This window comes from Arachis hypogaea, chromosome 19 (genome assembly GCF_003086295.3).
Source record: "Arachis hypogaea cultivar Tifrunner chromosome 19, arahy.Tifrunner.gnm2.J5K5, whole genome shotgun sequence".
NCBI lineage: Eukaryota > Viridiplantae > Streptophyta > Magnoliopsida > Fabales > Fabaceae > Arachis > Arachis hypogaea.
Window position 1 is genome coordinate 107,733,648 of NC_092054.1, and position 72,089 is coordinate 107,805,736.

The 72,089-nt window shown below is 37.0% G+C and overlaps 2 non-coding genes across 2 annotated transcripts; both read right to left on the reverse strand.

Annotated features, from left to right (window-relative positions):
• Nucleotides 1–5,452: 5,452 nt before the first annotated feature.
• LOC112780968 (small nucleolar RNA R71) lies at nucleotides 5,453–5,560 on the reverse strand. Its single transcript, XR_003191771.1, has one exon. It is a non-coding gene; the product is annotated as a small nucleolar RNA R71 (small nucleolar RNA).
• Nucleotides 5,561–23,859: 18,299 nt separating this feature from the next.
• LOC112781987 (small nucleolar RNA R71) lies at nucleotides 23,860–23,967 on the reverse strand. Its single transcript, XR_003192732.1, has one exon. It is a non-coding gene; the product is annotated as a small nucleolar RNA R71 (small nucleolar RNA).
• Between the last annotated feature and the right edge of the window lie 48,122 nt (nucleotides 23,968–72,089).

Here is a 72,089-nt window from a genome sequence, read left to right on the forward strand (position 1 = left end):
TAGAATCATGTATCTTTTTATCGGATACTAATTTCAGTTGTTTTATACTCAAAATTTAAGTTTAACTTAACTTATTAAAAAAATAATATATTTCATTCTAATTGAACAAAGAGCTCATCTGGATGAGTTTTTATTAAAAAAATTTCGGGTTCTTTTTTTAAATTTTTTAGAAAAATAAAAATAATTTTATATTTATATATCTCAAAAAAAATTATATTATGTGTATAATAAAATCAGTTACCAAAGTCAGCTATCAGTATAAAATATATGTCGGAATACAAATTCACGTTAAAAATAAATTAAATCACATATGTATTTATACAAAATATATTAGTAGCTGATTTTAATGGCTAATTTTAGTATACGAATAACATTTTTGCATAAAAATATCTTTTTATTATCAATTATATTTGTATATAATAATATAAAAATATTATTTATTTATTTATTATTAAAAAATATTTTTTTAAAAAGATATTTTTAACAAAAATATAAATTATAACTTCTTAATTTTTTTTTATTTTTAAGTACTTTTATTTTTATTATTACAAATTTGCCAAACACACTAAAAAATAAAAAATATCTTTTTTAATGAAAAAAAATATTTTGTCCCTTATCACTCCAAAGTTACCATCTTATCCTCAAACTTTTATAAAATTACTATTTTATAATTTTATCCAAAATTTTATTTTATTTATATTTTTATCCTAATCTTTTATAAAACTATGTTTTTATCCCTAAATTTTCTATATTTATTTTTTAGTCCAAAACTTTTCTTAATTAAATTACTCTTTTTTACACCAAATTACATATGTCGTCTATTTGGTTTCTATACTCTCCTCACTTCTATTTTCTAATTCTCTTTTTGGGTGTATCTTTTATGATCATTTATCTTTCATAATTACTATTTTACTCTTATGTCACCATTTTTAGTCATTTAAATGATTTCTTGTTAATTTTTCACTTTTAAGCATATTCATACAAGTTTTCTTCTCTTGTTTTAAACTTTCATATAATTTTATGAGAAAAGGACAAATAGATCCCTAACCTTTTGCTCCGTGGACATTTTCGTCCCTGACCATTGAAAAATACTTTTAAGTCCCTGACATTCACAAAACTTGGACAGATCAGTCCTTGACGGAGGCATTTGGACGGATCAGTCCCTGACGGAGGCATTTGGACGAAGGGACTGATCTGTCCAAGTTTTGTGAAGGTCAGGGACTTAAAAGTATTTTTCAATGGTCAGGGACGAAAATTTCCATAGAACAAAAGATCAGGGACCTATTTGTCATTTTCTCTAATTTTATTTTGATCCAAAAGGGTCTTGATGAGCGGATAATTTATACGTTTTTTGACATTGTTTTTAGTATGTTTTTAGTAGGATCTAGTTACTTTTAGGGATGTTTTCATTAGTTTTTATGTTAAATTCACATTTCTGGACTTTACTATGAGTTTGTGTGTTTTTCTGTGATTTTAGGTATTTTCTGGCTGAAATTGAGGGACTTGAGCAAAAATCAGATTCAGAGGTTGAAGAAGGACTGCTGATGCTGTTGGATTCTGACCTCCCTGCACTCAAAGTGGATTTTCTGGAGCTACAAAACTCAAAATGACGCGCTTCCAATTGCGTTGGAAAGCAGACATCCAGGGCTTTCCAGCAATATATAAAAGTCCATACTTTGGCCGAGTTTAGATGATGCAAAAGGGCGTTGAACGCCAGTTCTACGCTGCAGTCTGGAGTTAAACGCCAGAAATACGTCACGAACCAGAGTTGAACGCCAAAAACACGTTCCAACTTGGCGTTCAACTCCAAAAGAAGCCTCTGCACGTGGAAAGCTAAAGCTCAGCCCAAGCACACACCAAGTGGGCCCCGGAAGTGGATTTATGCATCAATTACTTACTTTTGTAAACCCTAGTAGCTAGTTTAGTATAAGTAGGACTTTTTACTATTATATTAGACATCCTGGATTGTATTTTTGATCCTGTGATCACGTTTTGGGGGCTAGCCTCTCGGCCATGCCTGAACCTTTCACTTATGTATTTTCAACGGTAGAGTTTCTACACTCCATAGATTAAGGTGTGGAGCTCTGCTATTCCTCATGAATTAATGCAAAGTACTACTGTTTTCTATTCAATTCAACTTATTCTGCTTCTAAGATATTCATTCGCACTTCACTATGAATGTGATGATTGTGACAGTCATCATCATTCCCCCATGAACGCGTGCCTGACAACCACTTCCGTTCTACCTTAGATTGAATGGGTATCTCTTGGATATCTAATACAGGGGACCGAGTCCGAGTTATTAGTGTCTTCGTGGTATAAGTTAGAACCCATGGATGGCCATTTCTGAGATCCGGAAAGTCTAAACCTTGTCTGTGGTATTCCGAGTAGGATCTGGGAAGGGATGGCTGTGACGAACTTCAAACTCGTGAGTGCTGGGCGTAGTGACAGACGCAAAAGGAGGGTGAATCCTATTCCAGTATGATCGAGAACCTCAGATTATTAGCCGTGCCGTGACAGAGCATTTGGACCTTTTTCACAAGAGGATGGGATGTAGCCATTGACAACGGTGATGCCCTTACAGAAAGCTTGCCATGGAAAGGGGTAAGACTGATTTGATAATGACAGCGGGAAAGCAGAGAGTCAGAGGAACGAAAGAATCTCTATATGCTTATCTGAAATTCTCACCAATGATATACATAAGTATTTCTATCTTTATTTTCTATTTATTTATTATTATTACTCGAAAACTCCATAACCATTTGATATCCGCCTGACTGAGGTATACAAGATGACCATAGCTTGCTTCATACCGACAATCTCTGTGGGATCGACCCTTACTCACGTAAGGTTTTATTACTTGGACGACCCAGTGCACTTGCTGGTTAGTTGTGCGAAGTTATGAAGTTATGTTTGGACCATGGTATTGTGCACCAGTTATTGGCGCCATGCCAGGGAGAGAACGAACAACAAATTTTACAACCTCAGAGTAACAATTTCGCATACCAAGTTTTTGGCGCCGTTGCCGGGGATTGTTCGAGTTTGGACAACTGATGGTTCATCATGTTGCTCAGATAGGGTAATTTTCTTCTTATTTTATTTTCAAAAAGTTTTCAAAAAAATTTTTCAAAAATCTTTCAAAAATTTCTCCTTTATTTTCGAAAAAAAAATTAAAAAAATAAAAAATAAAAATTCTTTTCAAAAATTTTTATTATGTTCTTCAGAATTTTTAATAATGAATTCTAGTGTTTCATGAAGCATGTTGAAGCTTGATTGGCTGTAAAGTCATGTCTAAATTCATTTGGACTGGGGCTTCCAACCCAACATTATCAAGAGCAAGCTAGTTGTTGCTAATCCACCTGCTGCTATTCCTGATCCACCTGATTTACATGCTAAAGCTTGACTGGCTATTAAGCCATGTCTAACCCTCAGATTGGAGCTTTAGACTAAGAGTGCAAGATTCCTAGAATTCATATTAAAAATTTTGGAATCCTTATTTTTCTTTTTTCACAAATAATTTTCGAAAAATACAAAAAAAATTATAAAATCATAAAAATAAAAAATATTTTGTGTTTCTTGTTTGAGTCTTGGGTCAATTTTTAAGTTTGGTGTCAATTGCATGTTCATCTTGCATTTTTCGAAAAAAATCATACATTCATAGTGTTCTTCATGATCTTCAAGTTATTCTTGGCCAGTCTTCTTGTTTGATCTTCATATTTTCTTGTTTTGTGTCTTTTCTTGTTTTTCATATGCATTCTTGCATTCATAGTGTCTATACATGAAAATTTTCTAAGTTTGGTGTCTTGCATGTTTTCTTTGCATTGAAAATTTTTCAAAAATATGTTCTTGATGTTCATCATGATCTTTAAAAGTGTTCTTGGTGTTCATCTTGACATTTATAGCATTCTTGCATGCATTCATTGTTTTGATCCAAAATTTTCATGCATTGCATCATTTTTCATGTTTTTCTCTTTCATCATTAAAAATTCAAAATTCAAAAAAAAAAATATCTTTCCCTTTTTCACTCATAAATTTCGAAAATTTGGATTGACTTTTTCAAAAATTTTTAAAATCTAGTTGTCTTTATGAGTCAAATCAAATTTTCAATTTAAAAATCTTATCTTTTTCAAAAATCAAATCTTTCTTATTTATTTTCGAAAATTTTAAAAAAATATTTTTCAAAAATATTTTTCTTAATTTTATCTCATAATTTTCGAAAATATTATCAACAATTAATGTTTTGATTAAAAAATTTCAAGTTTGTTACTTGCCTGTTAAGAAAGATTCAAAATTTAACTTCTAGAATCATATCTTGTGATTTCTTGTGAATCAAGTCATTAATTGTGATTTTAAAAATCAAATCTTTTTCAAAACTAATTCTAATCATATCTTTCTATCATATCTTTTTTTTTTTAAAAAATCTTATCTTTTTCAAAAATTTGATTTTCAAATATCTTTTCTAACTTCTTATCCTCTTATCTTTTCAAAATTCATTTTCAAATTTGTTTCAACTAACTAACTAACTTTTTGTTTGTTTCTCATCTCTTTCAAAACTACCTAACTAACTATCCCTCTCTAATTTTTGAAAATTCCTCCCTCTTTTTCAAAAATTCTTTTTAATTAACTAATTGTTTCAAATTTTAATTTATTTCTTCTTTTAATTTTCGAAAATCACTAACCATTTTTCAAAAATATTTTTGAAAATCCTCTTTCTCTCTCATCTCCTTCTATTTATTTATTCATCTACTAACACTTCATCTCACCCAAATTCGAACCCCCTCTTCCATCTGTGTTCGAATTTTCTCTTCTTCCCTTCTTTACATTACATTCTTTTCTTCTTCTACTCACACAGGGGAACCTCTATACCTGGGTAAAAAGGATCCCTATTATTATTATTTTTCTGTTCCCTCTTTTTCATATGAGCAGGAGCAAGGACAAGAATATTCTTGTTGAAGCAAATCCAGAACCTGAAAGGACTCTGAAGAGGAAACTAAGAGAAGCTAAAATACAACAATCCAGAGATAACCTTACAAAAATTTTTGAAAAGGAAGAAGAGATGGCAGCCGAAAATAATAATAATGCAAGGAGGATGCTTGGTGACTTTACTGCACCTAATTCCAATTTACATGGAAGAAGCATCTCAATTCCCACCATTGGAGCAAACAACTTTGAGCTTAAACCTCAATTAGTTTCTCTAATGCAACAAAATTGCAAGTTTCATGGACTTCCATCTGAAGATCCTTTTCAGTTCTTAACTGAATTCTTGCAGATCTGTGATACTGTTAAGACTAATGGAGTAGATCCTGAAGTCTACAGGCTCATGCTTTTCCCTTTTGCTGTAAGAGACAGAGCTAGAGTGTGGTTGGACTCTCAACCCAAAGATAGCCTGAACTCTTGGGATAAGCTGGTCACGGCTTTCTTAGCCAAGTTCTTTCCTCCTCAAAAGCTCAGTAAGCTTAGAGTGGATGTTCAAACCTTCAGACAGAAAGAAGGTGAATCCCTCTATGAAGCTTGGGAGAGATATAAGCAACTGACCAAAAAGTGTCCTTCTGACATGCTTTCAGAATGGACCATCCTGGATATTTTCTATGATGGTCTGTCTGAATTAGCTAAGATATCGTTGGATACTTCTGCAGGTGGATCCATTCACCTAAAGAAAACGCCTGCCTAAGCTCAAGAACTCATTGACATGGTTGCTAATAACCAGTTCATGTACACTTCTGAGAGGAATCCTGTGAGTAATGGGATGCCTCAAAGGAAGGGAGTTCTTGAAATTGATACTCTGAATGCCATATTGGCTCAGAACAAAATATTGACTCAGCAAGTCAATATGATTTCTCAGAGTCTGAATGGAATGCAAGCTGCATCCAACAGTACTCAAGAAGCATCTTCTGAAGAAGAAGCTTATGATCCTGAGAACCCTGCAATAGCAGAGGTAAATTATATAGGTGAACCATATGGAAACACCTATAATCCCTCATGGAGAAATCACCCAAATCTCTCATGGAAGGATCAACAAAAGCCTCAACAAGGTTTTAATAATGGTGGAAGAAATAGGTTTAACAATAGTAAACCTTTTCCATCATCCACTCAGCAACAGACAGAGAACTCTGAACAAAATACCTCTAATTTAGCAAACTTAGTCTCTGATCTATCTAAGGCCGCTGTGAGTTTCATGAATGAAACAAGGTCCTCCATTAGAAATTTGGAAGTACAAGTGGGCCAGCTGAGTAAAAGGATCACTGAAATCCCTCCTAGTACTCTCCCAAGCAATACAGAAGAAAATCCAAAAGGAGAGTGCAAGGCCATTAATATAACCATCATGGCCGAATCCAAGGAGGAAGGGGAGGACGTGAATCCCAAAGAGGAAGACCTCTTGGGACGTCCAGTGATCAAAAAGGAATTTCCCTCTGAGTAACCAAAGGAATCTGAGACTCATCTAGAGACCATAGAGATTCTATTGAACCTCCTTACGCCCTTCATGAGCTCTGATGAGTATTCTTCTTCTGAAGAGAATGAGGATGTTACTGAAGAGCAAGTTGCCAAGTTCCTTGGTGCAATCATGAAGCTGAATGCCAATTTATTTGGTAGTGAGACTTGGGGAGATGAACCTCTCCTATTCACCAATGAACTGAATGCATTAGATCAACTGAGATTGCCTCAGAAGAAACAGGATCCTGAAAAGTTCCTGATACCTTGTACCATAGGCACCATGACCTTTGAGAAGGCTCTATGTGATCTGGGGTCGGGAATAAACCTCATGCCACTCTCTGTAATGGAGAAACTGGGAATCTTTGAGGTACAAGCTGCTAAAATCTCATTAGAGATGGCAGACAATTCCAAAAAATAGGCTTATGGACAAGTAGAGGACATATTAGTAAAGGTTGAAGGCCTTTACATCCCTGCTGATTTCATAATCCTAGATACTGAGAAGGATGAGGATGAATCCATCATCCTTGGAAGACCCTTCCTAGCCACAGCAAGAGCTGTGATTGATGTTAACAGAGGTGAACTAGTCCTTCAATTGAATGAGGACTCCCTTGAGTTTAAAACTCAAGGACATCCTTCTGTAAACATGGAAAAGAGGCACAGTAAGCTTCTCTCAAAACAGAGTCAACCAGAGCCCCCACAGTCAAACTCTAAGTTTGGTGTTGGGAGGCCACAACCAAACTCTAAGTTTGGTGTTGAACTCCCATATCCAAACTCTAAGTTTGGTGTTGGGGAGTCTCAACAATGCTCTGAACATCTGTGAGGCTCCATGAGAGCCCATTGTCAAGCTATTGACATTAAAGAAGCGCTTGTTGGGAGGCAACCCAATTTTTATTTAATTATATTTTTATTAGTTATATGTCTTCATAGGTTCATGATCTTGTGGAGCCACAAAAACAACTGAAAAAAATTGAAAAAAATCAAAAACAGCATTAAAAACAGCACACCCTGGAGGAGGAGTTCACTGGCGTTCAAACGCCAGTAAGGAGCATCTGGCTGGCGTTCAACGCCAGAACAGAGCATGGAGCTGCCGCTGAACGCCAGAAACAAGCATGAAGCTGGCGTTCAACGCCAGAAATATGCTGCATCTGGGCGTTGAACGCCCAGAACAAGCATCAGTTCGGCGTTCAAATGCCAGAATTGCATGCAAAGGCATTTTACATGCCTAATTGGTGCAGGGATGTAAATCCTTGACACCTCAAGATCTGTGAACCTCACAGGATCTCCACCTTCCCTCCTCATAATCCTAGTTTCTTCCACATCTTCTTCTTCATCTATTCTTTCTTCTCCTGCTCGAGGGCGAGCAACATTCTAAGTTTGGTGTGGTAAAAGCATTGCTTATTTTGCTTTTCCATAACTATTGATGGCACCTAAGGCCAGAGAAACCTCAAAAAAAAAAAAAGGAGAGAAGAGAAAAGGGAAGACAAAAGCTTCCACCTCAAAGTAATGGGAGATGGAGAGATTCATGTAAAGGATCTATAGCTCAGTGGTAGAATATTTGACTGCAAATCAAGAGATCCCTGAGATACCTCAGGGGATACATTTTCCCCCACACAATTAATTGGGAGCAACTAAGGATAGGAGCACCAAAATCACTAGGGATCAAGCAACAGAGACAAGGAAGAGACATAGAAGAGCTCAAGGACATCATTGGTTCCTCAAGGAGAAAATGCCACCATCACTAAGGTGGACTCATTCCTTGTTCTTAAATTTTCTGTTTTTCATTTTCTTATGTTAAATGTTTATCTATGTTTGTGTCTTTATTACATGATCATTAGTGTCTAAGTGTCTATGCCTTAAAGTAGTGAATATGAATCCATCACCTCTCTTAAATGAAAAATGTTTTTAATTCAAAAGAACAAGAAGTACATGAGTTTCAAATTTATCCTTGAACTTAGTTTAATTATTTTGATGTGGAGACAATACTTTTTGTTTTCTGAATGAATGCTTGAACAGTGCATATGTCTTTTGAAGTTGGTGTTTTAGAATGTTAAATATGTTGGCTCTTAAAAGAATGATGAACAGGAGACATGTTATTTGATAATCTGAAAAATCATAAAAATGATTCTTGAAGCAAGAAAAAGCAGTGAATACAAAAGCTTGCAGAAAAAAAAATGGCGAAAAAAAATAAAGAAAAAGAAAAAGCAAGCAGAAAAAGGCAAAAGCTCTTAAAACCAAAAGGCAAGAGCAAAAAGCCAATAGCCCTTAAAACCAAAAGGCAAGGATAATAAAAAGGATCCCAAGGCTTTGAGCATCAGTAGATAGGAGGGCCTAAAGGAATAAAATCTTGGCCTAAGCGGCTAAAACAAGCTGTCCCTAACCATGTGCTTGTGGCGTGAAGGTGTCAAGTGAAAACTTGAGACTGAGCGGTTAAAGTCAAGGTCCAAAGCAAAAAAAGAGTGTGCTTAAGAACCCTAGACACGTCTAATTGGGGACTTTAGCAAAGCTGAGTCACAATCTGAAAAGGTTCACCCAGTTATGTGTCTGTGGCATTTGTGTATCCGATAGTAATACTGGAAAACAAAGTGCTTAGGGTCACGACCAAGACTCATAAAGTAGCTGTGTTCAAGAATCAACATACTGAACTAGGAGAATCAATAACACTATCTGAACTCTGAGTTCCTATAGATGCCAATCATTCTGGACTTCAATGGATAAAGTGAGATGCCAAAACTATTCAAGAGGCAAAAAGCTACAAGTCCCGCTCATCTGATTGGAGCTATGTTTCATTGATAGTTTGGAATTTATAGTATATTCTCTTCTTTTTATCCTATTTGATTTTTAGTTGCTTGGGGACAAGCAACAATTTAAGTTTGGTGTTGTGATGAGCGGATAATTTATACGCTTTTTGGCATTATTTTTAGTATATTTTTAATAGGATGTAGTTACTTTTAGGGATGTTTTCATTAGTTTTTATGTTAAATTCACATTTCTGGACTTTACTACGAGTTTGTATATTTTTCTGTGATTTCAGATATTTTCTGGCTGAAATTGAGGGACTTGAGCAAAAATCAGATTCAGAGGTTGAAGAAGGACTGCTGATGCTGTTGGATTCTGACCTCCCTGCACTCAAAGTAGATTTTATGGAGCTAAAGAACTCAAAATGGCGCGTTTCCAATTGCGTTGGAAAGTAGACATCCAGGGCTTTCCAGCAATATATAATAATCCATACTTTGGCCGAGTTTAGATGATGCAAAAGGGCGTTGAACGCCAGTTCTACGCTGCAGTCTGGAGTTAAACGCCAGAAACACGTCACGAACTAGAGTTGAACGCCAAAAACACATTACAACTTGGCGTTCAACTCCAAAAGAAGCCTCTGCATGTGGAAAGCTAAAGCTCAGCCCAAGCACACACCAAGTAGGCCCCGGAAGTGGATTTATGCATCAATTACTTACTTCTGTAAACCCTAGTAGCTAGTTTAGTATAAATAGGACTTTTTACTATTGTATTAGACATCCTGGATTGTATTTTTGATCCTGTGATCACGTTTTGGGGCTGGCCTCTCGGCCATGCCTGAACCTTTCACTTATGTATTTTCAACGGTAGAGTTTCTACACTCCATAGATTAAGGTGTGGAGCTCTGCTGTTCCTCATGAATTAATGCAAAGTACTACTGTTTTCTATTCAATGCAACTTATTCCGCTTCTAAGATATTCATTCGCACTTCACTATGAATGTGATGATCGTGACAGTCATCATCATTCCCCCATGAACGCGTGCCTGACAACCACTTCCGTTCTACCTTAGATTGAATGGGTATCTCTTGGATATCTAATACAGGGGACCGAGTCCGAGTTATTAGTGTCTTCGTGGTATAAGTTAGAACCCATGGATGGCCATTCCTGAGATTCGGAAAGTCTAAACCTTGTCTGTGGTATTCCGAGTAGGATCTGGGAAGGGATGGCTGTGACGAACTTCAAACTCGCGAGTGCTGGGCGTAGTGACAAACGCAAAAAGAGGGTGAATCCTACTCTAGTATGATCGAGAACCTCAGATGATTAGCCGTGCCGTGACAGAGCATTTGGACCTTTTTCCCAAGAGGATGGGATGTAGCCATTGACAACGGTGATGCCCTTATAGAAAGCTTGCCATGGAAAGGGGTAAGACTGATTGGATGAAGACAGCGGGAAAGCAGAGAGTCAGAGGAACGAAAGCATCTCTATACGCTTATCTGAAATTCTCACCAATGATATACATAAGTATTTCTATCTTTATTTTCTATTTATTTATTATTATTACTCGAAAACTCCATAACCATTTGATATCCGCCTGACTGAGGTATACAAGATGACCATAGCTTGCTTTATACCGACAATCTCCATGGTATCGACCCTTACTCATGTAAGGTTTTATTACTTGGACGACCCAGTGCACTTGCTGGTTAGTTGTGCGAAGTTGTGAAGTTATGTTTGGACCATGGTATTGTGCACCAGTTATTGGCGCCATGCCAGGGAGAGAACGAACAACAAATTTTACAACCTCAGAGTAACAATTTCGCATACCAGGTCTCTAAGCAATTTAGCCATCACCATCATTCTAATTCAATAATAAATCACTCCAAACACTCATAATTCATTCCAAATACTCATTCATCATTAAAACATCATCAGAAACACATTCAAGCAATCAATTTACTAAATCATTATCAATGACACCAATAGGGCTTATGACATATATGAGGCCAATTTTATTAAGCTAACCCTTACTTTTGTTAGTTCACTTCCTAGAAGGAATTTAACACCATTCCTTTTCTTGAATATTGATATTTGTCATATGGTTTTCTTGAGGTTCCTTTTGAGTTTAACGGAGGTGTTTTCTTACTTTTTGATTCTTTTAAACATGATTTCTTTAGTGAAATTGACATGAGGATGAAGAACTCTTAATCTAAATATCTAATAGATATTGGAAGCAAATTTTTATAAACTCTCTTGTGCTCTTTCTCACTTACTAAGTTTCTAAGTGTTGTGACTTATGATGATGGAAATCCATAAAAAATAAAAGATGATGATGATGGCCAAACTTATTCTTCAGAAAGTTTTGGCCATATAGAAGGAGGAATGGACAAGATTTAATGATGGAGAGATATAAGGATGATCATGTAGTTAGAGATGAATATTTAAGGATAATTAATTACTATAGTTAGTAATTATTTGATCACATATTTTTATTTTATCAGATCAAATAGTCATTTTATTTATGTAATGACATTGGTATTATAAATTATCTCAGCTCCAAATTTTTTTTTTGAAAGTAAAAGCTCAACACAACAAGTGGAGTACAAGACAATAACAGACTAAGTACGGTCAACAGACTAAAGCAAACTCATGTAGCACCAATAGATACCTCGTGTCACCTTCGGCAATGCCATCAACAACAAAAGGGATCCACACCTAGCCACTCCTTGTAGTTCATGAAAGACTGTTGTATAATCTCTTCAACCCCTCTTCCTTTATTCTGAAAGATTCTTCTATTCCTTTCTAGCCAAATATTCCATATAATCGCACAGAAACATACCATCCACCTCTTGCGCTCCTGTTTACTAGTTGGAAGCTCAGTCTAGCTTTGAAAATGTTCCTTTAGCGTCTCTGGACACGACCATTGTCTTCCAACAAAGGACAGCTAAGCACACCAAACCTGCCAAGAGAACTGACACCCAAGGAACAAGTGGTGACCATATTCAACACCTTGATTACATAACACAAATGTCACATCTTCCTGAGTAATCACTCCCAAACGACACAGCTTCTCCTTCGTATTGACCCTTCCAATCAAAACAAACCAAACAAACAATTCAACTCTTGGCGGAACTAGACCTTCCCAAACTGTCTTAGTAAAGTTGTAACTTGCTATATCTTCTGGAAGCATTTCCACCTGCAGTTCCTGCACAAAGGAGTTAGTAGAAAATACACCTAGTTTATCAAATTTCTATACAACTCTATCCTCTCTGTCATGTGCAAGTCTAACCAGTCTTAAAATTTCATGCAACTGGTTCAGTAGTTCCAATTCCCATTGGAAAAGCTCTCGCCTCCAATGGAAATTCCATCTCCACTCTAACCCGTCCCAAAACCCACAATCCCCTATAACAGATCCTGTTTGGTTTGAAACTGAGAAAAGCCTCGGAAATAAGTCTTTCAGGGACCCTCCACGCAACCATACATCCTCCCAGAACCGAGTTCCTCTCCCATCACCAATCTCCATAGCCAACCCATTAATCATCTTCTGTCTTACTTGTTGATCCTTGAATTGTATTTGGCAGATATCCCTCCATGCCCCCTCCCCCCGAGTAGGTAACCCCTGGGATGACAGCATTACATTGGGATTTAGATTGTTGCAAGAACACACCACCTTCTTCCATAAAGGGCAATCTTCCTTCGAAAACCGCCACCACCACTTAAAGAGAAGGGCTGTATTACACACCATAGCATCCCCAACCCCTAAACTGCCAAGTTTTTTGGGAGCCTGCACCACCTCCCACCTGACCATTGCCATACCATTCCTTCCATCCTCCTTACTCCACAAAAACCTCCTTTGTAGGGTGATCAGTTTCTCTGCAACAGCCTTTGGCATTTTATAAAAGTTCAAATAATAGACAAGGAGGCTGTTCAAAACAGATTTAATAAGCACCAGTTTACCAGCTCTATTGAGGATTTTGGCTTTCCAGATGCTCAGCTTCTCCTCCACTTTTTCTATAATGGGCTTCCAAGTCTTGACCAACCTCGGGTTCGCTCCTAACAGGATCCCCAAGTATTTCACCGGCAGAGAAGCAATCTTACACCCCAGCACTCTAGACATATGCTGCACCCACTGATCATCACAGTTAATAGGAATCAAGCTAGACTTATCAAAACTAATACTCAATCCTAACATGATCTTAAAACAACGAAGGATCCTCCTGTAATTCTTAATGGTCTCTTCCTCAGGGGGACAGAACAGGATAGTATCGTCTGCAAACTGAAGATGTGACAGCTCGACCTGATCTCTACCCACCAGTAGTGGCGAGATACGCCCATTTCTCACTGCATCCCCAAGCATCCTATGTAGCACGTCAATGACAAGCACAAACAGAAATGGAGATAGTGGATCACCCTGTCGCAAACCCCTTTCCATCTTAAAAGGCTTATATGGTGAACCGTTTATCAGCACTGACATTGAACTTGTACTTACACACTCCATAACCCAACTCTTCCATCTCCGTCCAAAGCCCATCTTTTGCAACACAAGGTCGACAAAACTCCACTTTACTCTATCATATGCTTTCTGGAAATCCAGCTTCATTATCACCGCTTCCTTCTTCCTCATTTTAATCCATTGAACAGTTTCGCATGCGATAAGAGCCCATCATGAATCTTTCGTCCCTTGACAAAGGCACTTTGAGTCTCACCTACTAGTCGTGGCATGATTGCTCGCATCTTCCTAACCAGTATTTTCAAAATGACTTTATAGACACAACCTACCATACTGATCGGTCTCAGATCTTTGATTTCCTTTGTCCCAGTAAACTTAGGGGCCAACGCCACCCAAGTGAGATTTGCATCCACCGGTAGCTTAGAAAACAGGAAGAAATCCAACACCGCTGCTGTAAATTCAGTGCCAATTACAGCCCAGCACCTCTTTATAAAGTTCATGTTGTACCCATCACTTCCAGGAGCTTTGGAAGATTAGCAATCCCACACTGCTTCTTTAACCTCCTCTGGAGTCGGTTGCACCTCCAATGCCAAAGCATCCTCCTCACCAATCATTTCCACCAAACCGTCCCTAAACCCACCACATGAGACTCTTCTTGATGATACAACTTCTTGTAAAGTCTCTAATCTCAATGTTAATCCTTGCTTGGTTCCTTATCAACCTACCATTAATGAGTAGTACATCAATCCTGTTGTTTCTCCTTCTCGCAGAGGTTAAGTTGTGGAAGTATCTCGTGTTCTTATCAATGTCCTTCACATGTCTAGAACGCGACATCTGCTTCCAATGTAGCTCCTTCCTTACATACCATTTCTCACAGCAAGTCACAAGTGCCTTTCTTCTTGCCTCCACTGTTCCATTATAAACACCATCATCCACCACGTCATCAATCTTCTTGATCTCTTCCTCAAATTTTATGATTTTTCTGTCCATGTCGTCAAATTTATCTTTATGCTATCTTCCCAGAGGACCTGTCATAGCCTTCAATTTATCGGTAAATTGTGCCTCACCTAGGCCTCTCCATTCCTCCTTAACCATTCTCAAAAAATCCTCATGTGTAAACCACGAATCAAGGCTTCTGAATGGCCTTGGCCCATCTCTCTGCCTCTTATCTTCCGCTATAATTGGACAATGGTCAGACAAGTCCCTAGGACCACTATGTAACCGAGTCTCTGGGAACTTTTCTAGCCATTCCAGGCTAACCAGGACCCTATCAATACGACTGTAAGATCGTCCTCTGAACCATATAAAATTGCGATCAGTAATTGGCAAGTCCACCACCCCCATATCCTGTATCCAATTCTTAAAGTCTTCAGCTGACAAGGGTAAGCTATCAGTGCCCCGTCTTTCTTCCATATGTACAATCTCATTAAAGTCCCCCATGAAAAAATACTGATAAAAAATTTTTACCGATTGAACTTAGACTCGATCATTATATGATCTAAAGAAAAGAAACTTTTATCTTATATGAATTAAATAATAATATTGTTATATCAAAAAAATATTTTCGATAAAGATATTATTGAATTTTTTCATAAGTCAATATTCGATAAGTTTAGACTTCGATCATTGTCAAGTGTCAAAATAATATTTCGATCAACCTTCAAATACATGTTACAATTAACTTTGAATTGGAGCCAATTACGTACTCTATTATGTACTCTTTATTAATCGATTGATACATACCGAAGTCGAAGTGGCAGACTCGACTGTGGTCAACTGTATCGAAGAAGAGGTCTGCAATTTGTTAGTCGAAAAAATAACAAAGTTGTGAACTTCGAGGTGGAGTCATCCAGGATGGTCAATCGATGAAGGAGAGAATGTTGATCGACTAGGACTCATCCAAAGAGAGTGAAGCAATCGAAGGAAGTTAATAGGTGAAGATAGTTGGTGGTAGTTATAGACAGCATTCAAAGAGTGGGAACGGTTACCCATGGATTAATGTACGTGGAAATTACATTTCAATTGGATTGGTTGAAGAGTCTTATAAATAGGAGAAGAGTCTTATAAATAGGAGAAGACTCAAAGGAACAAGGGTTGGAATCTTTTCAGAAAAAACACTCACACTCACTCACATCCAGCGACTTTCTGAGTCAGTCAAAAGTCTTTTTCTTTGAAGGGTTCCTTCCATGTCTTTACTTTTCATTTAAATTCTCTGCAACTTTCTTTTCATGTAATTTATTTTCTTTGCAATGTCATTTCAATCCTTTTAAATTCAGTAACTTTTATCCTTTCCAGTCTTTACCTTTTAATTTGTCCTTTATTTTTCCAAATATTTTTTCTTTATTTAATTTGATTTCCCTTATATTCAAGACATTTAAATTTTATTGTTCACTTTGAATTTCTACAAATCTTGGTTCCTTCTTTTCCGTCATTGTCAAAGGCATGAATTTTGATGCAAATTAAAAATGGTACTCACAAAGAGAAGTAGGTTTCGTTCTCAAACCATTAAATATTGAACCACCTTTGATTTGCAAGAAAATCGACAAAACAAATATAATTTGATCATTTTTAATTTTAGATTAAAGTCCCGTACTTCAAGGCGAAGCAAAATGTGATACACGAATTTTACAATTTTCATTCACAGAAATTCTAAAAATCATTTTATGAAAAATTGGGTTATTACATTTTGTTTAGTTTGCAAACAAAGTTGGAATCAGACTGGTTGTATCCTTCTGGTTGTTCTATGAAAACTTCTTCTCAAGTATATAATTTAGAAAGGTACTGTTGAAGCCAAACTGCCACATGACCAACCATGCATTAGAACAATAGTGAGAACAATTCGAACTTTATAGGGATTAGTCATGGGACTGTAAATCTAGTCGTAGTCCACTCCTTTTGGTTCATGGAACCCTTTGCCAACCAATCTTGCTCTCATGCTCTGCATCTCATAATTTCTCTTTTACTAATCTTTTTTATTGCAAGAATCCATATGTAACCTATTGTTGTTGCATTTGCGGTGGAGTGACCAAGGACCACATGTTGCACTATTGCAGGACTTTAAATTTAAAATCCATAACCTCTTTCCAGTGTGGACATTGCAATACTTGTTTGGCATTCTTAGGTATTTGCTTAGTCAAATCAATAGGTATATTTATAGCAAAGACCGTAGGTGTAGTTATACTTATTTGACAATTTTAGATATTTGTCTTTTTTCTAAAAAATAAGGGGTGAGAACCAAACCACATAATTTTCTGTAAAAGAAAGAAATTCCTCAAATTTAATATAAGTAAATACACCTAGTCAATGCTCATCATCTCAAGTGTACATTTTTTAAATTTTTGAAATATTTTAAATTTGTAAAACAAATAATCTCTATCTCAATTAATGAAACTCGAAAACTAAACAAGATGAACCCCTTTTTATTTTTAATTCATAGCCACGATAGCAATCTCATGGTTTCCAAGCAACAACACAGCGACAGTACTAATAGTTCCGATGATTCCCCGTAGTAGGGACAACAACAATTACTGTATACAATTATAGTAACTCAACCCTATGACATCAACACCTCAAAACTTTTAATAAACTAATAGCAGAATACTATCGGCGAAGATTTTGGAACAAGGATACTTACTATAATTAGAGAAAAACAAAGAAATAGAACACCTCTCTTTAATAGTTCTGATGACTCCCCGTAGTAGGGACAACAACTCTCTCTCTCTCTCTCTCTCTCTCTCTCTCTCTCTCTCTCTCTTTAAAATTAGGATTAGGGTTAATGTAAAAATTAGAGATTTTAGGATTTGGTAAAAGAGACAAGGGCAGAATAATAATTTTAAAATCAAATTTAACCTAATAAAATTATTTTAAAAATATTATTTGTTTATCAACTTACTAATTAATTTTTAAATAAATATTCTAATTTAAAATCAGAACTAATATAATTGATTTTCTGTTATTCATATAATTAAATTCAAAATCTCAATATTTAAATTAAATATAAAATCATTATTTTTCAACTACTAAAACTTTGAATTTTAAATAAGAAAATGTTCAATTATTAATTTCAATTAAGTAAAATATCTAATTAAATAGAATAAGATTCTTAATAAATGTAAACTCATTATCATAAAAGTTAATTTAAATACCTTCGATAAAAATAATTTCTATAATAAAAAGCACAATTTTATAAAATAAAACATAACTTATTCATGATTAAATTTTTCAAAAATAAGGAGTATTACATGTAACACCCTAACTATCAAAATGTCACGTTTCCGGCTGCGCCACTCTGATAGCTCGGGTATTACGACCACTCTTATAACATTTAATACTAAAATATGAGCCTGTTTAAAACTTAAGTCGTATTACCACCCAAAAGACTTTTTATAAGATAATATACATCCATACAAATATCAATATGTACAAAGGATACATTTATATATATACATCATACCAATATACAAACTTCACATATCAAAATTTCTATCCCTCTTGCAAAAATTGCTAGAAATAAAGGCGAGGGAAAAATAAAAACTAAGATAATACAAAATAATATCGAATAGACAGAAAACGAATATAACTCTTCTGAAGCTCCGTCGCCCATATTCTAAAAAGGGAAAAACCTGGAGGGAAGTGAGAACATCGTCCTCGAAAGGGTTCTCACTATAGGGTTACAGAATTGCTATAATAAAATACGAGAATAAAATCGTTTTTAAAGTACAGTGATTAATAACTGCCTTATGCTTCTTTTCAAAACCAAAGATTTAATATTCAAATCCGAAATCCTTTCTCTAAGGGAAAGCTGTTAATTTCTCAGAAATCCAAAAGTCCTTTTTAAAAAATTTTTCCTAGACAGTATGAATGACCAAACTGTTCCAAGCATATGTTCATTAAGTCTATGCTGAACCAGTTTAGTTTTTCATACTTTTCTAAACCAAAAGCACAAACCAAACACAGCCTTCAGCCCATCTCATAACCAACCACGGCCTTAGGCCCAAGCAACTCAATCAACAACCAATTCATCACAATCCAACCAATTTTCAGTCACAAACATAAGTAAGAAGATTCAAACACAATCAAGTAGTTATATCAAGTAGAGCAATTAGCAATTAAACATAACTATTCACATAGGCAAACCAATTACAATATGCATACCCAAACAATGTCATATAAATGCATATGATGTATGTCTGTCCTACTGGCCATGAGCTCATGCGTTGGTTATGTTGCCAGACCCGACTCGGATAAGCAGGATTAAGCCACCATCCTTATCCGTAGGTTCCACAAGCAAGCGGGACTAAACCACCATCCTTGCCCGGAACATGCAAGCGAGATTTAAACCACCATCATTGCCAAATAATTTATCAATATGTGAGCGGGACAAAACCACCATCCACACTGCAGACGGGACAAAACCACCATCCCTGCATAACGGTTTATGCACTGAGCAAGCGGGACTATACCACCATCCTTGCTAGCCTCATCATATTCTATGTAACACCCACAGGCAATCAGACTCAAAATCTTATTTCAAAAATCATTCTTGGCCCACTTTCAAATCAGAAATGTATTCAGTTCACATCTTGCCGAGAATCACTTTCCTTAAGTAAATTTTCTTTTTAAAACTTTCAAACAACTTCATAACCAAGCCAAATTCAAATTTCTTCTTGAAAGACTCAAAATCACTCATTTTCAAATCATTTGCTCAATTGCTTCAAAATCAAAAGTTATTAATTGAAATATACAGCAAGGTCTCAAGACTTTAGGGGAGAACAACCGGCCTCATTTTCTTATATTCCGTAAAGACTCTTAAAAAAATCATTGTTTTCTTAGTTTAATTGATACAAAGGAAGTTTCTAAACCCATTTAAAACCAAATCATAGAAATCAGAAGTTCCGAACCAAATTCAAATCCAAACCCAATTGGTACACGAAATTGTGATTCACACTTTTTACAACTCCGCACAACTAATCAGTAAGTGCACTGGGTCGTCCAAGTAATACCTTACGTGAGTAAGGGTCGATCCCACGGAGATTGTCGGCTTGAAGCAAGCTATGGTCACCTTGTAAATCTCAGTCAGGCGGATTCAAATGGTTATGAGTTTTGATAATTAAAAGAAAAATAAAACATAAAATAAAATAAAGGTACTGATGAGCGAATAATTTATACGCTTTTTGGCATTGTTTTTAGTATGTTTTTAGTAGAATCTAGTTACTTTTAGGGATGTTTTCATTAGTTTTTATGTTAAATTCACATTTCTGGACTTCACTATGAGTTTGTGTATTTTTTTGTGATTTCAAGTATTTTCTGGCTAAAATTGAGGGACTTGAGCAAAAATCAGATTCAGAGGTTGAAGAAGGACTACTGATGCTGTTGGATTCTGACCTCCCTGCACTCAAAGTGGATTTTCTGGAGCTACAAAACTCAAAATGGCGGGCTTCCAATTGCGTTGGAAAGTAGACATCCAGGGCTTTCCAGCAATATATAATAGTCTATACTTTGGCCGAGTTTAGACAACGTAAAAGGGCGTTGAACGCCAGTTCTACGCTGCTGTCTGGAGTTAAACGCCAGAAACACGTCACAAGCCAGAGTTGAACGCCATAAATACGTTACAAACTGGCCTTCAACTCCAAGATTGACCTCTACACGTGTAACACTCAAGCTCAGCCCAAGCACACACCAAGTGGGCCCCGGAAGTGGATTTATGCATCAATTACTTACTTCTGTAAACCCTAGTAACTAGTTTAGTATAAATAGGACCTTTTACTATTGTATTAGACATCTTTTGATCATCTTTGGACACCTAGTCCTTAGATCATGGGGGCTGGCCATTCGGCCATGCCTGGACTTTTCACTTATGTATTTTCAACGGTAGAGTTTCTACATTCCATAGATTAAGGTGTGGAGCTCTACTGTTCCTCAAAGATTAATGCAAAGTACTACTATTTTTCTATTCAACTCAAATTATTCCTCTTCTAAGATATTCATTCGTACTTCAACATGAATGTGATGAACGTGACAATCATCATCATTCCCCCACGAACGCGTGCCTGACAACCACTTCCGTTCTACCTTCGATTGAATGATTATCTCTTGGATCTCTTAATCAGAATCTTCGTGGTATAAGCTAGATTGATGGCGGCATTCATGAGAGTCCGGAAAGTCTAAACCTTGTCTGTGGTATTCCAAGTAGGACTCTGGGATTGAATGACTGTGACGAACTTCAAACTCGCGAGTGCTGGGCGTAGTGATAGACGCAAAAGGAGGGTGAATCCTATTCCAGTATGATCGAGAACCTCAGATGATTAGCCGTGCTGTGACAGAGCATTTGGACCATTTTCACAAGAGGATAGGATGCAGCCATTGGCAAGGGTGATGCCTCCAGACGATTAGCCATGCAGTGACAGCGCATCGGACCATTTTCCAGAGAGGATTAAAAGTAGCCATTGACAACAGTGATGTCCTTACATAAAGCCAGCCATGGAAAGGAGTAAGATTGATTGGATGAAGACAGCAGGAAAGCAGAGGTTCAGAGGAACGAATGCATCTCTATACGCTTATCTAAAATTCTAACCAATGAATTACATAAGTATTTCTATCCTTATTTTCTATCTATTTATTAATTATATTCGAAAACTCCATAACTATTTTATATCTGCCTGACTGAGATTTACAAGGTGACCATAGCTTGCTTCAAGCCGACAATCTCCGTGGGATCGACCCTTACTCACGTAAGGTTTATTACTTGGACGACCCAGTGCACTTGCTGGTTAGTTGTATCGAAGTTGTGAATGAAAAACGATTTATTAAGACGTGCATATAGAGTTTCTGGCGCCGTTTCCTGAGATCACAATTTCGTGCACCAAGTTTTTGGCGCCGTTGCCGGGAATTGTTCGAGTTTGGACAACTGACGGTTCATCATGTTGCTTAGATTGGGTAATTTTCTTCTTATTTTATTTTCAAAAAGTTTTCAAAAATTTTTCAAAAATTTTTCAAAAATCTTTCAAAAATATAGTTTTCTTCAGAATTTTTAAGAATGAATTCTAGTGTTTCATGAAGCATGTTGAAGCCTGGCTGGCTGTAAAGCCATGTCTAATTCTTCTGGATAGGGAATGTCAGGCGTGTCATGTCTGAGTTACATACTAAAGCTTGGCTGGCTATTAAGCTATGCCTGACCCTTTGATTGGAGCTTTAGACTAAAGAGCATAAGATTCCTGGAATTCATATTAAAAATTTTGGAATCCTTATTTTTCTTTTTCAAAATGATTTTCGAAAAAATTAAAAGAAAATACAAAAAAATTAGAAAATCATAAAAATAAAAATTTATTTTGTGTTTCTTGTTTGAGTCTTGAGTCAAATTTCAAGTTTGGTGTCAATTGCATTTTTTTTAAAAATTCTTTGCATTTTTCGAAAAATTCATGCATTCATGGTGTTCTTCATGATCTTCAAGTTGTTCTTGGTAAGTCTTCTTGTTTGATCTTGATATTTTCTTGTTTTGCATCTTTTCTTGTTTTACATGTGCATTCTTGCATCCATAGAGTCTAAACATGAAAGATTTCTAAGTTTGGTGTCTTGCATGTTTTCTTTGCATTAAAAATTTTTCAAAAATATGTTGTTGATGTTCATCATGATCTTCAAAGTATTCTTGGTGTTCATCTTGACATTCATAGTGTTCTTGCATGCATTCCTTGTTTTGATCCAAAAAGAGAAGAGAAAAACATGAAAATGATGTTTTAATTTTTCTCTCTCATCATTAAAAATTCAAAAATAAAAAAAAATATCCTTCCCTCTTTTCTCTCATAAAATTCGAAAATTTGAGTTGATTTTTTCAAAAATTTTTAAAATCTAGTTGTTTCTTATGAGTCAAATCAAATTTTCAATTTAAAAATCTTATCTTTTTCAAAATCTTTTTCAAAAATCAAATCTTTTTCATTTTTTCTTAGTTATTTTCGAAAATTTTAAAAATATTTTTCAAAAATATTTTTCTTATCTTTATCTCCTAATTTTCGAAAATAACACCATCAATTAATGTTTTGATTCAAAAATTTCAAGTTTGTTACTTGCTTGTTAAGAAAGATTCAAACTTTGAGTTCTAGAATCATATCTTGTGATTTCTTGTGAATCAAGTCATTAATTGTGATTTTAAAAATCAAATCTTTTTCAAAACTAATTTCAATCATATCTTTTCAAAAATATCTTCTTATCTTATCTTTTTCAAAATTTGATTTTAAAATATTTTTTCTAACTTCTTATCTTCTTATCTTTTCAAAAATTGATTTTCAAAATTTGTTTCAACTAACTAACTAACTTTTTGTTTGTTTCTTATCTTTTTCAAAACTACCTAACTAACTCTCTCTCTCTCTCTAATTTTCGAAAATATCTTCCCTCTTTTTCAAAATTTCTTTTTAATTAACTAATTAATTTAATTGTTGATTTTAATTTTCGAAAAATTACTAACCTTTTTCAAAAACTATTTTCGAAAATCACTAACTCTTTTTCAAAAATTATTTTCGAAAATTCTCTCTCTCTCTTATCTCCTTCTATTTATTTATTCATCTACTAACACTTCATCTCACCCAAATTCGAACCCCCTCTTCCATCTGTGTTCGAATTTCTTCTTCTTCTTTTCTTCTTCTACTCACACAGGGGAACCTCTATACCTGTGGTAAAAAGGATCCCTATTATTATTATTTTTCTGTCCCTCTTTTTCATATGAGCAGGAGCAAGGACAAGAACATTCTTATTGAAACAGATCCAGAACCTGAAAGGACTCTGAAAAGAAAACTAAGAGAAGCTAAATTACAACAATCCAGAGATAACCTTACAGAAATTTTCGAACAGGAAGAGGAGATGGCAGCCGAAAATAATAATAATGCAAGGAGGATGCTTGGTGACTTTACTGCACCTAATTCCAATTTACATGGAAGAAGCATCTCCATCCCTACCATTGGAGCAAACAATTTTGAGCTGAAACCTCAATTAGTTTCTCTGATGCAGCAGAACTGCAAGTTTCATGGACTTCCATCTGAAGATCCTTTTCAGTTCTTAACTGAATTCTTGCAGATCTGTGATACTGTTAAGACTAATGGAGTAGATCCTGAAGTCTACAGGCTCATGCTTTTCCCTTTTGCTGTGAGAGACAAAGCTAGAATATGGTTGGACTCTCAACCTAAGGATAGCCTGAACTCTTGGGATAAGCTGGTCAAGGCTTTCTTAGCCAAGTTCTTTCCTCCTCAAAAGCTGAGTAAGCTTAGAGTGGATATTCAGACCTTCAGACAGAAAGAAGGTGAATCCCTCTATGAAGCTTGGGAGAGATACAAAGGACTGACCAAAAAGTGTCCCTCTGACATGCTTTCAAAATGGACCATCCTGGACATATTCTATGATGGTCTGTCTGAATTAGCTAAAATGTCATTGGATACCTCTGCAGGTGGATCCATTCACCTAAAGAAAACACCTGCAGAAGCTCAAGAACTCATTGACATGGTTGCTAATAACCAGTTTATGTACACTTCTGAGAGGAATCCTGTGAGTAATGGGACGCCTATGAGGAAGGGAGTTCTTGAAATTGATACTCTGAATGCCATATTGGCTCAGAATAAAATATTGACTCAGCAAGTCAATATGATTTCTCAGAGTCTGAATGGAATGCAAGCTGCATCCAACAGTACTCAAGAGGCATCTTCTGAAGAAGAAGCTTATGATCCAGAGAACCCTGCAATAGCAGAGGTAAATTACTTAGGTGAACCTTATGGAAACACCTATAACTCATCATGTAGAAATCATCCAAATTTCTCATGGAAGGATCAAAAGCCTCAACAAGGCTTTAATAATGGTGGAAGAAATAGGTTTAACAATAGTAAACCTTTTCCATCATCCACTCAGCAACAGACAGAGAACTCTGAACAAAATACTTCTAATTTAGCAAATTTAGTCTCTGATCTATCAAAGGCCACTGTGAGTTTCATGAATGAAACAAGGTTCTCCATTAGAAATTTGGAAGCACAAGTGGGCCAGCTGAGTAAAAGGATCACTGAAATCCCTCCTAGCACTCTCCCAAGCAATAAAGAAGAAAATTCAAAAGGAGAGTGCAAGGCTATTGATATAACCAAAATGGCCGAACCCAAAGAGGGAGAGGAGGACGTGAATCCCAAGGAGGAAGACCTCTTGGGACGTCCAGTGATCAATAAGGAGCTTCCCTCTGAGGAACCAAAGGAATCTGAGGCTCATCTAGAGACCATAGAGATTCCATTAAACCTCCTTATGCCATTCATGAGCTCTGATGAGTATTCCTCTTCTGAAGAGAATGAGGATGTTACTGAAGAGCAAGTTACCAAGTACCTTGGTGCAATCATGAAGCTGAATGCCAAACTATTTGGTATTGAGACTTGGGAAGATGAACCTCCCTTGTTCACTAATGAACTGAGTGATCTGGATCAACTGACATTGCCTCAGAAGAGACAGGATCCTGAAAAGTTCTTAATACCTTGTACCATAGGCACCATGACCTTTGAGAAGGCTCTATGTGACCTTGGGTCAGGGATAAACCTCATGCCCCTCTCTGTAATAGAGAAACTAGGAATCTATGGGGTGCAAGCTGCTAAAATCTCATTAGAGATGGCAGAAAATTCAAGAAAACAGGCATATGGACAAGTAGAGGATGTGTTAGTAAAGGTTGAAGGCCTTTACATCCCTGCTGATTTCATAGTTCTAGATACTGGGAAGGATGAGGATGAATTCATCATCCTTGGAAGACCCTTCCTAGCCACAGCAAGAGCTGTGATTGATGTTGACAGAAGTGAATTAGTTCTTCAATTGAATGGGGACTCCCTTGTGTTTACAACTCAAGGTTATCCTTCTGTAAACATGGAGAGGAAGCATAAAAAGCTTCTCTCAAAACAGAGTCAACCAGAGCCCCCACAGTCAAACTCTAAGTTTGGTGTTGGGAGGCCACAACCAAACTCAAAGTTTGGTGTTGGAAAGTCTCAACAATGCTCTGAACATCTGTGAGGCTCCATGAGAGCCCACTGTCAAGCTATTGACATTAAAGAAGCGCTTGTTGGGAGGCAACCCAATTTTTATTTAATTATATTTTTATTAGTTATATGTCTTTATAGGTACATGATCATGTGGAGTCACAAAATAAATCAAAAAATTGAGAACGGAATCAAAAACAGCAGAAGAAAAATCACACCTTGGAGGAAGACCTTACTGGCGTTTAAACGCCAGTAAGAAGAATTTGGCTGGCGTTCAACGCCAGAACAGAGCATGGTTCTGGCGCTGAACGCCCAAAATGGGCAGCATCTGGGCGTTTGAATGCCAGAATTGCACCCTGGAGAAGAGCTGGCGCTGAACGCCCAGAACAAGCATGGTTCTGGCGTTCAACGCCAGAAATGGGTAACAAATGGGCGTTTAATGCCCAGAACAAGCACCAATCTGGCGCTGAACGCCCAGAGTTGTGTGCAAGGACATTTTGCATGCCTAATTTGGTGCAAGATTGTAAATCCTTGAACACCTCAGGATCTGTGGACCCCACAGGATCCCCACCTACCTCCACTCACTTCTTCTCACCCCTCTTTCACACAATCCCATAAATACTCTTCCCCACAACTCTTCACCAATCACCTCAATCTCTCTTCCCTATCACCACTTCACCACTCACATCCATCCACTCTTCCCCATAAACCTACCTCATAAACTCCACCTACCTTCAAAATTCAAAATCAATATCCCACCCAAAACCCACCCTTATAGCCGAACCTTACCCCCCCTCCCTTCCCTATATATAGCCCTCCATTTTTCCTCATTTTCACACAACACAACCCTTCTTCCCCTTCTTGGACGAAACACATCTCCCTCCTCTCCTCCATATTTTCTTCTTCTTCTTCATCTATTCTTTCTTTTCTTGCTCGAGGGCGAGCAATATTCTAAGTTTGGTGTGGTAAAAGCACAAGCTTTTTGTTTTTCCATTACCATAGATGGCACCTAAGACCGGAGAATCCTCTAGAAAATGGAAAGGGAAGACAAAAGCTTCCACCTCCGAGTCATGGGAGATGGAAAGATTCATCTCCAAAGCTCATCAAGACCACTTCTATGATGTTGTGGTCAAGAAGAAGGTGATCCCCGAGGTCCCTTTCAAGCTCAAGAAGAATGAGTATCCGGAGATCCGACATGAAATCCAAAGAAGAGGTTGGGAAGTTCTAACAAAACCCATCCAACAAGTCGGCATCCTAATGGTTCAAGAGTTCTATGCCAATGCATGGATCACTAGGAACCATGATCAAAGTAAGAACCCGAACCCAAAGAATTATCTCACCATGGTTCGGGGGAAATACTTAGATTTTAGTCCGGAAAATGTGAGGTTGGCGTTTAACTTGCCTATGATGCAAGGAGATGCACGCCTCTACACTAGAAGGGTCAACTTTAATCAAAGGTTGGACCAAGTCCTCATGGACATATGTGTGGAAGGAGCTCAATGGAAGATTGACTCCAAAGGCAAGCCGGTTCAATTAAGAAGACTGGACCTCAAGCCTGTGGCTAGAGGATGGTTGGAGTTCATCCAACGCTCCATCATCCACACTAGCAACCGATCTGAAGTTATTGTGGATCGGGTCATCATGATCCATAGCATCATGACTGGAGAAGAAGTAGAAGTTCATGAAGTCATCTCCCTTGAATTCTACAAAATCGCCGAAAAGCCCTCTCCTGGGGCAAGGCTAGCTTTTCCTCATCTTATTTGCCATCTATGTTACTCAGCTGGAGCTTTCATAGAAGGAGACATTCCCATTGAGGAAGAGAAGCCCATCACTAAGAAAAGGATGGAGCAAGCAAGAGAGCCCATTCATGGATCTCAAGAGACGCATGAAGCTCATCACCATGAGATCCCGGAGATGCCTCAAATGCATCTTCCTCCACAAAACTATTGGGAGCAAATCAACACCTCCCTAGGAGAATTAAGTTCCAACATGGGACAATTAAGGGTGGAACATCAAGAACACTCCATCATCCTTCATGAAATTAGAGAAGATCAAAAAGCAATGAGGGAGGAGCAACAAAGACAAGGAAGAGACATAGAAGAGCTCAAGGACATCATTGGTTCCTCAAGAAGGAAATGCCACCATCACTAAGGTGGATTCATTCCTTGTTCTTACATTCTCTGTTTTTCGTTTTCTCTATGTTAAGTGCTTATCCATGTTTGTGTCTTATTACATGATCATTAGTAGTTAGTAACTATGTCTTAAAGTTATGAATGTCCTATGAATCCATCACCTCTCTTAAATGAAAAATGTTTTAATTCAAAAGAACAAGAAGTACATAAGTTTCAAATTTATCCTTGAACTTAGTTTAATTATATTGATGTGGTGACAATGCTTCTTGTTTTCTGAATGAATGCGTGAACAGTGCAAATATCTTTTGAAGTTGTTGTTTTAGAATGTTAAATATGTTGGCTCTTGAAAGAATGATGACAAGGAGACATGTTATTTGATAATCTGAAAAATCATAAAATTGATTCTTGAAGCAAGAAAAAGCAGCAAAGAACAAAGCTTGCAGAAAAAAAAATAGGCAAAAAAAAATATAAAAAGCAAGCAGAAAAAGCCAAAAGCTCTTAAAACCAAGAGGCAAGAGCAAAAAGCCAATAACCCTTAAAACCAAAAGGAAAGGGTAAATAAAAAGGATCCCAAGGCTTTGAGCATCAGTGGATAGGAGGGCCTAAAGGAATAAAATCCTGGCCTAAGCGGCTAAACCAAGCTGTCCCTAACCATGTGCTTGTGGCGTGAAGGTGTCAAGTGAAAACTTGAGGCTGAGCGGTTAAAGTCAAGGTCCAAAGCAAAAGAAGAGTGTGCTTAAGAACCCTGGACACCTCTAATTGGGGACTTTAGCAAAGCTGAGTCACAATCTGAAAAGGTTCACCCAATTATGTGTCTGTGGCATTTATGTATCCGGTGGTAATACTGGAAAACAAAGTGCTTAGGGCCACGGCCAAGACTCATAAAATAGCTGTGTTCAAGAATCATCATACTGAACTAGAAGAATCAATAACACTATCTGAACTCTGAGTTCCTATAGATGCCAATTATTTTGAACTTCAATGGATAAAGTGAGATGCCAAAACTATTCAAGAGGCAAAAAGCTACAAGTCCCGCTCATTTAATTGGAGCTATGTTTCATTGATAGTTTGGAATTTATAGTATATTCTCTTCTTTTTATCCTATTTGATTTTCAGTTGCTTGGGGACAAGCAACAATTTAAGTTTGGTGTTGTGATGAGCGGATAATTTATACGCTTTTTGGCATTGTTTTTAGTATGTTTTTAGTAGAATCTAGTTACTTTTAGGGATGTTTTCATTAGTTTTATGTTAAACTCACATTTCTAGACTTCACTATGAGTTTGTGTGTTTTTCTATGATTTCAGGTATTTTCTGGTTGAAATTGAGGGACTTGAGCAAAAATCAGATTCAGAGGTTGAAGAAGGACTGCTGATGCTGTTGGATTCTGACCTCCCTGCACTCAAAGTGGATTTTATGGAGCTACAGAACTCAAAATGGCACGCTTCTAATTGAGTTGGAAAGTAGACATCCAGGGCTTTCCAGCAATATATAATAGTCCATACTTTGGCCGAGTTTAAATGACGTAAAAGTGCGTTGAACGCCAGTTCTACGCTGCTGTCTGGAGTTAAACGCCAGAAACACATCACAAGCCAGAGTTGAACGCCAGAAATACGTTACAAACTGGCGTTCAACTCCAAGATTGACCTCTACACGTGTAACACTCAAGCTCAGCCCAAGCACACACCAAGTGGGCCCCGGAAGTGGATTTATGCATCAATTACTTACTTCTGTAAACCCTAGTAACTAGTTTAGTATAAATAGGACGTTTTACTATTGTATTAGACATCTTTTGATCATCTTTGGACGCCTAGTCCTTAGATCATGGGGGCTGGCCATTCGGTCATGCCTGGACCTTTCACTTATGTATTTTCAACGGTAGAGTTTCTACATTCCATAGATTAAGGTGTGGAGCTCTACTGTTCCTCAAAGATTAATGCTAAGTACTACTGTTTTTCTATTCAACTCAAATTATTCCTCTTCTAAGATATTCATTCGCACTTCAACATGAATGTGATGAATGTGACAATCATTATCATTCCCCCACGAACGCGTACCTGACAACCACTTCTGTTCTACCTTTGATTGAATGATTATCTCTTGGATCTCTTAATCAGAATCTTCGTGGTATAAGCTAGATTGATGGCAGCATTCATGAGAGTCCAGAAAGTCTAAACCTTGTCTGTGGTATTCCGAGTAGGACTCTGGGATTGAATGACTGTGACAAACTTCAAACTCGCGAGTGCTGGGCGTAGTGACAGACACAAAAGGAGGGTGAATCCTATTCCAGTATGATCGAGAACCTCAGATGATTAGCCGTGCTGTGATAGAGCATTTGGACCATTTTCACAAGAGGATAGGATGCAGCCATTGGCAAGGGTGATGCCTCCAGACGATTAGCCATGCAGTGACAGCGCATCGGACCATTTTCCAGAGAGGATTAAAAGTAGCCATTGACAACGGTGATGTCCTTACATAAAGCCAGCCATGGAAAGGAGTAAGATTGATTGGATGAAGACAGCAGAAAAGCAGAGGTTCAGAGGAACGAATGCATCTCTATACGCTTATCTGAAATTCTAACCAATGAATTACATAAGTATTTCTATCCTTATTTTCTATCTATTTATTAATTATGTTCGAAAACTCCATAACTATTTTATATCCGCATGACTGAGATTTACAAGGTGACCATAGCTTGCTTCAAGCTGACAATCTCCGTGGGATCGACCCTTACTCACGTAAGGTTTATTACTTGGATGACCCAGTGCACTTGCTGGTTAGTTGTATCGAAGTTGTGAATGAAAAATGATTTATTAAGACGTGCGTACAGAGTTTCTGGCGTCGTTGCCTGAGATCACAATTTCGTGCACCAGGTACTTATGTAATTCATTGGTGGGAATTTCAGATAAGCGTTTGGAGATGCTTTGTTGCTTCTGAACCTCTGCGTTCCTATTGTCTTATTCCAATCATGCGTGCTCCCTTCCATGGCAAGCTGTATGATCTTCTCGGATGAAAAATACCAGGTATGATCTCTGCATGGCTAATCAACTGTCGGATTTCTCGTCTCGGATGAAAAATACCAGGTATAGCTACCGCACGGTGATGACAAGTCATCTTAGCCTAGTTTCACTAGCCTTTTTCTTTAGTTTTCAATTGAATTATGCACTTTCTTGAGCCATAAGCAAGCTAATTGGGTAGATTTTCATGTTTCCTTTGATTTAATCAACCATGTATGAATTCATGCTATTTCATGAGGTTTTATACTATAATTGTCACATATTATGAAAGAATGAATATCTCATGATTTTAAGCATAGCTTTTATGTGTTTGGTTGATTAATGATAGGTGAAGAAAGCTTGGAGAAAGGTTGAAGCAAGAAGGAATAGCTAGGAGTAAAGAGAGGACAATGGAATAAGTGAACTTGAACCAGGAAGCAAAAAGCTGGACCTAAAGTTAGCCTCAAACTTTTGCACAAATTTTTGGGTGAAAAGTTAGCCCCAACGTTAGCCCCTAACTTTTGGGCTAACGTTGGAACTTGAAAATCACTCCCTGGGCACCAAAAGTTTGCGCCAACGTTAGCCCCTAACTTTTGGGCTAACGTTGGCACATGAAAATCACCCCTGGGCACCAAAAGTTTGCGCCAACGTTAGCCCCTAACGTGGTGGCTAACGTTGGCATAAGAAAAACCTCCCTGGCCACCAAAAGTTTGCGTCAACGTTAGCCCCTAACTTTTGGGCTAACGTTGGCACATGAAAAATACAAGGGAAGGAGCAAAAGTTTGCGCCAACGTTAGCCCCTACCTTTTGGGCTAACGTTGGCTTCATAAGTGCACCAAGGAAGGCCAACGTTGGAGCAAAAGTTAGACCCCTAACTTTTGCACCAACGTGGGTATCAGCAAAATATGGGGGCTGATATGAAAAGTTAGACCAAAAGTTAGACCCTAACTTTTGCTCCAACTTTTACTCCAACTTTTGCAAAACTCCAACCCGGTTCATTTGGTTCACTTTGGTTCTTCTCCAAACTCCAAGAGCAATCAACCAAGGCCTCTTTCAACCCAATTCCACCAAGAGCAAAGGCCCAACTCAAGGCTTGAAGATCATTTGAAGAAAGTGTATAAATAGGATAGAATTCAAGTTCTTCGGAGAGCTTTCCCTTTGAATTTTCATAATAGTTTTCGGAGAGCTTTGGATATTGGGTGATCTTTAATTTCTTAGTCTTGGGGAAGGAGAATTCACTTCTCTTCCTCTTAGTTTTATTGCTTTCAATTTCAATTACAATTGTCTTGGATCTTGGGTTGGAGAATTGAAGAAATTCTGTTTCAATCTCATCCTTGGATCTCTCTGCTTTATTTACTGCTTGATTGAATTTAATTTCTATTAATTGCTCTTCATCTACTTTCCTTGCAATTTACAATTCCCTTGCAATTGTTCTTGTTGGATCTAGGAAGGCATTGAGATCTAGACTCGGTTTTCTAGTCTCTGGGTCCTGAGATCTGAACTTTCAATTTCTAATTCTCTGTTTACTGTTTTCATGTTCATTTACTTTTCTGCTTCAAGATCCGATTTAACCCAAACCCTCTTCTACTTCTCTGCTTGATGCAAATTTACTTTTCCTTGTTTAATTTCTGCAAATCCAAGTCCCAATCCCCTTTACAATTCAAGTCATTTACATGTCTTGCACTTTAAGATTCCGCAATTTACATTTCTTGCATTCTAAGTTTCTGCCATTTAATTTCTTGTTCTTTAAGATTCAGAAATTTATTTCCTGTTCTCTTTAATTCCATGCAATTTAATTTCTGAAAATCACAAAACACTCAACCAAATCTTGATTCGCTTGACTAAATTAACCACTAAGCTAAAATTTCTCAATCCTTCAATCCCTGTGGGATCGACCTCACTCCCGTGAGTTTTTATTACTTGATGCGACCCGGTATACTTGCTGGTTAGATTTGTGTGTTTTGGGAGAAATTCATTTTTCCACCAAAATACTCATCAAGTTTTTGGCGCCGTTGCCGGGGATTGATTAGATTGACAATGATTAAGTGAGGTGGTAATCTAGATCAAGCACTTTTTCTTTAATTTTGATTAACCCACTAACTGTTTGATTTTTTGCTTAAACTAACTAACACTTCAATCTAGCAGTAGATTGAAGTGTCACTGGTTTTGTGCATTTCTCATGCTCTGCTTGTATGTCAGGCACAAGAAGAACCACACCCAATTTTCATGAACAAGACGAAAGAACTCTCAGGAGGTTAAGAAGAGCTGAAAGAGGGAAAAATATTGTTGGAGAAGAGGAATCAGACGAGGAATTTCAAGAGATGGAAGAACATTCAACCAATCCACTAGGTGGAGTAGACAACAATAATGACAACCCACCCCAGAGGAGAGTTTTGGCCTCCTACACCTTTGCAAATCCTAGACATTGTGGAAGCAGCATCTTAGCTCCAAATGTCAATGCTAACAATTTTGAACTCAAGCCACAACTCATCACTTTGGTTCAGAACAATTGCTCTTTTGGTGGAGGACCACTTGAAGACCCGCACCAACACTTATCCACTTTCTTGAGGATATGCAACACTGTCAAAACTAATGGTGTGCCTCCTGACAGTTACAAGCTGATGCTATTCCCATTTTCTCTCAGGGACAAGGCCACTCAATGGTTGGAATCTTTTCCAAGGGACAGCATCAACAACTGGGATGTTTTGGTAACCAAGTTTCTTGCCAAGTTTTACCCACCTCAGAGGATTATAAGGTTGAAGGCTGAGGTACAAACATTTACACAAATGGAGGCTGAACCCATCTATGAGGCATGGGAGAGGTACAAGGCTCTAATCAGGAAATGTCCCTCTGCCATGTTTAATGAGTGGGAGAAGCTGCAGAACTTCTATGAAGGCTTAACACTGAAATCCTAGGAAGCTTTGGATCATTCAGCTGGAGGTTCCTTGCAACTCATGAAAACTGCAGAGGAGGCTCAAGAACTCATTGATATGGTGGCCAACAACCAATATTTCTTTGCTCATCAAAGAGGCCGCCAACCATCACAAAGGAGAGGAGTAATGGAGCTAGAAGGAGTGGATTCAATCCTGGCTCAAAACAAATTAATGCAGCAGCAAATTCAACAACAATTTGAGCAAATGACCAAGAGGATTGATGGCCTCCAAGTTGCAGCAGTTAACACCAGCCAACCATCAGCCACATGGGAGCAAAATGAAGAAATCCAAGAGGAGCAACAGCAGGAACAAGTCCAGTACATGCATTCAAGTCCAAATGAATTCTATGGTGATACTTACAACCCCTCATGGAAAAATCACCCCAACCTCTGATGGGGAGACACTCACAACCAAAACCAACAACCATGGCAGAGGAACTCAAACCAAAACAACCCAAGAAACAACCAAAACTACAACCAGCAGCAGACTAACCAAAACACATACAAAAAACCTCAAAACAACTACCCTAATCTCAACCAGTACCAATCAAACAACCATTCCACCAACCAAAATGTTTACCACCCACAACCCACATCTCACAACCCACCACAAGCACCACCTGAACCTCAAAGACTCACCAACTTAGAGACCTTGATAGAGAAAATGATGAAACACCAGGAAATAACAAACAAAAACCATGAAGCATCATTAAAGAGCCTAGAGAGGCATATTGGGCAGCTCTCCAAGCAAGTATCTGTTGAGAGACCTTCAAACTCACTGCCCAGTGACACAATCCCAAATCCCAAGGAGGAATGCAAGGCAATACAATTAAGGAGTGGGAGAACATTGATAAGCAACAATGACACTACACAGAAGCAAGCAGAGAGCATCAAAGAACCAACAGAGGATGAGAAGCAAACAAAGGTAGATGGAGCTAAGGAGCAAGTTGTGATGCCAAACAAAAACACTGAGAAACCCAAGGAGAAAAGCAACCAGCCACATAGCTCAAAGGAAGTAACCCAGGGACAGCAGCAAATAGGAAAAAGCATCACACCTCCACTGCCTTATCCCCAGAGGTTCAACAAAGAGGTTAAAGACCAGCATTTTCACAAGTTCCTTGAGATTTTTAAGAAGCTGGAAATCAATATTCCCTTGGCTGAAGCACTTGAGCAAATGCCTCTGTATGCCAAATTCTTGAAGGAGCTTGTCAACAAGAAAAGAAGCTGGGATGAGAAAGAAACCATAGTGATTACTGAGGAATGCAGGGCCTTGATTCAAAAGGGGCTTCCTCCCAAGCTTGAGGACCCAGGGAGCTTCCTGTTGCCTTGCACCATTGGGGAATTGACCATCACTAAAGCAATGTGCGATCTCGGAGCAAGTATTAACTTAATACCGTCCTCCCTGGTGAAAAAGCTGCATATAGAGGCGGTCAAACCAGTACAAATGTCTCTGGAGCTGGTAGATAAGTCAATGGTATACCCCAGGGGTGTAATTGAAAATCTTTTGGTCAAGGTGGACAGTTTTATATACCCTGCTGATTTTGTGGTTCTAGAATCAAACGATGATGATGGTGACTCTGTTATACTGGGAAGGCCATTCTTGGCCACTGCTAGAGCTATCATAGACGTAGAGGAAGGGGAATTAACTCTCAGGATGCATGACCAGAGTGTCACTCTGAAGGTATTACCAGAGGCACAATTTAGCAAGGAGAAGAAAGACTATATGAAAAATGACCAGGAAGGTCACAGCAACATCCCAATGCTAAGGATTGTGCAGACTGATGAAGAAGCCCAAGAGGATATTAGAGTATTAGCCACTGAAAAGAGAGGTCCCCAAGGAAAGTCTACGGCCAGAAAAGAAAGATCAACAAAAGGAAAGATGAAACGCAGAAACAAAGCAAAAAGGGGTTGGAAGAACAGAAAGATTCCAATAGAGGGGCTTTCCAAAGGTGACAAAGTGCAACTGATATATCAACAGCTGGGGGCAAATCAACAAACCGAGGACTACTACACTGTCAGCAACATACTCTCATTAGAGCATGCTGAAATTGAACACCAGAGAACAAAGAAGAGGATCACGGTCAGAGGAGACAAATTGAGGCCCTACAAGCACCAACCACCATAAAAGAAAGCCTCAATGTCAAGCTAATGACAATAAAAGAGCGCTCCATGGGAGGCAACCCATGCTTTAAGATTCATGTCATTTTAAATTCAATAAGTTATGATCATTTGAGCATGAATTCTTTTCTCTTTTCATGAACATGTCCATTGACTGCATGCACTGTTTTGAAACATATGCTAAGTTTGGTGTGCCTTCAAGCACACTAAACCAATGTTACAAATAATTCCATTTTACATGCTTGGAGTGTCTTGACAAAGCATATGGCCAAACACTAAGTTTGGTGTCCACATAGCTTCATGAAAATTAGAAATTCATGCATCAATAATCATACAATTGTTGCTTTCCAAAATCTTATAAATGGAAAAATTCTTTTCCGGTAATGAAAGCATCAATTGTGATGTACCCTTTGACAAGAAACAAGTTTGGTGTTCATCAAACCTTGATGCACCAATTTAGGGACACAATTGATCCTTCATGAAAAAAAAGAGAAAAAGAAAATTAGGAAGAAAGCAATTCTTATAAACATTTAACTAAGAGTGACAGTGGGATTTCACTAATTGAAGGAAGAGACACAATTTCTTTATACATGACCAACCATTAAGTTTGGTGTCCTCCAAGGAGAGTCACGGTTCAAATGGATATGAGAATTGATGATTCATATAATATTAATAAAAGGGACATTCTTGCCACGGTTGGACAAAACTAATATATGTTGTCTTGTGGTGATGACTAGGTGGTCAAAGAATCTTCAATGAAAGAGACAAGACAAAGGAAAGCATAGCATGAGGACAAAATCTCATCACATGCTTCAAAAAGGAAATCTGCCACTCCTTGAGAATGATCATGGCAAAAGCAAGTGAAGAAGCAAGTTTTGTCTTCATTTATCCTTACATGCACACCTTTGATTCCTATAAGTCTAATTGCATCCTAGCCCTTCATTGTTCATTTAAAAACATACCACCCTCAAGCCATGCACATGACCGAATCACTCTAACCCTTGGAACTTCATTCTCTTCATCACTCCTCAACATAACAAGCTCGGTTCAACATTTCTCTTGCTTTAAACTCCAACCATTTAAACTTGCCTTCATCATTTCTTGTCATAGCAAGTTCGGCCTAAATTTCTTCTTGCTCCAAACACACATCAAACTCTCCAACATTCTTCACACTCCTTCTAACCTCACAAGACTCAACCAACCAAGTGATCATGGCCTCCTCCTCAAGAACCAAACGAAGAAAAGGGAAAGATCCCATGGTGGAGGAAGACACACATGAATATGACCAACGGAGATTCAAGTCTTGGTTCCATCAAATACAAATTGAATGGATGAACGAGAAAAGAATCTATCCTGAAATTCCACTCTTGTTGCCGGATGATGGATGTCAAGAAATGAAGGACAAAATTCGAAAGAGGAGGTGGGAGGAACTTGCATCACCAGCCACCCGAATCAATGCCAATATCATAAGAGAGTTCTATGCAAATGTCTCAAGGCTTGACATGCGTGAGCCCCCAACGTACAAGAGCTATGTGCGGGGGGTGGAAGTAGACTTTAGCCCGGATGCAATCAAGAAAGTCTTGAGACTAAAGTCAGTCCGCTTTAGTGAACCGGGATACCAACAAAGATTGAATGAGGATCAGGATTATGATGAGATTGCGAGAGACATTTGTATGGAGAACTCAGAGTGGGAAGGAGATGACAAGAACAAATATAAGTATCTGAAGAGATGTAACCTCACCCCGGAAGCAAAAGGATGGTATGAGTTGATGAAAAGATCAATTCTGGGCACAGTGAACACTTCAGAAGTTAACAGGGAGAGAGCCGTGATGTTGCATTGCATCATTGTGGGAGGAGAGATAAGAGTTCATGAAATCCTTGCAAAAGACATTCAAAAGCTGGCTGAGAAGAATTCGGCCGGATCTTGGTTGTACTATCCGAGTACCATTTGGAGGTTGTGTGCAAAGGCTAAAGTTCCAATGGAAGAGGAGAATCCAATGTGGTTAAGCCAAGGCATGCCCATAACCATTGAACGAATGATGATGCCCCCTGAAGCACATCAAGGCCGAATACCACATGGAAGAAGGGAAATAGAAGAACCAATGGAAGAAGATGAGCCACACATAGAAGAAGAGCCACAAGAGGAGGAGGAACAGCCGTACTTTTTCCCACATGGCAATATGGATATGACTCAAATGCAGGAAGCAATTGGAAGATTATCACAACAGTACATGAGAATTCAAGAAAGGCAAGAGGAATATCATTTACTATACATGAAAAACCAACAAGCACAAGAAGAACGGGAGCTAAGAATGATGAACAAACAAAGTGAATTCGAGTCAAGATTCCTTGTGATGCAAAAAGAACATGCTTTTCAATCTCATGAATCATTTGGAAAGTTGGAACAAATGCAAGTTGAAAATTTGAGGGCTCTCAAAGAGTTCACAACACTCCAAGATGCAAGGTATGAAGTACAAGCCGATTACAACATCAATAGCCAAATCAAACTAAACTATATTGGAGAACATTTGCACAACATGGATCTAGCTTTCCCAACTTTTGATGAATTCTTCAAAAAGAGAAGTGAGGTAGAGGTAAGCAATGCTATGAGACTTGAAGATAGAGTAGAGGAAGCAATGAATGGAGCTGGGTTCTGGCGGGATCAACAGACAACAGACATGGACACAGGGAACACCAGCAACCAGGTGTATGAAAGAAGAAAGAAAAAGCATGACAAATAAAAGGTGGACTTGATCCTTGTTCAACACTAAGAAAGCATGCATTGTGTCTGTTTTAAGTGGTCCTTGCATCTTTAAGTAGTTATCATAATTAGTAGTCTTTGCATTTTGTTTGTTTCTCTTAGAATAAGTAAGCTAGTCTATGTGTGTGCTTGTGTGTTTACTTTCACTTAGCAAAAAGTATGTTTTGTCCCCTGCATCTTTAAGTTCAATAAAAGAAATGTTTGAATGTGAAGTAAGATAGTCTCTGTTAGATAGAAGTAGAATAAAAGTAAGTGGTGGTATGTGTGTGATTGTATAATAGCTCACTTTTAGTGAATAAAGAGCCAGGATATCTCCTTCTAAGTATAGAGTGGCCTACTGTCTATGAATCTCAATCGAATAAAAATCCTTGGTTAGAAAGAAAAACAAAAAGAAAGAAAAACAAAAAGAAAGAAAAAAAAAGAAGTGACAGAACAAAAGAAAAACAAAAAGAAACAAAGCTGGACACCAATAGCTTGAACCTTAGAATATATGCCTGTGGTGTCTTTGTATTAGGATCTGCTTGGATTACTAAGTTCTTTGGAGTGCATCAACACTCGGTGACTTGGGTTAACTAACCCGGGATCATCAGCTGAAAGTCCACTATCAAGAGCAACCTAACTACAAGGCACTTAGTAGCCCAAAGAGGTGCTGGGCATCAATGTTCTAAGAAGGAATGTGAGCCAAGTGTCTATAGTGAATAATGTGTCAAGTATAAAGAAAAGGAAATGAACTTGCTACACATGACACTCAAATAAAGCTTATAAACAAAGTAATAGCCAAGGATAAAGGAATAATGAGAGGTCATAGCAGTATGTTACTTGAAGCTTGAAGGAGACTTTCTAGGCCTAGGAGTCAATAAGAAGTGAGTATTTACATATCCACACAAAATCCCATGAACTATCAATAATACTCTGCTAGCATGAACAGCCTCTTCCATTTCATTCTTTCTTCTCAATAAATCTTTTCTTGCTTGGGGACAAGCAAGCTTTAAGTTTGGTGTTGTGATGATAAGTCATCTTAGCCTAGTTTCACTAGCCTTTTTCTTTAGTTTTCAATTGAATTATGCACTTTCTTGAGCCATAAGCAAGCTAATTGGGTAGATTTTCATGTTTCCTTTGATTTAATCAACCATGTATGAATTCATGCTATTTCATGAGGTTTTATACTATAATTGTCACATATTATGAAAGAATGAATATCTCATGATTTTAAGCATAGCTTTTATGTGTTTGGTTGATTAATGATAGGTGAAGAAAGCTTGGAGAAAGGTTGAAGCAAGAAGGAATAGCTAGGAGTAAAGAGAGGACAATGGAATAAGTGAACTTGAACCAGGAAGCAAAAAGCTGGACCTAAAGTTAGCCTCAAACTTTTGCACAAACTTTTGGGTGAAAAGTTAGCCCCAACGTTAGCCCCTAACTTTTGGGCTAACGTTGGAACTTGAAAATCACTCCCTGGGCACCAAAAGTTTGCGCCAACGTTAGCCCCTAACTTTTGGGCTAACGTTGGCACATGAAAATCACCCCTGGGCACCAAAAGTTTGCGCCAACGTTAGCCCCTAACGTGGTGGCTAACGTTGGCATAAGAAAAACCTCCCTGGCCACCAAAAGTTTGCGCCAACGTTAGCCCCTAACTTTTGGGCTAACGTTGGCACATGAAAAATACAAGGGAAGGAGCAAAAGTTTGTGCCAACGTTAGCCCCTAACTTTTGGGCTAACGTTGGCGCCATAAGTACACCAAGGAAGGCCAACGTTGGAGCAAAAGTTAGACCCCTAACTTTTGCACCAACGTGGGTATCAGCAAAATATGGGGGCTGATATGAAAAGTTGGACCAAAAGTTAGACCCTAACTTTTGCTCCAACTTTTACTCCAACTTTTGCAAAACTCCAACCCGGTTCATTTGGTTCACTTTGGTTCTTCTCCAAACTCCAAGAGCAATCAACCAAGGCCTCTTTCAACCCAATTCCACCAAGAGCAAAGGCCCAACTCAAGGCTTGAAGATCATTTGAAGAAAGTGTATAAATAGGATAGAATTCAAGTTCTTCGGAGAGCTTTCCCTTTGAATTTTCATAATAGTTTTCGGAGAGCTTTGGATATTGGGTGATCTTTAATTTCTTAGTCTTGGGGAAGGAGAATTCACTTCTCTTCCTCTTAGTTTTATTGCTTTCAATTTCAATTACAATTGTCTTGGATCTTGGGTTGGAGAATTGAAGAAATTCTGTTTCAATCTCATTCTTGGATCTCTCTGCTTTATTTACTGCTTGATTGAATTTAATTTCTGTTAATTGCTCTTCATCTACTTTCCTTGCAATTTACAATTCCCTTGCAATTGTTCTTGTTGGATCTAGGAAGGCATTGAGATCTAGACTCGGTTTTCTAGTCTCTGGGTCCTGAGATCTGAACTTTCAATTTCTAATTCTCTGTTTACTGTTTTCATGTTCATTTACTTTTCTGCTTCAAGATCCGATTTAACCCAAACCCTCTTCTACTTCTCTGCTTGATGCAAATTTACTTTTCCTTGTTTAATTTCTGCAAATCCAAGTCCCAATCCCCTTTACAATTCAAGTCATTTACATTTCTTGCACTTTAAGATTCCGCAATTTACATTTCTTGCATTTTAAGTTTCTGCCATTTAATTTCTTGTTCTTTAAGATTCAGAAATTTATTTCCTGTTCTCTTTAATTCCATGCAATTTAATTTCTGAAAATCACAAAACACTCAACCAAATCTTGATTCGCTTGACTAAATTAACCACTAAGCTAAAATTGCTCAATCCTTCAATCCCTGTGGGATCGACCTCACTCCCGTGAGTTTTTATTTCTTGATGCGACCCGGTACACTTGCTGGTTAGATTTGTGTGTTTTGGGAGAAATTCATTTTTCCACCAAAATACTCATCACACGGCTAATCATCTGTCGGTTCCCGTTAGCGTCGGAATAGGACCCTTGTCCTTTTGCACACTGTTACTGCGCCCAACATTCACAAGTTTGAAGCTCGTCACAGTCATCCCTTCCCAGATCCTACTCGAAATACCACAGACAAGGTTTAGACTTTCTGGATCTCAGGAATGGCTGCCAATGGTTCTAGCCTATACCACGAAGATCCTAATCTCACATACTCGGTCTGTGTATTAGAGACCCAAGAGAATATACTCCAGCTGTCTTCCAATGACTACGTTGAACATCATGTAGACTGCTTTGTGGTTGTCAGGCACGCGGATCTTGGCTAAGCGAGTAACGAAGATTGGGTGATTGTCACGGGTCACCCCTTTATTCTGACTTAACTGAATTAAGTACAAGAGTATAACTTGGAGAAGAAGTAGGCGTAAATTAAAAGAAAAACAATAGTACTTGCTTTAATTCATGAAGAACAGCAGAGCTCCACACCTTAATCTATAGGGTGTAGAAACTCCACCGTAGAAAATACATAAGAGAAAGTAGTCTAGGCATGGCCGTGTGGCCAGCCTCCCAAATGTGAACATAAACGTCCAGAGATGATCAAAATATGTAAAGATGGTAAAGTCATGCGAATACAATAGTAAAAAGTACTATTTATACTAAACTAGTAACTTAGGTTTACAAAAAATGAGTAACTAAGTGCAGATAGTGCAGAAATCCACTTCTGGGGCCCACTTGGTGTGTGCTTGGGCTGAGCATTGAAGCTTTCACGTGCATAGGCCATTCTTGGAGTTAAACGCCAGCTTAGGTGCCTGTTTGGGCGTTTAACTCCAGTTCTGGTGCCAGTTCCGGCGTTTTACTCCAGAAAAAGGTCTCAGGTGGGCGTTTAGATGCCAGTTTAGGCCATCAAATCTCAAAAAAAGTATTGACTATTATATATTTCTGGAAAGCCCAATATGTCTACTTTCTAACGCAATTGAGAGCGCGCCAATTGGGCTTTTGCAGGAGGGTCAGAATCCAACAGCATCTGCATTCCTTTTTCAGCCTCTGAATCAGATTTTTGCTCAGGTCCCTCAATTTCAGCCAGAAAATACATGAAATTATAGAAAAACATACAAACTCATAGTAAAGTCCAAAAATGTGATTTTTTCATAAATACTAATAAAAATATAATAAAAAGTAATTAAAACATAGTAAAAACTATGTAAAAATAATGCCAAAAAGAGTATAAATTATCTGCTCATCACAACACCAAACTTAAATTGTTGCTTATCCCCAAGAAACTAAAAACAAAATAAAATAAAAAGAAGAGAAAATACAATAAATCTCAAAAATATCAATGAAGATTAGTTTTAATTAGATGAGCGAGACTAGTAACTTTTTGCTTCTGAATAGTTTTGGCATCTCACTTTATCTTTTGAAGTTCAGAATGATTGGCATCTATAGGAACTTAGAATTCAGATAGTGTTATTGATTCTCCTAGTTCAGTATGTTGATTCTTGAACACAACTACTTTATGAGTCTTGACCGTGACCCTAAGCATTTTGTTTTTCAGTATTACCACCAGATACATAAATGCCACAGACACATAACTGGGTGAACCTTTTCAAATTGTGACTCAGCTTTGCTAGAGTCCCCAGTTAGAGGTGTCCAGAGCTCTTAAGCACACTCTTTTTGCTTTGGACCACGACTTTAACCGCTTAGTCTCAAGCTTTTCACTTGACACCTTCACACCACAAGCACATGGTTAGGGACAGCTTGATTTAGCCACTTAGACCAGGATTTTATTCCTTTGGGCCCTCCTATCCATTAATGCTCAAAGCCTTGGATCCTCTTTACCCTTGCCTTTTGGTTTAAAGAGTTATTGGCTTTTTCTGCTTGCTTTTTCTTTTTCTTTCTTTTTCTTTATTTTTTTTCGCAAGCTTTTATTTTTCACTACTTTTTCTTGCTTCAAGAATCAATTTTATGATTTTTCAGATTATCAATAACATTTATCCTTTTTCATTATTCTTTCAAGAGCCAACAATTTTAAAATTCATAAACTTCAATATAAAAAATATGCACTATTCAAGCATTCATTCAGAAAACAAAAAGTATTGCCACCACATCAAAATAATTAAGCTAATTTCAAGATAAGTTTCAAAATTTATGTACCTCTTATTCTTTTGCAAATAAAAATATTTTTCATTTAAGAAAGGTGAAGGATTCATAGGACATTCATAGCTTTAAGACATAGACACTAGACACTAATGATCATGTAATAAAGACAAAAACATAGATAAAACATAAAGCATAGAATTCGAAAAAACAAAAATAAGAACAAGGAAATTAAAGAACGGGTCCACCTTAGTGATGGCAGCTAGTTCTTCTTCTTGAAGATCCTATGCAGTGCTTGAGCTCCTCTATGTCTCTTCCTTGCCTTTGTTGCTCCTCTCTCATGGCCTTTTGGTCCTCTCTGATTTCATTGAGGATAATGGAGTGCTCTTGGTGCTCCATCCTTAGTTGCCCCATGTTAGAACTCAATTCTCCTAAGGAGGTGTTGAGTTGCTCCCAATAGTTGTGTGGAGGAAAATGCATCCCTTGAGGCATCTCAAGGATTTCTTGATGAGGAATTTCCTCATGCTCTTGTTGAGGTCCATGAGTGGGCTCTCTTATTTGCTCCATCCTCTTCTTAGTGATAGGCTTGTCTGCCACCTTGTAAAGTTCTAGAGGTATGATCTCATGAACTTCTACTTCCTCTCCATTCATGATACTATGGATCATGATAGCCCGGTCTAGTGTAACTTCAGACCGGTTACTAGTAGGAATGATAGAGTGTTGGATGAACTCCAACCATCCCCTAGTCACGGGTTTGAGGTCAAGCCTTCTTAATTGAACTGGCTTGCCTCTTGAGTCTCTCTTCCATTGAGCTCCTTCCACACAAATGTCCATAAGGACTTGGTCCAACCTTTGATCAAAGTTGACCTTTCTAGTGAAAGGGTGAGGATCTCCTTTTTCTTGGCCACAACTTCATAGAAGTGGCCTTGATGGACCTTTGAGATGAATCTCTCCATCTCCCATGACTCGGAAGTGGAAGAAATTGCCTTCCCTTTCCTCTTTCTAGAGGTTTCTCCGGTCTTAGGTGCCATTAGTGGTTATGGAAAAAAAATCAGAGCTTTTTCCCACACCAAACTTAAAATGTTTGCTCGTCCTCGAGCAAAAGGGGAAAGAAAGGAGTAGAAGAAGAAGAAATAGAGGAGATGGAGGGGAAGGTTGGTTTCGACCAAGGGTGTAGGAGTGTGTATGATGTGTGAAATTGAAGGTGGTGAGGAGGGGTATTTATAGGGTAAGAGAGAGGGGGAATTTGTGTATGAGGGGTTGGGTTTGGGAGGGAAATATTTTGAATTTAAATGGTGAGGTAGGTGGGGTTTTATGACGGATGGATGTGAGTGGTGAAGAGGTTGTGGGGAAGAGGATAGGAGTTGATAGGTGAATGGTATTTGGGGAAGAGGTATTGATGGGATTGGTCAAGGGTATTTGGGGAAGATTGTTATGGAGAGGTGTGAAGAGGAGAGAGAGTGAGTTGGGGTAGGTGGAGATCCTGTGGGGTCCACAGATCCTGAGGTGTTAAGGAATTCTGCTCCCTGCACCATCCTGGCATTCAAACGCCCTCTGTGTGCCAATTCTGGCGTTAAACGCCAGCTCTGCTACATTTTCTGGCACTAAACGCCAGTCTGCTGCCCCTTTATGGCGTTTAACGCCAGCCAGACACCCTTTTCTGGCGTTAAACGCCAGCCTGCCTTCCAATTCTGGCGTTTAACATCAGCCAGACACCAGACACCCTTTTCTGGTGTTAAACGCCCAGAGTGCTGCCCATTCTGGCGTTTAACGCCCAGAATGTTGCCAGACTGGGCGTTAAACGCCCATTCTGCTATCCTTACTGGCATTTAAACGCCAGTAAGCCTGTCCTCCAGGGTGTGCTATTTTTGATACTGTTTTTGATTTTGCTTTAATTCTGCAGCTATTTTTATGACTTCAAATGATCATCAACCTAAAGAAAATATAAAATGACAATGGAATATAAATAAATATAATTAAATAACATTGGGTTGCCTCCCAACAAGCACTTCTTTAATGTCAATAGCTTGATAGTGAGCTCTTAGAGAGCCTTACAGAGACTCAGAGCTTGATGGTGGCCTTGATAAACCACTATTTTATAGTTTATATTGTGTTTAATTGTGTGGTTCTGTCATGATCCTTACCCACTTATTCATCAATTTAGCATGCATTTAGATTTCCTTCCTAAATTCAGTACATGTTTGAAAATTGCTTCCTAGAGACTTTAATTATTTAATTTTAATTCTCCTCTATTCCATTCGATGCCGTGATCTGTGTGTCAAGTGTTTCAGGCTTTATAGGGCATGAATGAGATGGAGATTGGAGAGGAAGCTAGCAAAAATGGAAGGAACACAAGAATTTGAGGAGATAACCAGCGAGAAGTGACGCGGGCAACCTACCTTTTCCCGCCCTGGTCTCAGATCTTGTCTCAGCAGCCGGAGTCTCCTACAGAGCTGGGGACACCAAAGCCATGCTTCCACGGGATGATCAATATGTCCCTAACGGGAAATACCTCAGACTTTCAGCAGCCACTACAAGCCAGCCTACTGAGCTAGTTGATGATATTCCTTCTTCAACACCACAAGCATCTACCACTGAGAAATTGCTCCAGCAGATACTTGAAAAGTTGGATCGGCATGAACAGAAAGCTAAGATGAGAGAGCGCCGTAACAAGCACCGATTCACATACCTCAAGGAGCTGATCATGGGCAAATTCAAGGACTCGGACACTCTGGACTCCACTTCTTTTACCAACACCGGGAGTCATGTTGGTCCCGACTGTGGAGATACTGCCACCAGCCCACCCCTGTTCCTGACAGATGGCACCGAGGACGGTGCAAAGCCTTAAGTGTGGGGAGGTCAGTCAGTACCTGACTTCCGGAGGTAATTTCTCTTCTCTGTACACCAATAATTAGAATATTTTCTTTCTTTTATAGAATAGAATAAATTGCATAGGTTAGAATAGTTGCATGCATGTTCTACTTGATTGAAAAGACAATAAGTTTCCTTTAAAAATCTATCTTTGGAATAAAATTTCACTAATTTTTCAAAATTTTTATGATAAATCTGCTTGAGTTGTATTTGGAACATGATGTTTGAGCTAAAGAACACACAACCTGTGAAAGATTTGAGCCTTTATGTATTGTTACATCATTTAACCATAATTATTTTATTCTTGTGTGTTTACTCCTCTATGATTGTAATCTATATTTTGTTTTATCTTATATGTCCAATATTTATTATATTTACATGCTTGCACATGATTGAGGCTATTATTTGTTTAAACTCACTTATCCAAATCAAGCCTACCCTTTTCAATTACCCTTGTTAACCACTTTGAGCCTTTAAAACCCCATTTGTTCTATATTTTACCACATTACTAACCTTAAGCTGAAAAAATAAATTGCATATCCTAAATTGAATCTTTGGTTAGCTTAAGATAGAATTGTGTGTGCTAGTTAAGTATGGGAAATTGTGGAAACAAAAGTTGTTAAGGGGATGTGTCATGAAAATTTAAAGGGAATTTGGATACCTATTCATGTGAAACTATAAGAATAAAAAATCTATGTGCGTTGATAAGCTTTATTTATTTCAATTCCAAAAAAAAAAAAAGAGATGATAAACAAATAAATAAGGGGACAAAATTACCCCAATGTTAAATTCAGAATTCAAAGATTAATGCACATATGATAGAATTAAAATACAAATTTAAAACATGAGTATGGGTTGAAAAAGAGAATTATGGGTAGCTAAGCATGAATTTAAAAGTATGTAGAATATATGTATATTAGGTGAGAGCTTAGGTTAATTAAAGATTCAATTTATAAAGCTCACTAAGCCATATGTATACCCTTACCTGCACCTTGGCCCCATTACAACCCTGAAAAGACCTCATGATGTTTGCATTGGTATATTAACTGTTGTTGATTGGTTAGGAAAAAAACAAAAGTTAGAAAATATGACTAGAGAAGAATAGAGTGATTACCCTATACACTAGAGATTAGAGCGTACATACATTATCAGTGAGGGTTCAATGCTTAAAATTTCATGTTTCCTGCTTTCATAAGCTATCTTCTTGCACTTTTATCGGTTTTATTGTATAATGATAGAATTAGTGGAATTTGATTTGTAATTATTTTGAAGGGCTTATTTACTTTTGATCAAGTGGACAATAATCATATAGTTGCATTTATTTATATATGTAGGATTGCATCGCATTTCATGAGTTTCTGCATGTTCATACTTATTTCCTTGTCTCCTTCAATTTAGCATGAGGACATGCTAATGTTTAAGTGTGGGGAGGTTGATAAACCACTATTTTATAGTTTATATTGTGTTTAATTGTGTGGTTTTGTCATGATCCTTACCCACTTATTCATCAATTTAGCATGCATTTAGATTTCCTTCCTAAATTCAGTACATGTTTGAAAATTGCTTCCTAGAGACTTTAATTATTTAATTTTAATTCTCCTCTATTCCATTCGATGCCGTGATCTGTGTGTCAAGTGTTTCAGGCTTTATAGGGCATGAATGAGATGGAGATTGGAGAGGAAGCTAGCAAAAATGGAAGGAACACAAGAATTTGAGGAGATAGCCAGCGAGAAGTGACGCGGTCGCATGGCTCATGCGACCGCGCGAAGGAGCGCAAATCGCAGTGACGCGGCCGCATGGCTTGCGCGGCTGCGCGGATTGGAAAGCGCAAGCGACGCGGTAGCGTGGACGACGCAAACGCATGGAGAGGAAAAAGCGCAAGCGACGCGTCCGCATGGATGACGTGATCGCGTGACATGCACGATCTGCATAATCTGCAGAATTCGATGGGGGCGATTTTGGACCTTATTTCGGCCCAGTTTTTGGCCCGGAACAGCAGACTAGAGTAAGAGAATATGCAGAAACAACACACACATTCATTCAGTAGTTTATATCTAGTTTTTCACTCTCTTAGGTTTTTCTCTCTAGTTTTTAGAATTTGGATTTTCAATTGGTCTTAGCATTGGAACATTGAGAAGAGTTATTTCCCCATCAAGACTTCATCATTCTAGTTTGTTCTCTTAACTTGGTTTTATTCTTCCATGTTCTTTGTTATGTTCAATTTTGTCATTCAGATACTTTTATGATTAATTGATGCAAGGATTATTTCTTTTTAATTCAATTTCAATTCCAATAATCATGTCTTCTTTTAATTCCCTTTCATGTGCCATGGATTCTTTATTTACAATGCGTGAGTAGTTTCATTACTTGATGGGGAGTTGATTAAAAGGAACTCTTGAGTTGGAAGGATTGAAGGAAAAATTTGTAGTTGGGTTAAATGTTGGATTGCTATACTGTCACCAACGCCAATTCCTTTGAACTAAGTGGGTTGTAACTCGTGAACAGATCTGGCATTCCAACTTTTGACTTTCCCTTACCTAGTAAAGGATAACCAAACAGAGTAACCATTAATTATAAATCAATCTTAAAAAAATCGCTCCATCAATGATAGAGATTCTAACTAATCAATTCCCAGTCAAGGCTTTTATTTATATTAATTAAAATTCCTCAATTTAAATTCCAATTTACTTAGCTCAACTTCTTGGAACATCTGATTAAAAAAACAGCACACTTTTCTGCAACTCGTTGGGAGATGACCTGGGACTTAAAACTCCCAGTAATTTTAATTTAAACTCTCTGTGACATATTTCTAAATTGATAGGCAGATTTTCGGTGAGTTAAGAACTATACTTGCAACGTAACCATTTTAATAAATTTTTAATTCACCAGCTTCTGCTTCCCATCAGGCCTCCCAACACCAAACTTAGAAGTTGAGTGTGGTGGCTCTGTTTGACTCTGTATTGAGATAAGCTTTTCATGCTTTCTCTCCATAGTTATAGAAAAAGATCCTTGAGCCTTAAACACAAGGTAGTCCTCATTCAATTGGAGGACTAACTCTCCTCTGTCCACATCAATTACAGCTCTTGCTGTGGCTAGGAAGGTTCTTCCAAGGATGATGGATTCATCCTCATCCTTCTCAGTGTCTAGGATTATGAAGTCAGCAGGGATGTACAGGCCTTCAACCTTCACTAAGACATCCTCTACAAGTCCATAAGCCTTTTTCATTGATTTGTCTGCCATTTCTAGTGAGATTCTTGCAACTTGTACCTCAAAGATCCCCAGTTTCTCCATTACAGAGAGTGGCATGAGTTTATTCCTGACCCCAGGTCACACAGAGCCTTCTTAAAGGTCATGGTGCCTATGGTACAGGGTATTAAGAACTTTTCGGGATCTGGTTTCTTCTGAGGTAATTTTAGTTGAACCATGGCATTCAGTTCATTGATGAGCAATGGAGGTTCATCTTCCCAAGTCTCATTACCAAATAACTTGGCATTCAGCTTCATAATTGCTCCTAGATACTGAGCAACTTGCTCTTCAACAGTATCTTCATCCTCTTCAGAGGAAGAATACTCATCAGAGCTCATGAATGGCAATAGTAAGTTCAGTGGAATCTCTATGGTCTCTATATGAGCCTCAGATTCCTTTGGTTCCTCAATAGGGAACTCCTTAGTGGTCAGTGGACGTTCATTGAGGTCTTCCTCACTGGAAATCACTGGCTCTTACTCCTCTATAGTTTCGGCCATGTTGGGTATATTTATGGTCTTGCACTCTCTTTTTGGATTTTCTTCTGTGTTGCTTGGGAAAGTACTAGGAGAGATTTCAGTAACTCTTTTACTCAGCTGATCCACTTGTGCCTCCAAATTTCTGATGGAGGACCTTGTTTCAGTCATGAAACTGAGAGTGGTCTTAGATAGATCAGAGATTATGGTTGCTAAGTCAGAGAGGCTCTGCTTAGAATTCTCTGTCTGTTGCTCAGAAGAAGATGAAAAAGGCTTGCTATTGCCAAACCTATTTCTCCCACCATTATTATTATTAGGGTTAAGTACTGAAATCGTCCTTAAGGTCTGGCATGAAAATCAAAATCGTCCCCGACCTTTTTTTGTTATTAAAATCATCCTCAACGTTACAAAACGTTATAAAATCGTCCTTTTCTATTTTTTTGGACCAAATTACCCTTAACTATTAATAAAAATAATATTAAAAAAATAAAATCCAACCCCCACCTACACCCAGATCTCTTCGTCTCTCCCTCCACCCCAAACCCCCTCCCTCACTCCCTCACTCTCTTCATCAAATCCCACTCCCTCACTCCCTCACCCCCTCACCCCCTCACCCCACTGCCGCCGCCCCTGCGTCCAACTCGCCGCCGCCGCCGCCCCTGCGTCCAACCCGCCGCCACCCTTCGTTCTTCCTATTTTTGTTTTTTGTTTTTTTAATTTTTGAAGAACATATACATAATTGATAATTATTGTTCTTCTGCTTCTGATTTGCTGTTAATTTGTTTTGTGGGGTGATTGGGTGGATGGGGTGATGGGTGAGAGATGAGGGGTGAGGGGGTGGGCTAAAGGGGTTACGGGTTACGGGAGGCGGGAAGGGTGAGGTCTGAGGGGTGGGGGGTGAGGGAGGGGGGAGGGGTGGGAGGGGAAGGGAGGGGAGTACGGGAGGGTGATGGAGGGGGAAGGCGGGAGGGAGTTGAGGGAGGGGGAGGGGTGGGAGGGGAGGGGGTGGTGTGGGCAGTGGGCTGAAGGGGTTACGGGTTACGGGAGGCAGGAGGGGTGAGGTTTGAGGGGTGGGGGTGAAGATGTGGGCTGAGGGAGGGGGAGGGTGAGGGAGTGAGGGAGGGGGGAGGGTGGGAAGGGAGGGGGGTGGTGGGGGGGAGTGGGCTGAGGGAGTACGGGAGGGTGAGGGAGGGGGAGGCGGGAGGGAGTGAGGGAAGGGGGAGGGGAGGGGAGTACGGGAGGATGATGGAGGGGGAGGCGGGAGGGAGTGAGGGAGGGGGAGGTGGGAGGGGAGGGGGGTTGTTTTAATTTTTTAATATTATTTTTAATTATTTTTATTAATAATAAAGGGTAATATGGTAAAAAAATAAAATTGAAGTGAAAAAGGACGATTTTATAACGTTTTGTAACGTTGAGGATGGTTTTAATAATAAAAAAAGGTCGGGGACGATTTTGATTTTCACCCCAGACCTTAGGGACGATTTCAGTACTTAACCCTTATTATTATTAAAGCCTTGTTGAGGCTTCTGTTGATCCTTCCATGAGAGATTTGGATGATTTCTCCATGAAGAATTATAGGTGTTTCCATAGGATTCTCCCATGTAATTCACCTCTTCCATTGCAGGATTCTCAGGGTCATAAGCTTCTCCTTCAGATGAGGCTTCTTTAGTACTGCCGGATGCAGCTTGCATTCCAGTCAAATTCTGAGAGATCATATTGGCTTGCTGAGTCAATATTTTATTCTGAGCCAATATTGCATTCAGAGTATCAATCTCAAGAACTCCTTTCTTCTGAGTCATCCCATTATTCACAGGATTTCTTTCAGAAGTATACATAAACTGGTTATTTGCAACCATTTCAATGAGTTTCTGGGCTTCTGCAGGCGTCTTCTTTAGATGAAGAGATCCACCAGCAGAGTGGTCCAATGACATCTTGGACAATTCAGACAGACCATCATAGAATATACATAAGATGCTCCATTCTGAAAGCATGTCAGAAGGACACCTTCTGATCAATTGCTTGTATCTTTCAAGCTTCATAAAGGGATTCAACTTCCTTCTGTCTGAAGGTTTGGACTTCCACTCTAAGCTTGCTCAACTTTTGAGGTGGAAAGAATTTGGCCAAGAAAGCATTGACTAATGTTTCCCAAGAGTTCAGGCTTTCTTTAGGTTGTGAGTCCAACCATATCCTAGCTCTGTCTCTTACAGCAACGGGGAAAAGCATAAGTCTGTAGACCTCAGGATTAACCCCATTGGTCTTAACAGTGTCACAGATTTGCAAGAATTCAGCTAAGAACTGATGAGAAACTTCCAATAGAAGTCCATGAAACTTGTAATTCTGCTGCATTAGAGAAACTAATTGAGGCTTAAGCTCAAAGTTGTTTGCTCCAATTGCAGGAATTGAGATGCTTCTTCCATAGAAGTCGGAAGTTGGTGCAGTAAAGTCACCAAGCATCTTCCTTGCATCTCCACCATTGTTATTGGGTTCGGCTGCCATGTCTGCTTCTTTTTCGAAAATTTCTGTAAGGTCCTCTCCAGAGTGTTGTGCTTTAGCTTCTCTTAGCTTCCTCTTCAGAGTCCTTTCAGGTTCAGGATCAGCTTCAACAAGAATGTTCTTATCCTTGTTCCTGCTCATATGAAAAAGAAGAGAACGAAAAAGAAGAGAAATCCTCTATATCACAGTATAGAGATTTCTTTATGTGAGTAGAAGAATGGAAGAACGAGGTAGAGAGAAAATAAGAAGAATTCGAACATAGAGAGAGGGAGAGGGTTCGAATTATGAGTAGAAGAGAAGTGTTAGTAAATAAATAAAATAGAAAGAGATGAAAGAGAGAGTGTTTTCAAATTTTTAATTAAAAAAAGAAAAATATTTTTGTTTTTATTTTAATTATGAGTTAGAATTCGAAATTTAAGAAGGAAATAAAAGAAAATTAGAATTTAAAACAATTAGTTAATTAAAAAGAATTTTGAAAAAGTGGTTAATGATTTTCAAAAATTAGAGAGAGAAAAGTAGTTAGGTAGTTTTGAAAAAGATAAGAAATAGTAAAACAAATAAAAAGTCAAGTAGTTAATTGAAACAGATTTGAAAATAAATTTTGAAAAAAATAAGAAGTTAGAAAAAGATTTTGAAATTAAATTTTGAAAAAGATATGATTGAAATCTATTTTGAAAAAGATTTGGAAAGGAAATTAAAAAGATTTAATTTTTAAAACTAAAATTGATGACTTGACTAACAAGAAACTAAAATATATGATTCTAGAATTTAAAGATTAAACCTTTCTTAACAAGAAAGTAACAATTTGAAATTTTTGAATCAAAACATTAATTGTTAGTAAAGTTTTCGAAATTATGAAGCAAAATTAAGAAAAAGATTTTGAAAATCAATTTTAAAATTTTCGAAAATATTAAGAAGAAAAATGAAAAAGATTTTATTTTTGAAAAATATTTGAAAAGATAGAATTTTTAAATTGAAATTTTGGCTTGACTAACAAGAAACAACTAAATTTTAAATTTTTTTTACCAAATCAACTCAAAATTTTGAAATTTATGAGTGAAATAAGGAAAAGATATTATTTTTGATTTTTTGAATTAATGAAGAGGGAGAAAAACAACTCAATGACACAAGACATAAGAAATTAAAATCAAAACAACTAATGCATGCAAGAACACTTTGAATGTCAAGATGAACACCAAGAACACTTTGAAGATCATGATGAACATCAAAAACATATTTTTGAAAAATTTTAAGAAAAGAAACACATGCAAGACACCAAACTTAAAAATTTTTAATGTTTAGACACTATAAATTCGAAAATGCATATGAAAAACAACAAAAATCACAAAACAAGAAAATCACAAGATTAAACAAAGAAAATCATCAAGAACAACTTGAAGATCAAATAGGAACACAATGCATATATTTTCGAAAATTCAAAAAATATTAAAAACATGCAATTGACACCAAACTTAAAATTTGACACAAGAGTCAAACAAGAAACATAAATTTTTTTTTTGGTTTTTATGGTTTTATTAAATTTTTTTGTAAATTTTTCGAATTTAGTTTGGAAAAAGAAAATAAAGAAATTCAAAATTTTTAATAAGAATTCCAAGATTCGTGCAATGTTAGTCTAAAGCTTCGGTCCAATAGAATTAGACATGGCCAAATGGCCAGCCAAGCTTCAGCATAACAAATACAGACATGTCCTTTCTACAATGGAAAGTGGAAACCTCGGTCCAAAAAATTAGACATGGCTTAACAGCCAGCCAGGCTTCAACATATCTCATGAAACTCTAGTATTCATTTTTAAAAATTCTGAAGAATATTTTTTTTCAAAAATAAAAATAAAAAAGCTTAAACATAAAATAAAATTACCTAATCTAGACAACAAGATGAACCGTCAGTTGTCCAAACTCGAATAATCCCCGGCAACGGCGCCAAAAACTTGGTGCACGAAATTGTGATTCACACTTTTCACAACTCCGCACAACTAACCAGCAAGAGCACTGGGTCATCCAAGTAATACCTTACGTGAGTAAGGGTCGATCCCAAGGAGATTGTCGGCTTGAAGCAAGCTATGGTCATCTTGTAAATCTCAGTCAGGCGGATTTAAATGGTTATGAGTTTTGATAATTAAAAGATAAATAAAACATAAAATAAAATAAAGGTACTTATGTAATTCATTGGTGAAAATTTCAGATAAGCGTTTGGAGATGCTTTGTTGCTTCTAAACCTCTGCTTTTCTATTGTCTTCTTCCAATCATGCGTGCTCCCTTCCATAGCAAGCTGTATGATCCTCTCGGATAAAAAATACCAGGTACGATATCTACACGGCTAATCAACTGTCGAATTTCTCATCTCAGATGAAAAATACCAGGTACAGCTACCGCACGGCTAATCATCTGTCGGTTCCCGCTAGCGTCGGAATAGGACCCTTGTCCTTTTGCACACTGTCATTGTGCTCAACATTCACAAGTTTGAAGCTCGTCACAGTCATCCCTTCCCAGATCCTACTCTGAATACCACAGATAAGGTTTAGACTTTCCGGATCTCAGGAATGGCTGCCAATGGTTCTAGCCTATACCACGAAGATCCTAATCTCACAGACTCGGTCTGTGTATTAGAGACCCAAGAGAGTATACTCCGGCTGTCGTCCAATGATTACGTTGAACATCATGTAGACCGCTTTGTGGTTGTCAGGCACGCGGATCTTGGCTAAGCGAGTAACGAAGATTGGGTGATTGTCACGGGTCACCCCTTCATTCTGACTTAACTGAATTAAGTACAAGAGTATAAATTGGAGAATAAGTAGCGTGAATTGAAAGAAAAACAATAATACTTGCATGAATTCATGAAAAACAACAGAGCTCAACGCCTTAATCTATGGGGTGTAGAAACTCCACCATAGAAAATACATAAGAGAAAGTAGTCTAGGCATGGCCGTGTGGCCAGCCTCCCAAATGTGAACATAAACGTCCAGAGATGATCAAAAGATGTAAAGATGGTAAGTCATGCGAATACAATAGTAAAAAGTGCTATTTATACTAAACTAGTAACTTAGGTTTACAGAAAATGAGTAACTAAGTGCAGATAGTGCAGAAATCCACTTTCGGTGCCCACTTGGTGTGTGCTTGGGCTGAGCATTGAAGCTTTCACGTGTATAGGTTATTCTAGGAGTTAAACACCAGCTTGGGTGCCAGTTTGGGCGTTTAACTCCAGTTCTGGTGCCAGTTCTGGCGTTTTACTCCAGAAAAGGGTCTCAGGTGGGCGTTTAGACGCCAGTTTAGGCCATCAAATCTCAGAAAAATTATGAACTATTATATATTACTGAAAAGCCCAAAATGTCTACTTTTCAACGCAATTGAAAGCGTGCCAATTGGACTTCTATAGCTCCAGAAAATCCACTTCGAGTGAAGGAGGGTCAGAATCCAATAGCATCTGCAGTCCTTTTTCAGCCTCTGAATAAGATTTTTGCTCAAGTCCCTCAATTTCAGTCAGAAAATACCTGAAATTACAGAAAAACACATAAACTCATAGTAAAGTCCAGAAATGTAAGTTTTTCATAAAAACTAATAAAAATATAATAAAAAGTAATTAAAACATACTAAAAACTATGTAAAAACAATGCCAAAAGGGGTATAAATTATCCGCTCATCACCAATCTTAATTTTATTCTTGAAATCAACTCTTTCAACCTTTTCCAAAATCATCACAAATTGACGTCACTCAATCAAAGTCCCTTTTTATATATAAAATCGGTATTAAAACATAATACTTTCCTTAAGTGCTTTAAAATCGTAAAGTAATTCTTTTCTAAATAAATCGAACTCAAAACATGTTTTTGTCAAATAAATTAAATTCAAAACATAATTATTTCCTTAATAAATCAAATAATATGATTCCTAAAAATTAAACCTTTCTAAATAACATTTCAACAAGGTTTCATATTTTATAGAAAATCCGGCAGCATCTCCCTTAAAACTTGGACTTTGCCACCCTCTTCGGGTCCTAACCGAACCATTCCTCAACCCTTTCCAATGGGTTCAAAACCAAATCAGTTTCTAATAAACAAAATTCAGATTTTCAAATATGGAAATCATTTCAATATCTAACCAACCAGAAATCCCCAATTTAACAAAATTAAACAATATTTCAATCAAACAGTCAACCATATCCACCCAAGACAATTCAGACAATTCATAAGACTTACATAATCACAAGAAATTGTATTTATCAAATTCATATCCATTTATGACAATTCTAAAATATAAAATAAGCTGATTTAGAAAATCACCCGTACCTCAAAAAGTTGAACCCATAACATAAATGCGGTAACGAATTCCTTTCCTTTCGACCCGAATCCAACGGCAGCTACAATTCACAGCTCCGCACACTTCGTAACAGCATAAATAACTCTAAATCACAACATGCAACCCCAGTTACTAAATCCTAAGAACATTAATATTGCAAAGGCTTTAATACACGTAACAGAACACTAACGCGGGAATTTTCAAAACATAAATACTTACTGAACTAGCAAAACGAAGCAGCCGCAAACTCCGAGCACGACACGCAAGCATCGATACACAACCCTACGACAAATAAAGCCACAACACCTCAACCTAAATTATCAGAACAGCGACAAAAGGCTTCTCGAACCAAAACACTTACCAAGACAGAGGGAGAATGGCTGAACTGAAGCAGCGGCAGTCTCCGAACCGGTTCGGAGGTAGCCCCGAAAGCCACCTCAAGTGGCAGCGGCGTTTGGACTCCAGCGATAGCAACTGAAACTAACATGCAACGACAATAAATCTTCTGGAATCTCATTGAAAAGTAAACCAAACTCAAAACCCTTACTGGCAGTGCTTTTTTCGGCGATGGCAGTGGGTGTCGGGCGGCAGAGGTGTTCCCGGTGGCAGAGGCGTGGTCAGAACCTTCAGCAGCGGCGAATCTAGCGGCGACGGCAGAAACGTGGCGGCTTCTCCACGGCGGTAGCTCCCTCATGGCGTGTCTCTCTCTCTCGCGACTGGCAACGGCGGTGCCAGGCTCTCCTCCGACGACGCCCTTCCCTCACTGCTCTTTCGGATCTCGCTCTCTCTTCTGTCAACAGCGGCGGCGACGAAGGAACGGCGATGGCACCTCGGCGGCGTCTCCTTCCCGACGCTGCTCTCTCCCTTCGCAAAGCAGTGGCAGCTGGCAGCTGGCAGGGACGACGACGGCCCCTTTCCCCACTTCCCCCTTTTTTTTTCTTCTTTCTTTCTTCCAACTACTTTGTTTTGGTTTTGTGTTTAGTGCGTGTGGGTCTGTGTGAGTGAGGGGTCAGCGTGTGTATTGGCGAGGGAGAGGGTTAGCTGAGTAGTGTTTAGTTAGGGTGGGGATTTGAGTAGTTTTAGGAAATGTTAATAAAATATGGATAATAATATAATTTTATAAAATAAAGAAAAGATAGAATAATAATTAAAAAATTCAGATTAAATACAAAATATTTATCTTTAAAATATTTTTTTAATTACTAACTTGTAATTTATTTTCAGTTAAATAATAATTTAATTAAAATTGGAAATAAGTAAATTAATTTTTTTTATTTACAAAATAAGGTTAAAAATATAAATATTTAAAATTAAGACATATAAAATATTCACTATTTTTCAATTATAAGAAGTCTAAATAATAAATAAGAATATACTTAATTTATATATAACTTTTTAAAATTGTGGGTCTTACATTACACATTTTTTTCATTGCTCGCAGATTGGTTTGGTTTTGATGTCATTGAAGAACCAACAATAAGAAAAGTCCTTAGGACACTCTTCTCATGTGTATCACTCAAATGAGTTCACTCGTATTTATATTTAATTTGTGAATTTTATTCTCTTTTGAGTTCACTACTCTTATCTTTTTTTCATTCTTGGATTGCTTTAACAAATTATATTTCAGAAATAAAAGAAATAGAAAAACTAAACTAAAGCAATTTAAATAATATACCCTTTCAATTTGATAAGAAGATAACCAGAGTATGTAATAAAAGAAAAAAAAATGAGACATGAAAGTGACAGGAACTAATATTTTTTTAATCCCAATTGAAACTCAAAGTAATGTGATACAATGCTGAAATTTATACTCTATAAAAATTGAAAATTTTGAATTCCAAAGTCTCAACGTAATATTGAACAGATCTGGAATATGAATTTTGGAAAGTTAAAAACAAGAATCTGTAATTCAAGAACACCTCTTCTTTTTTTGAATTTTTTATTTTTTTTTTTGAATTTTTCTTTTTTTTTGTTGGATTTTTTTCTTTTGGAATCTTTGAGTGTTTTATTTATTGTGATTCTAAAATAAATTTGCAGAAACAGAAGAAAAAATAAAGAGACGAAACAAGAACCCTAGAATGTGTAGATAAATAAGAATTTATCTATAATGTATAACTGATACCAAATGATAAGAAGATATGGACGAAATTGAAAGGAATAAAAAAGACACAGCAAAAATATAAATAGATAGATAAAAATTTTTCTATTAGACCTCTAAAAAATCTTTTTTAGTAACCTAGGTCACTAGAAGAATTTTTTTTTTAACCTTTAAAGAACATGTTTTTGACAACTTAAATTAAATGGCTAAAAATTAAAAAAACTAACACTAAAAATTACTTTAGACTAGATCTTTCAAATTTTTTCATATAATAAACAAAACAAATCACTCACCTCACTTGATTATATAACAACTCGAATTTTAAAATTAAATTTTATACTTTGAATTTAAAAAAATTAATTTAATTATGATTTATTTTATTATTTTAAATTATTTATTAAAAACTATATTGATAGTTACAGTTTAAATTGATTTTTATAATTATTATTATTATTATTATTATTAGTATTATTAAAGTTTACTAGAAAAAGAAAGAAAATTAGAAAGAATGGCCGAAGCCATTAAATGGAATCAAAGAAAAAGGAAAGTTAAACTTGAATTGTTATATATATATATATATATATATATATATATATATATAGGAACACATGCACTTGAATCACTATATGAATCCCATTTCCTTTTCTTTCCTCCACCGAAACCAAGGGACAAAAGAAAAAGAAAGAAACATGCTTATATGTATTTGTATAACCTAAGCATGACACCTAATCATTTCATTTAATAACTAATGACACCTAGACTTCTTCATATGTAACATTTTCTCCTACAATAGTGATTCAGCAATACCTATCATCCTTGCATGCTTTATTTTTCGGTAAGGTAGGAGAGAAAGAACCGAGAAAGAGAAAGGAGAAACCACGAACTTTCTTAGAGTTTCGGAGTTCGATTTCTTGTAATTTGTAACCCCAATCAAAATCTAATTCAGTAAAAGTGTTCGTATTTTTCTTCTCTACATGTTGATGTTATTTTTGATCGGTGGAAGTCGACGGTGACGTAACTCTCCTATTCTTTGGGTTTGGCCAACTGGATTTCTAGGAGGCACAGATGATTTCTGACGCTTTCCTCTTCAGTAGCTCGATCAGAAAGTTTTTTTAAACTTTCGTTGATTTTAATTTCATACGGAGGTAAGGGGTTTTGTTTTTAAAATTACAAGTTTTTAATTTAAGAATGCCAAAAAGCTTATTGAGTAATTGCAAATAATTTACACGTGTTTTGTGTGTCTAATTGATGAGAATTGGTTGTAATTGTGAGTGTTGGTCAATTTGGTGTTGCTTGTTAAATTGAAATGTGATTTGAGTTTATGAATTGAATTTGAATTGAGACTGTGTTTGATGCTGGAATTTATGGTTATGGAAGTGGATGGTAACTGATTTTGGTTTAGTATGATGATGAATAGGTGCCGATGAAGGGCTGGTAAAAATACGTAAGAATGTGATTTTTGGTAGTATTAAATTTTAAACGAGTATGGTCAGAGGAATTTGTAAAGTTTGAATGAAGAAATGAATTTCCTTTAATTTCAAAAGCAAAAGATTTGAAACGGGCTAATTTTATTGAAATATAAAGAGGTTTAGCTTTAAAGAAAATGATTAGATTCTATTTGATATTTTGAACGGTATGAATATTGAAAATGATTTGTTACTTGAAAATGTTTTGAGAAGGGTTTGAAAGGTGGTTAGGTTGGAACCCTGGAAGGGTAGCATAGTCCGAATTTTAGAGAAAATGCTGCTGAAATTTTTATAAAACTCTAAAACTTTATTTAAAGTGTTATTTAAAAGCAAATCTGATTTAAGAATATTATTTGATTCCTACTTATTACGAAAAGAGTTTTGTTTTCAATTCGGTTTATTAAGAAAAGTATAATGTTTTAGATTCAATCTTTTAAGAAGGGATTTTGCTTTAAGTTATGTTTTGAGTTCGGTATAATCAAAAAGAAAAGAAGGAAAAGAAAAAGTAAAAGAAAGAGATAATGAAAGGAATATCTGCCACAGAAGAACAGAGAACAAAGATTAAAGGAATATATTGATCAAAAGAATGTCTGCCACAGGAGAGCAGATGTGACATTGTTTGGGCCTTAGTGCTAAATGTAAAGTGGGGACGCCCACACACTGAGAACTATTTTCCAGATGTACGCTTATTGATTTGGAAAGTCACACTGTATGCGGCCTAGCCGTACGACTTATAAGCACACTGTATGCATCTGGAAAGCCATATCTGGGACTTGTGCCCGGGTAATGTCGAGAGCGGGTAAGCAACCGACACATGAGCTCATGGCCTGCGTTAGGGATAGTCATGCATTATGTTGTTTGCACATTTGCATTTGATTGCGCTTGCTTGTCTTATTTCTTTGTGATTGTGCTGTTTGTTTTGTTGTAACTTGCTTGTACATTGAATTGAATCTCTTGCTTGTACTATTTATTTGAGAATGTATTAAAGTGATTACGAATTGACTTTTGACTGAAGATTAACTATGTGGCTGAGAGTCGGGTAATGTGACTAGTTTTATATTCACAATTTGTTGTGAGTTTAGAGATTTTAAAAAGATGTAATTAGTTAGCTAAAGTAGAACCAAGAGTATTTTCAAAGGGTTTGATAAAAATATAGGTTTATTGAGTAAAGTTAATTATTTGCACTTTATTTCATTACTTTACGGCATTCCCATTCCCTACTGAGAACGTGTGGTTTGTTCTCACCCCAAAATCTTCCACCCTTTCAGTGACACAGGTTAGGAGATTCAGTAAGAAGCTGCAGACGATTAGTAGATTTACTTGTGATTCCTGTTGTTTTTATAGAGTTCCCTCGTCCTTGTTGCTTCAGGGATTTTATTTTATCTAGAGGAATATGTATTGTATTTGAGTTTTACATTGAATTTAATCGTATAGCATCTCTTATTATTAGTAATTATGTGATTATTATTATTTTAAGATCTTTTGTTATGTGATTTTAATTACTAAAATCTTTTTCTGAAATTTTCTTAAAAACTGAAACGCGATATCGACGTAAAGGCTCAATAGTATATTTATAATAAAGGAAATCAGGTCCGTAACGCCTTACTTTTGGTACGATCATGACGTGCTAAAAGTTAGGGTGTTGCATTATGGTATCAGAGCAGTTCGTCCTATTAGGGCCTTGGAAATGGACTGATTATGTTTCACTGCATACTCTAAGTGTCTGTCATGCAATAGGACTTGTCCTAATGACAAGAGTTTGAGTTTTAAGATGCATGACTGTCTGTTGATTAATGCTGTTAGCTTACCATTGCATACCTCATGGTAATAAGTCTGGCCAACTTAATACTAATGATTTATGTATATGAGAGTACTAACGGGTTATCATAGATTCAATAGAAGTAATAAGTAACGTAAATTACGGGGTTTGGAAACGTTAGAAGTTAAGTTTAGGGGTTAGTTCCGGTTCAACGTATAATCCTTATTCGTGCTAATGTGAATTTTTTCCTTGGTTGCTTGTCGTAAGACTCTTTGTTTCAAACTTCTTTTATGAGATAATGGTGTCTTTCACATTTGCAAAACTGAACATGCCACACCTCTCTATTTCTTTTCTTCGATATTTTTGAAAATGGAGTTGATATGAATCTTTTTCATCTTATATCAATTTTTGAGGACGAAAATTTTGTAAGGTGGATAGGATATAACAACCCCCGAAATTTTAAAATTAAATTTTATACTTTGAATTTAAAAAAATTAATTTAATTATAACTTATTCTATTATTTTGAATTATTTATTAGAAATTATATTGATAGTTACAATCTAAATTAATTTTTATAAATATTATTATTATTATTATTATTATTATTATTATTATTATTATTATTATTAAAGTTTACTAGAAAAAGAAAGAAAATTAGAAAGAATGGCCGAAGCCATTAAATGGAATCAAAGAAAAAGGAAAGTTAAACTTGAATTGTTATATATATATAATAGGAACACATGCACTTGAATCACTATATGAATCCCATTTCCTTTTCTTTCCTCCACCGAAACCAAGGGACTAAAAGAAAAAGAAAGAAACATGCTTATATGTATATGTATAACTTATGATGATGCGTGAGTATCTTGTCTATCTTTTTCTAGTGAATTTGTATCTAAATTATTGAATTTAATTAAGAATTAATTATATTTTAGCCACTATGAATGCTATTTTAAGTTTTGTACAATATGTTTTATTTTAGGTAGCATTTGGCAGAATTTGATGGAGTTTCTGCAGAAAAAGAGAAGAAGCCAAGGAGATGACCAGCGAATACCGACGCGGACGCATGGCTCACGCGACCGCGCGGAATGGAGGAAATCGCAATGACGCGATCGCGTGCCTGACGCAAACGCGTGGACTGGAATCTGCACAAATGACGCGAACGCATGGACGACGCGGACGCGTCACATGCGCCACGTGCAGAAAACGTTGGGGGCGATTTCTGGGTTGTTTGAACTCAATTTTCAACCCAGAAAACACAGATTAGAAGCTGCAGAATGGACAGAACAAGTGGTCCCCACCCATCAACTGAAGATCTGTTAATTAATTCAAGTTTAAATTCAAATCTTATTTTAGGAAAAGATATTATTTTAATTTTAATTTTAGATATTAGATTTTAAATTTATTAGGATTAGTTATAAAAGGAGGAAGCTTTCCTTCCTTTGTAGAGGTCCTGGGGGAGATTCCACCTCATCCCATTAGGAGAACATAATTGACAATCCTAATTTTCTCTCTTTTCTATGAGCAACTAAACCTCCACTGTTAAGGTTAGGAGCTCTGTCTATTTGTATGGATTGATTTTATTATTTTTTCTATTTTAATTTATGTATGGATTTATATTTAAGAATTATTTTCGCTCTTTATTTTATGAATTTGGGTGGAACGGAAGTATGACCTTATTTCTATTTGAGTTCTTGTAAAACTTGGAAAAGCTCTTTATTTGAACAACAGCTTGAAAACAATTTCTCCTAAATTTTAATTATCTGGATTTAACGGGATACGTGACATATAATCCTTTTATTTTTGGGTAATTAGAGTTTTTGTGGCATATAAACTAGAAATTGACTATCACCCTTTAATTGGAATTAATTGACTAAGGAATTAGCAGTTAATGAATTTTAGAGGAGACTAGGAAGGTCTAAGGAATTAGGGTCTAGTCACATACAATTTGCCATAAATTAAATCCTGCATAATTAAATTAGTTAGTAAGAAAAGTTAATCCGAAAAAATAGATAACTCTTAAACCTTAAGTATTTTCTTCATATTTTCTTCCCAATTTATTTACTTTACTATTTTAATTTCTGCACGATTGAATATTCAAATACTCTTTTCTGTTTGTCTAACTAATCCTATCAAACACTATTGTTGCTTAATCCATCAATCCTCGTGGGATCGACCCTTACTCACGTAAGGTATTACTTGGTACGACCCGGTGCACTTGCCGGTTAGTAAGTGTGGTTGTAAAATACCGCACCAAGTTTTTGGCGCCGTTGTCGGAGATTGATTGTGATTGACAACTATTCGTTGTTTGATTGCTTAGATTAGATAATTTTTTTATTATTATTAGTATTTTCGAAAAAAAAAATCTTTTTCTTTACGTTTTATTTTTCTTTTCCGTTACATTTTTTTCTTTTGTTCCTGCCCCTCCCCTGTTCTTCTTTTCCGTTTCTTTTTTTGTTTTGTTTTAAAAAAAAATAAAATAAAATAAAATAAAATAAAATAAAAAAATAATTTAATATTAATATTTTTTTTTTAATTTCTGAAATTAAGTTTAGTGTTTTCTAGTTAGTTTTATTTTAATTTTTTTATTTATTTTAATTTTTAGAATTTTATTCTTTTTTCTTTGTTTTTCTGTTTACCACATGGTGCGTTTAATCCTTTTTGGTGTTTTGTGCTAAGGAAAAATAATGGAGAGAGATCATATGGGTTACTACTCACACCCGAGTAGTGATTCATATCCTTATGAATGGAAAAACTACCCAAATTTTGGTTGGCAAGGTCAAAACCAAAGAAACCTCAGTGCTCCATGTTCCAACTATCAAAAGCCACCACCTCTATATTCATATCAAGAACCACCACCTCTCTATCCGTATCATGAACCATCATCTTTCTACCCATATCAAGAGCCACTATCTCCCTATCCATACCAAGAACCATCCTCTTTTTACTCTTATCAAGAACCATCACCTCCTCCTTATTCATTTCAAATACCATCAGATATTGAGCTTCTCATGAAAGAATTCTTACATGATATAAAGACAAGTGTCAAAAATATAGAGAAGCATGTGCAGTCGATTATCAAGTCACAGGAAGAGGAGCAAGCAAATTCCTTCTCAAGAGATATAATGCAAGTTCCTATAGAAGAAAGTGAGGAAATCAATCAAAGGAGTTCATACTCCAGTGAATTAGAGAACTTTCCACCTTCACATATGGAAGAAGAGGAAGATGCACAACCTCCCATGCCCTTGGTAAGCAATGAAGAAGAGATTGAATTAGAAGAGAGCTACCAAGAAGGAGAGGTTGAAATTGAGGAAGCTTGCAAAGATGTGGTAGAATTCAAAGAAGAACACAAGGGAGTGGAGCTTGCAAGACCTCTTCCAAAGCCATCACCATCCAATACAACATTCAAGTGGGTAAAATTCCTATCCTTAACCTTTACGTTCCCACTTGAATATGGGCTACTGGAGACGGATGGTCAACTTAGAGCTCTTTGTGGCATTAAAAGTAAGAGGAAGATGGTTAGTAGTAAGAATTGTCAAGCAAGGTTCAATATGGTTGCATGCTCCAAAGTGAAGTGCAAGAATTGGTGTAGAGCTCAATTGAATGGGTCTAGAAGGTTGTTTGGATGTCTCTGTGAGAATTTAGATCAATTGCCACCCGGTGGGAACAATGGTGATACACAAGAAGACGGGTATAAAAGCAAAGTTTGGGACCCTGGAATTCATTCCCACAATCAACACTCTTGGGGCTTTGTCACTTGCTTCAACTTGCTCAAAGCCGTTATGCGCCTAGTTTGGGATCCCGGTAGCCATTGGAATTACAAACATTGGTGGAGATTCTTGGATCAGTACAAGCACAAGCCACCATGACAAGGAGCTCACCACATGTCCAACTTAAGGACTTTAACTAAAAGTGCTTGGTGGGAGACAACCCACCGTGGTATGATCGTTCTTTTTCATCTTTAGCTATTTTTCGTAGTAGTAGTTTTCTTAGTTATTTTATTTTTATTGAGTTATTACTAATTTTCTGATCATGCAGCTATTTTATCACAGAAACCGAACACCTCAGGCTAAAAAAAAAAAAACAGAGAGGCACATGATGCGATCGCGTCAATCATGTGTGCGTGAAAAATAAATTTGAACAGAGAGTTACGCGGGAATGGCGCAAAACTTATGCCTCTAGCACAAATAAGCCCACGCAGACGCATGGCTCACGCGACCGCGTCATTCATGATTTTTGCCATTTCACGCGACCGCGTCATTGACGCGAACGCGTGACATGAAGAATCAACGTAAAAGGTGTCTGGGCAGAGAATTGTGCTGGCTTGAGGCAAGATGTATGCTAAAAGCACAAATTTGGTCACGCAAACGCGTGCCCGATGCGTCCGCGTCATTTGCATACATGACCATCTACGCGGACGCGTGCCTGACGCTAACGCGTCATTATGAAGAACACGCGACGTACGCGACCGCGTGCCCCACGCGGCTGCGTCGCTTGCGCCGCCCAGTTTTCTTTGTCTCTCTCTCCCAATCCTAATTCTCTCTTATTCTCTTATCCTTTTCTTTTTTCTTTCACTTTAATATTTGTTTCTTCTATTTTCAGTTTTTCTTTGCTTGAGGACAAGCAAACCTTTAAGTTTGGTGTTGATGCTGCGCTTATAGGTTTTCTAGTACAAAAGGGAGGTGAATCATCTTCGCAAAGGAGCACAACCCGAAGAATAAAGCGACCGCTAGGATAATTAAGGTGGTTGAGTTCCTTTCATTTTTTATTCCTCCCCTCTTTTTCTATGTTATGTTCCGGTTTCCTATTATTTTGCTTTGTTTGTTGCATGATCCTTTATTAGTAAGAATTCTAGGACTAGTTTAGTTCTCCCTATTGCTTTAATTCTGAAAAAAAAAATTAAAAAAATAAAAACATAAAAAATATCTCATGTATTACTCATTGAGCTTAATTTCAAATCAAAAATACAAGAGTGATATATTGCATGAGAAAGTGGGTCTATATTGAAGAATAGTCTTATTTACTTAAATGTGGTGGTATTTTCTGTGATTCTGAATGCATGACATGAACAGTGCATATTTTTTTTATAGTGAAGTTTATGAATGTTAAAAATTGTTGGCTCTTGAAAGAATGATGAAAAAAAGAAATGTTGCTAATAATCTGAAAAATCATAAAATTGATTCTTGAAGCAAGAAAAAGCAGTGAAAAACACAAAGCTTGCAAAAATATATATATATATAAAGAAAAAGAAAAAGCAAGCAGAGAAAAAGCCAATAACCCTTTAAACTAAAAGGCAAAGGGTAAAAAAAAAGGATTCAAGGCTTTAAGCATTGATGGATAGGAGGGCCTAAAGGAATAAAATCCTGGCCTAAGCGGCTAAATCAAGCTGTCCCTAACCATGTGCTAGTGGCGTGAAGGTGTCAAGTGAAAAGTTTGAGACTGAGCGGTTAAAGTTGTGGTCCAAAGCAAAAAGAGTGTGCTTAAGAACTCTGGGCACCTCTAACTGGGGACTCTAGCAAAGCTGAGTCACAATCTGAAAAGGTTCACCCAGTTATGTGTCTGTGGCATTTACGTATCCGGTGGTAATACTGGAAAACAAAATGCTTAGGGTCACAGCCAAGACTCATAAAATAGCTGTGTTCAAGAATCAACATACTGAACTAGGAGAGTCAATAACACTATCTGAATTCTGAGTTCCTATGGATGCCAATCATTCTGAACTTCAAAGGATAAAGTGAGATGCCAAAACTATTCAAGATTGCAGTTGTAAACCCCACTATAAGAAGAGGCATGAGCTTAATCGAACTCTCATTCTCATGCAAATTCACATCCTAAGCTTATATTAGTGTTGGTTGCTTGAGGACAAGCAACAGTTTAAGTTTGGTGTTGTGATGCGTGAGCATCTTGTCTATCTTTTCCTAGTGAATTTGCATCTAAATTGTTGAATTTAATTAAGAATTAATTATATTTTAGCCACTATGGATGCTATTTTGAGTTTTGTACAATACTGTTTACTTTAGGTAGCATTTGGAAGAATTTGATGGAGTTTCTGCAGAGAAAGAGAAGAAGCCAAGGAGATGACCAGCGAATACCGATGCGGACGCATGGCTCACGCAACCGCGCGGAATGGAGGAAATCGCAATGATGCGATCGCGTGCCTGACGCGAACGCGTGGACTGGAATCTGCACAAATGACGCGAACGCGTGGACGACGCGGACGCGTCACATGCGCCACATGCAGAAAACGCAGAAAAACGCTGGGGGCGATTTCTGGGCTGTTTGAACTCAATTTTCAACCCAGAAAATACAGAGTAGAAGCTACAGAATGGACAGAACAAGTGGTTCCCACCTATCAACTGAAGATCTGTTAATTAATTCAAGTTTAAATTCAAATCTTATTTTAGGAAAAGATATTATTTTAATTTTAATTTTAGATATTAGATTTTAAATTTATTAGGATTAGTTATAAAAGGAGGAAGCTTTCCTTCCTTTGTAGAGGTCCTGGGGGAGATTCCACCTCATCCCATCAGGAGAACATAATTGACAATCCTAATTTTCTCTCTTTTCTATGAGCAACTAAACCTCCACTGTTAAGGTTAGGAGCTCTGTCTATTTGTATGGATTGATTTTATTACTTTTTATATTTTAATTTATGTATGGATTTATATTTAAGAATTATTTTCGCTCTTTATTTTATGAATTTGGGTGGAACGGAAGTATGACCCTCTTTCTATTTGAGTTCTTGTAAAACTTGGAAAAGCTCTTTATTTGAACAACAGCTTGAAAACAATTTCTCCTAAATTTTAATTATCTAGATTTAACGGGATACGTGACATATAATCCTTTTATTTTTGGGTAATTAGAGTTTTTGTGGCATATAAACTAGAAATTGATTATCACCCTCTAATTGGAATTAATTGACCAAGGAATTGGCAGTTAATGAATTTTAGAGGAGACTAGGAAGGTCTAAAGAATTAGGGTCTAGTCACATACAGTTTGCCATAAATTAAATCCTGCATAATTAAATTAGTTAGTAAAAAAAGTTAATCTGAAAAAATAGATAACTCTGAAACCTTAACTATTTTCTCCTTATTTTCTTCCCAATTTATTTACTTTACTATTTTAATTTCTGCACGATTGAATATTCAAATACTCTTTTCTTTTTGTCTAACTAATCCTATCAAACACTATTGTTGCTTAATCCATCAATCCTCGTGGGATCGATCCTTACTCACGTAAGGTATTACTTGGTACGACCCGGTGCACTTGCCGGTTAGTAAGTGTGGTTGTAAAATACCGCACCACATGACACCTAATCATTTCATTTAATAACTAATGACACCTAGACTTCTTCATGTGTAACATTTTCTCCTACAATAGTGATTTAGCAATACCTATCATCATTGCATGCTTTAATTTTCGGTAAGGCAGGAGAGAAAGAACCGAGAAAGAGAAAGGAGAAACCGCGAACTTTCTTAGAGCTTCCGAGTTCGATTTCTTGTAATTTGTAACCCCAATCAAAATCTAATTCGGTAAAAGTGTTCGTATCCTCCTCCTCTATACGTTGACGTCACTTTTGATCGGTGAAAGTCGACGGTGACGTAGCTCTTCTGTCCCTTGGGTTCGGCCAACTGGATTTCTAGGAGGCACAGATGATTTCTGATGCTTTCCTCTTCAGCAGCTCGGTCAGAAAGTTTCTCCAAAATTTTCGTTGATTTTAATTTCATACGGAGGTAGGGTTTTTTTTTTTTTTTAAAATTACAAGTTTTTAATTAAAGAATGTCAAAAAACTTATTGAGTAATTGCAAATAATTTACACGTGTTTTGTGTGTCTAATTGATGATAATTGGTTGTAATTCTGAGTGTTGGTCAATTTGGTGTTTCTTGTTAAATTGAAATGTGATTTGAGTTTATGAATTGAATTTGAATTGAAACTGTGTTTGATGCTGGAATTTATGGTTATGAAAGTGGATGGTAACTGATTTTGGTTTAGTATGATGATGAATATGTGCTGATGGAGGGCTGGTAAAAATACGTAAGAATGTGATTTTTGGTAATATTAAATGTTAAACGAGTATGGTCGGAGGGATTTGTAAAGTTTGAATGAAGAAATAAATTTTCTTTAATTTCAAAAGCAAAAATTTTGAAACGGGCTAATTTTATTGAAATAGAAAGAGGTTTAGCTTTAAAGAAAATGATTTGATTCTCTTTGATATTTTGAATGGTGTGAATATTAAAAATGATTTGTTACTTGAAAATGTTTTGAGAAGGGTTTGAAAGGTGGTTAGGTTGGGACCCTGAAAGGGTGGCATAGTCCGAATTTTAGAGGAAATGCTGCCAAAATTTTTATAAAACTCTAAAACTTTATTTAAAGTATTATTTAAAAGCAAATCTGATTTAAGAATATTATTTGATTCCTACTTATTACGAAAAGAGTTTTGTTTTCAATTCGGTTTATTAAGAAAAGTATAATGTTTTAGATTCAATCTTTTAAGAAGGAATTTTGCTTTAAGTTATGTTTTGAGTTTGGTATGATCAAAAAGAAAAGAAGGAGAAGGAAAAGTAAAAGAAAGAGATAATGAAAGGAATCTCTGCCACAGGAGAGCAGAGAACAAAGATTAAAGGAATATATTGATTAAAAAAATGTCTGCCACAGGAGAGTAGATGTGACATTGTTTGGGCCTTAGTGCCAAATGTAAAGTGGGGACGTCCACACACTGAGAACTATTTTCCAAATGTACGCTTATTGATTTGGAAAGTCACACTGTATGCGGCCTAGCCGTACGACTTATAAGCACACTGTATGCATCTGGAAAGCCATATCTAGAACTTGTGCCCGGGTAATGTTGGGAGCGGGTAGGCAACCGACACATGATCTCATGACCTGCGTTAGGGATAGTCATGCATCATGTTGTTTGCATATTTGCATTTGATTGCGCTTGCTTGTCTTATTTCTTTGTGATTGTGCTGTTTGTCTTGTTGTAACTTGCTTGTACATTGAATTGAATCTCTTGCTTGTACTATTTATTTGAGAATGTATTAAAGTGATTACGAATTGACTTTTGATTGAAGATTAACTATGTGGCTGAGAGATGGGTAATGTGACTAGTTTTATATTTACAATTTGTTATGAGTTTAGAGATTTTAAAAAGAGGTAATTAGTTAGTTAAAGTAGAACCAAGAGTATTTTCAAAGGGTTTGATAAAAATATAGGTTTATTCAGTAAAGTTAATTATTTGCACTTTATTTCATTACTTTTACGGCATTCCCATTCCCTACTGAGAACGTGTGGTTTGTTCTCACCCCAAAATCTTCCACCCTTTCAGTGACACAGGTTCGGAGATTCAGTAAGAAGCTGCAGACGATTAGTAGATTTACTTGTGATTCCTATTGTTTTTATACAGTTCCCTCGTCCTTGTTGCTTCAGGATTTTTATTTTATCCAGAGGATATATATTGTATTTGAGTTTTACATTGAATTTAATCGTATAGCATCTATTATTATTAGTAATTATGTGATTATTATTATTTGAAGATCTTTTGTTATGTGATTTTAATTACTAAAATCTTTTTCTAAAATTTTTTTAAAAACTGAAATGCGATATCGACGTAAAGGCTCAATAGTAAATTTATAATAAAGGAAATCAGGTCCGTAACGCCTTACTTTTGGTACGATCATGACGTGCTAAAAGTTAGGGTGTTACAGATTACACATAAAAAAGTGCATAAAGCAATTTATTCATAAAAAAAATAATCATAATGAGCTACAAAGAGTATTTAAATAAGCCTCTAACAGATCAGTTTAAAAGTAAACCAATCAGATAAGATAGCTTATTAAATTAAATAAGATAAC